The 71802-nt window shown below is 35.2% G+C and overlaps 6 protein-coding genes across 10 annotated transcripts in view; 3 read left to right on the top strand and 3 right to left on the bottom strand.

Annotated features, from left to right (window-relative positions):
* LOC109716072 (inositol-tetrakisphosphate 1-kinase 3-like) lies at positions 3610–10884 on the top strand. 3 transcript variants are annotated; one of them, XM_020241386.1, is made up of 11 exons: positions 3908–3995; positions 5524–5605; positions 5803–5835; positions 6056–6159; positions 7237–7357; positions 7742–7834; positions 8818–8937; positions 9023–9199; positions 9317–9372; positions 9447–9531; positions 10631–10884. In XM_020241386.1, the coding sequence occupies exons 5-11, from the start codon at positions 7315–7317 to the stop codon at positions 10723–10725; spliced, it is 669 nt and encodes a 222-aa protein (XP_020096975.1). In that variant the 5' UTR covers positions 3908–3995; positions 5524–5605; positions 5803–5835; positions 6056–6159; positions 7237–7314; the 3' UTR covers positions 10726–10884. The 3 variants fall into 3 exon arrangements, with proteins under 3 accessions (XP_020096956.1, XP_020096975.1, XP_020096966.1); XM_020241367.1 differs by lacking the exon at positions 6056–6159 and having other exon boundaries at positions 3610–3984; XM_020241377.1 differs by lacking the exon at positions 6056–6159.
* Positions 12381–13047, bottom strand: LOC109716085 (50S ribosomal protein 6, chloroplastic). Its single transcript, XM_020241399.1, has one exon. It carries the CDS (start codon positions 12950–12952, stop codon positions 12614–12616), a length of 339 nt encoding a protein of 112 aa, XP_020096988.1. The 5' UTR covers positions 12953–13047; the 3' UTR covers positions 12381–12613.
* Positions 34041–36518, top strand: LOC109721058 (midasin-like). Its single transcript, XM_020248479.1, has 2 exons — positions 34041–34393; positions 35006–36518. The coding sequence occupies exon 2, from the start codon at positions 35110–35112 to the stop codon at positions 36217–36219; it is 1110 nt and encodes a 369-aa protein (XP_020104068.1). The 5' UTR covers positions 34041–34393; positions 35006–35109; the 3' UTR covers positions 36220–36518.
* LOC109709158 lies at positions 39869–48360 on the bottom strand. Its single transcript, XM_020231238.1, has 12 exons — positions 48136–48360; positions 47869–48028; positions 46447–46647; positions 45255–45316; positions 44741–44789; positions 44577–44635; positions 43872–43958; positions 43685–43735; positions 43133–43372; positions 41346–41439; positions 40238–40378; positions 39869–40157 (listed from the first exon to the last, which is right to left on the bottom strand). Exons 1-12 carry the CDS (start codon positions 48352–48354, stop codon positions 40078–40080), a joined length of 1443 nt encoding a protein of 480 aa, XP_020086827.1. The 5' UTR covers positions 48355–48360; the 3' UTR covers positions 39869–40077.
* LOC109706697 (putative lipase ROG1) lies at positions 56780–63211 on the bottom strand. 3 transcript variants are annotated; one of them, XM_020227656.1, is made up of 10 exons: positions 62972–63195; positions 61234–61301; positions 60144–60214; positions 59006–59275; positions 58045–58205; positions 57903–57958; positions 57754–57806; positions 57547–57679; positions 57361–57458; positions 56780–57231 (listed from the first exon to the last, which is right to left on the bottom strand). In XM_020227656.1, exons 1-10 carry the CDS (start codon positions 63166–63168, stop codon positions 57160–57162), a joined length of 1179 nt encoding a protein of 392 aa, XP_020083245.1. In that variant the 5' UTR covers positions 63169–63195; the 3' UTR covers positions 56780–57159. The 3 variants fall into 3 exon arrangements, with proteins under 3 accessions (XP_020083245.1, XP_020083261.1, XP_020083254.1); XM_020227672.1 differs by having other exon boundaries at positions 62940–63064; XM_020227665.1 differs by lacking the exon at positions 56780–57231 and having other exon boundaries at positions 57367–57458; positions 57572–57679; positions 62972–63211.
* The window catches only part of LOC109706689, a 7606-nt gene continuing 4222 nt past the window's right edge, over positions 68419–71802 (top strand). Inside the window, exons 1-7 of the mRNA XM_020227643.1 lie at positions 68419–68563; positions 68692–68781; positions 69811–70175; positions 70306–70447; positions 71114–71451; positions 71525–71684; positions 71797–71802. The exon at positions 71797–71802 is cut by the window's right edge and continues 341 nt beyond it. Coding sequence (XP_020083232.1) covers positions 68492–68563; positions 68692–68781; positions 69811–70175; positions 70306–70447; positions 71114–71451; positions 71525–71684; positions 71797–71802 — 1173 coding nt within the window. The 5' untranslated portion in view covers positions 68419–68491. The remainder of the gene's footprint in view (positions 68564–68691; positions 68782–69810; positions 70176–70305; positions 70448–71113; positions 71452–71524; positions 71685–71796) is intronic.

Genomic DNA, 71802 nt, shown 5'->3' on the forward strand with positions numbered 1-71802 from the left:
TCTTAAAAAATAAAAAATATTCACTTCGGTCCCCGCCGTCAGTATTCCGTTAGAGTTCTGTTTATATTTTATTTTTTATACTCAAAATATTTCTGAAACCCTCATACATACTCACACACATGCCCTCTGTTGTCGCCTCGCTGTCGCCTACCCCTCTGTCCATGCCCAGACACAAGCCCTCACCCTCCTCTGTTGCCGAGATAAGCAAGATTGGAGAGGAGGAGATAAAGAAGATAAGGGCGATTTGGTCATTTTGTCACACAGTACCCCCAACGAATATTTTTTATTTTTCAAGAAGGCAGAGTGTAGGCTTTTCAATAACTAGAAAAAATGAAAAAACAAATATTAACAGCCTATAAGAAATTATGTCATTTGAAAATTTGCAACTCAAACATAACATACTCTCAAAATCCACAAAAAAATAGCCAATATCATTTCTTTTGTAAAAAATTAATATACTCATGGTTTTTTATTCCTTTTAGCACTAACAAAAATTTGAATGTCTTTCTTATTTCTTTCTCTTTGGATACTATAAAATAATGATTAGAATTATTATAATACCATTAAAAAAGCAAACACTACTTTATTCTCCGGAGACGACTCCTACCCATAGTTAGTTAATTCGGATTCGGCAAAAATTTGGTACGGATATAATACGTATAAAATTCGTTTTCTAATTTTTAAATTCGTTGAAAAATTCGGCTTAAAAAAGGAATTCGGTATAAAATATAAAATATAAGATATAAAATATAAAATAATTTATATTTAAAAATAAAATTATAAGTTTTTTATTCATATTTTTAATAATTCGGCAATAATTCGCTAATAATTTGTGAATTATTCGTGAATAATTCGGCTGGCCAAAAAATTCGCGAATAATTCTCTTTCTTTCGGAAAAATTCGTAAACGGACCGTTTAATTCGGATTTTCAATAATTCGCGAATAATTCGCGAATTTACTAACTAGGCTCCTACCAGCATTTTGCAGCATTAGAGGAGAAAAGTTTTAAATTGGTTTCAAAAGTTTCAGACATCTCTGAAACATTAAAACTCGTGCTTTTCCATATTACTTTATAAACCTGAATCGGAATATCATAAAACGTATTCGATAAGTTAGATTACGATTTTGTTTATTTTATTACATGAAAATTAAATATTGTAAAAATATATTTGTAATTTACTATGTTTACAAGGACCGGTATGCAATTAACCCTAAAAAAAAAAAAAAGCCTAAATATAGATAATAGAACCAAATCTTATAACTCGTATATTTTATTTATGTAATGGGATTTTACAAGTGTATGAAATTTACTTTATACACCCGGTGCAACGAATAATTTCGCAGTAGCCATAAAACACGGTCAGTTTACGTACAAAACCGAATCGCTGGCACAAAAAATGCCCACGGTTTCTTCGGAAATTTACGATATTGCCATCACAGCATCAACGGTCACATCAATGCGCACGCTTTTCGACGCGTGCCCCGCAGTTGACTCCTCCCCCAGTTAGCGGCGTCCCCCGTTGACCAAACATACGTGGGATCTCGTACACTTAAGGTCGTATCTACCAGTCCTTCCGCCAATAGAAAATTGCCACGTGGGGGGCAAAAATAGGTATTGGACACTTGTCGAAGCCTCTCACTTCCTCTCCTCCCACCGTCCTCACGTCCACGACACGCTCCTCTCTTCTATCACACCTACACCTCAATCAATATCAGTGGTGACAACGTAGGATCAGATATGATATAGATTGTGAAGGCGAGGTTACGGCAGAGTGCATGACGTGGATGACAACAACGATGAGGGTACCGCAAAATTTGAGAATGATGGGAAGGGAGAGAGCGTGTTAGGGTCAGGGCGGGGGCTACGACAGTGGGCGAGGGAAGGGCGCCGTAGCAGAAAAGGAGACTAAGTTAAAGGTGAGGGTGCAAGCGTCGGAATTGAAACTAAATTGCATTGTTTAAGACTAAATTGCCTATTTCGAACTAACTTGCGCTAAAATAATAGAAATCATACTATTTGAGGCTAAACTGCACTATTTAAAAAGTTACAAAAGCAAAAAGTAATATAGAATTTGGATTTAAATTTAAATTCATGGCTTAAATTCAAAATGCTTGATTGAATTTAAATTTCAATTTCAAGTTCAAATCAAAATAAAAAATAAAAAAATCAATTTCTAAATTTAAACTTATATTTTAATTAAAAATTAAAGTTAGCAAATTAAATTAAATTTTGAACTAAAATATAAAATATAATTAAAGTACTTTCGGAACAAGCATTCATCTCAAGGTCCATTTGGTTCACAATATTTCAAATTCTTATGAAAAAATAAATTTTTAGAATTTAGATGCATCCAATTTGGATGTAATTTTAACTTTAGTATTTGGATCTCTTTTTACAATTTCAAATGTAGCAGTTACATACTAATGCATTACATTCTCATGCAATTAAAACTACACTTCAGTAGTGAATACTTATAACAAAATACTAAAAATTGTTAACACATCAACGGCCTATTAGAGGATCCTTTATAGGGGACCTAACATATTTCCTATTTTTTAAATAATCCCTTTAAATTAATATGTTTCAGCTTCTAATTATAACTTTAATTACGGTCAAATCCTAATTAACTGTCTTAAAATTTTAAAAAAATAGATAGTTGAATTAAAATGAGTTGATTAGGATTTTTCTAGTTGAATTAAAATGAGTTGATTCAACTATCTATATTTTAAAAATTTTGGTTTTTCTTCTAATATTTTAAATTTAAACGCGCCAATTTATTTCTCCATTTATATCATAACAATCCAGCTCGCTAGTATTAATAACTCGTCCGGTCTAATTATTTGAATGAAGATCACCGATTCTCATATTTTTAATCATAATTCGTTTTTCATCTGATGTGAAACCATTGAGATGTTATACACTCTCTTTTTAGACTCCGACAGGGTTGGTGGATCTCACACTTTCGGCTGATATTGATCTATGATACCAAATATAACGACCCAACTAGTAATACTAATCATTAATTATGTTCAAATTATCGGCCCAAAATATTAAAGTTTAATTATTAATTCTAATGATGATTGCTATAATCCTCTCGTTCTCTCATAAATTATCTGATATAAGTATACATATGAGTCCGACTACCATACTTTTACAAGTATATGCTCCTGTGTACACATAAGGTTTCGGTCGTCAGATCTACCCCTTTGATCATTTCTATCCGTTAGATCATACTATTCAACCAATAGCCCACTTAATCTTAGGGGACCACTATCATCCTAACCGTATATATCTTCATCCAATGATTGAAAATTTATAAGTATAAAAAAACTTATACTCATAAGAATATAGTAGCCCTAGCTGTATACATATACTGTATTTATAATTACATCCAATCAAGCTGTGGGTACACAAGGGCCAAGGCGGAACAATGACAATGGTGTTTTTGTACACGTGGCGATTGACAACAAATAGGGGTATAATCGTAATTGAGGAAAAGGGTGAGGGGCATTTTCGGTAATTCGCATTCGTAGTTGAGAGTGATCCTTGGGCTTCGCCTACAAATAAGCCCTCGCCCCGCGCCTTCTTTCTCTCTCTACTTCTAACTGTTTCTCTCTCTTCTTCACCGCGTTCGAATTCTCTCTCTCCTCTCTCTCTCTCTCTAGGGTTTTGATCCCACGAAGCCTCTCCATTCTCGCATCCCGATCCCGGGAGGGGCGATTCTAGGGTTTCCGCCGTTGATCACGGATCCGTTGCGTGGTTTCTGAGGGTTTTGATCGGGGGAGGTTTGGGGTTGGGGGTAGGGATTTGATGAGGTTCGACGGGGAGATCCCGCTCTGGGATGAGGAGGAGGAGGAGGAGGAGAACGAGAGGGTCTCGGCCATGGCGTGCCCCACGCCGCCCCAGAAGCTCGTCGTGGGCTACGCCCTCACGTCGAAGAAGGTGAAGAGCTTCTTGCAGCCGACGCTCGAATCCCTCGCTAGGTAAATTCGTGGTAAAACCCTAAAAATCTCGTGACTTGTACCTTTGCTTAATCAATTTACCCAACATTTGTGCTACTCTCTTTTCCCTGTTTTATTGGATACCTTTTAATCGATAAAAGGTTATATTTTTCGCCACTTTCATGTTTTTCCCGTACAAATCAAGCAAAATAATTGATAAAATGTTACGGAAACCCTATACTTTCCATACTTTGGGGAGGATTATCCGGAATATGTTCTTTTATTTGAGGAGATTATCCATCAGTTAATTAATTAATTAATTAATTAATTCAAACTTAGTAGCTTCTAATTCTTATATTAAGTTGACTCAGCGAGGAATTTCCCAAATGAATTGATAATTTCAACTTGATACCCTGATCTATCGATTCTTAGATTGTATTCTGGAGTATCTGGAATCTGGGTTTCTCAGTTGGAATATTCTTGTGCATTTACATCACCAGGGTCAGGACAGGGACTTGTGAATTAATTATGCTTGTTACCCCGGACGTACAGATATATTTACTGCATGTTGTGTTTCTTATGTCACATAAAAATATATGGCTTCTATATTGCAGAAAAACCCCTTACACTTTTGGCTGTTTCGCAAGTACCCTCGAGCATAAAAACTTGTATTGATTTCAACCCTGTGCTTTGTCACTGTGTCAATTTGGCCCAAAAAGTTTGGGATGACGGTTGAATTTAGATGCAAAACTTCACTCTAATGTTTTAATATATTACGTTGCTATGTTGGTTTTATGTCTGAACACTTTTGCTGCCATTGCTACGTGCATAATGGATCTAAAATTAGAGAAAAGAGTCTCCTGTATCAGAGCTTTCAAAATTGGTTGTTATCAGATAATTTATCTAAATTATCTATTATCATTGTCATCCACCAATTTGTTTTCGTGTAGTTTTGCATTTGAAATCATTTATCATTCCAGGTTTTTGGAACAGTTGAAAGTGTTAGTTAAAATTGATGCATTCTTTTACACAAGGGAGTAATTCAAACGCAAACTGAAGTGCGAGGGTTATCTTTTTTCTTTCATAATTCAACCTTTAATACATTGCATATTTTGCTCTGTCAAGTTTTGGATTAGGTATGATAGTAATTGGAGGCTATAATATCATCTATATATGTAGCCTGATGACATCATGGTTTTGGTAAATTTATGCATGTATGTATTTATTTATTTATTTTATATGGTCAATAGTACTCTCATAATTTTATTTACTGGTTAAAATTTGTTTAATTTACTGCACAAGATTCATCCTCTGTGATGATAGGTTTCTTCATCTTTTCAAGGACACCGTAAAGATGACTGAAAATAAGTTTAGGGTATTTTTGTTTATTTGTTCTTTGGTCAAATTTTTGTAATTTCGAAGGACATATTCAGAGAGTCCTTTAATTTTTTGACATGTCCTGTAATGAAGTCTTTGTTTTTTTTTCTTTTCACTATAGTAGTTAAATGTTTTTTTTCGTTTAATTAAACAGTTAGAAACTGTAATTCCTTGTGTTTATTTGGCCTTACAAAATTGATGCAGGAAGAAGGGCATTTGTTTCGTTGCAATCGACCAAGGCCTTCCTCTTTCAAAACAAGGTCCTTTTGACATCATTCTGCACAAGGTCTGCAGTTTACTTTTATTGGATGTGCTTGTCTTTTTTCCGTCAGTTGCATATCTTTTCCAGTCTTTGTTCAAGCATGCTTCCTTTTTTGGAAAAGCTAATTAATCTGTTTTGTACTTTTATAGCTATGAATATTTAATGAACCTTTAAGCAATTTGGGCCTAATAAGCTTCTTTATCGGTTTTTTCTTTTTTCAGTTAACGGGAAAAGATTGGCAACAGATTCTAGAGGTTTGTGTTTCCGAGTACTTTGAAATGTTCATGTTACCTTGAGTGTCCTGCTTATGCATTTGTTCTTCCACTTAATATGACATACCAAGCTTTAAATATATATTACTATGATATGATTGCTAGGTCTCTTCCAAAGGATGGTCAATTATGATCTGGCTTTAAAAGACACGCTGAAAGCTACTAGCTTTTAAAACTTATTTGCTTCTGAAATAATTTGCAGAGTGCTTAGGTAAATGTTGAAGTCTCGACAATTCAACATCCGAGGATTGTACTTCCTGAGACCAGCTAATCTAGCCTCTGATATCATTTCTTGGTGACTTTCAGGTTTAACGCATTTAATTTGGATTTAAGCTAGGCATGCCCAGTAGCGAGGTTTTTTTGAAATGAATGATTACTTGGGTGTTTGAAACATGTTATGAGTTCTATTGAGCACCTTTTCACTCTATGAAATTTTGACCCCAAAAAACATTGAAAATTAGCTCACCCAGTTATCATAGTTTTCTGGATTATTGATGCTGGATGTATTCAATGTGCTCTAATCTGTAATTCTGCTAGCCTAATTTGTTTATCTAGTATTTACGAAATGTCCCTCTTCTTTTATCTCATATGTTGTGAACTCTAAAGTGCCGCTGGACAATACACTAAATTGAATAATCTTGATACTTAAATATCTTGAATTTCAATGCACCTAGTTATATTTTGTGCAGTTCCAATATATATTTGCTTATTGGATATTCTCTTTTTTATGTTCTTTAACAAAAAGGCATAACTTATGTTGAATTCCTCATAATCTTCATGTTCTTGAAGATTTGTGGGTTGCTCGCGCTCCTGTCAGCATCTAACTTCTCTGTTATCATTAAGAAATGGAAAACATCATAAAAAACTGTTAATCAAAAGAAAAGGAAATCAAGCATGCCCGAAGCAGGGAGGTACCCCTGCCTCACAATCCGCCCTTGCACAATTCTGTATGTTTATCTTCTGTACTGTGGTGCATGCTTCTATCAGCACTTGTCTAGAGCTCAGGGGGTGCTTCACTAAGTAGTGTTAGTGTGAAAATGCATAGAGCCTTCCAATCCTAGCAGTTTTTTTTAGCATCCCCAGCACATATTTATGCTCTTCAATTAAGTTATGCGTATCCTTGATAGGATTACTTTGAATTATTTTGTAACACTGCACCTTATAAGTACTTGATATAAAATCGAGTATTAGAACAATACTTGTCTGTCTTGGTAAAACATATCTTAAATGATCAACTGATCCTTTGTTTTTTTTTCTTTGTTCTTCTGAATTATGCTTGAAATTCTTTTACTATAATGCGGTTGATGGCAGTTAAATCCATCTTTAAGTTACTGTTTTCGAAAAGAATTGTTGTTTTGATGTTTCCTTTGTTTTAAATTAAAGGATTATCAAGAAGATCATCCAGAAGTGACCATCCTTGACCCACCCGATGCTATACGACATTTACACAATCGCCAATCGATGCTTCAGGATGTAGCTGACTTAGACTTAGCAGATTGGAATGGTAATTCCATTAAGATTAATCTTCCTTGAGCGTAGGCAACTATTTGAAGCATTCATCCTTTTTCATGGACATGTTTTCTATTTCTTGCTAGCTGCTATTATCTATAGATACCACTAGTCTATCAAAATTTGAATAAGCTCTTCAAAAGGCCAATGATTTTGTTATTGAAAATAATTTATTGTTTTAGTAGGTGTTCCAAATTTGTGACCATTGGTGGAACTCGATGAATATTTAGTCATTGATTTTTAGAGTATCTTTTGACCTTGACTGTCCTACTTTTGTGGCGTCTCAAAATGAATATCCTTTTATGTTGGTTGGAATAGATTTAAAGGTTTGCTTCTGGTTTTGATTTTCTTTATGAGGTGACTGCATGGTGCATTTCAGGTAAAGTTGACATTCCTAGGCAACTAGTTATTACCAAAGATCCATCTTCAATACCAGCTGCAGTCACAGAGGCTGGACTAACACTACCTTTAGGTAAATCTTCTATCGATTCGTCTATTTTATTGTTTAGCTCTATTTTACCGAGTTACCTCCTGTAAACAATGCCAGCTGTAATAGATAAACCATGAAGAGGCAGTTTTGTTTCTATTTGGTCTGCATATGTTTATTTTATAGTATAGTTATGCTGGTTAAGTAGCAAATCTCAACTCTCTTGTTTGGTGTCTTCTAATTAGTGAGGAACTTTGTTTTTGCTGTGAATTCGGCAGTAACTAACCTAAACAACTCCATGAGAGTTCTCATCCAAGCCCTTTCTTGTAAGTACAACACCTTTAGGCCAATTCACCGGATCACTACTGAGATGTTAAGACCTCTTTTTCCTTTTTGTTGTTTTCCTAAGAGCAAATGAACCAGTAGATGGATTTTGCTATTTTCTGTGATTGTTGGTTACTGGTTAGCTTGTGATATGTCCAAACGAAATGCAGAATGACATCTTTGCAAGAAGACAAGAAGTGAAAAAAAAAGTAAATTTGTTTTTGTTTTCTGTTGCCAATCAAATCCCATAAATTGCAAGGAATCCACTATGTAGAATTGTGTTGAGAAAAAAACAAAGAGGAGGGAAGTGGTGTCAAATGAGGCCTAAATTATTTACTAATTGTTGATGCTGTAGGCAGACTGACAGATAGACTGTATAGTATTCCAGCCTAGTGACTGGTTTTCCGACTGATAAATTGTATGCTATTCGTAGACAACTATGACCGACACCAAACATATAGGCTCAACTGTGCATAATACATGCAATGCTGTATTCAGCTGTTGTTCTGATTGTACATTTTAGGTTGTTCCAAGACCTTGACCGTCATTTAATACACAAATGCTTATTCATATAACTGGTATTTGTTGTGTACATGTGGACTGCACATTAAATATTCAAATTTCAGTGTTATGATGGTACCCATTTTCATTTTTGAATCGAAGAAGAAGATCGTACTTATGCGTAAACCATCTATCTTCTGCAGTAGCCAAGCCATTATTGGTTGATGGAAGCGAAAAGTGCCATGAATTAGCTCTCGCTTACGATCAGTTTTCCTTGTCAAAGCTCGAGCCACCTTTGGTTCTCCAGGAATTTGTGAATCATGGTAAACTTGGAACTACTACCATTTTGCCTCACACCGGTGGATAATTGGAACATTTTATTGAATTCAACTTTTGTTGTATTTACAGGGGGTGTTCTATTTAAGGTGTATATTGTTGGGGAAAGTGTTAGGGTTGTGCGCCGTTTTTCCCTTCCTGATGTTAATAAGAGTGAATTGTTGAATAATTCTGGTGTTTATCGGTTTCCGAGGGTTTCTAGTGCTGCAGCTAGCGCAGATGATGCAGATCTTGACACTAGTGTTGCTGGTATGGTTCATTGTGACGCTTTCCCCTTCTCTTTGACTTTCTGATACTAGCAAAAGAGTTCAATTCAAATTCTTGTTGGTTTAAAATTGAAATATTTGCTTTCTTTTTTGTATACAGAACTTCCTCCAAGGCCACTGCTCGAAAGTCTAGGCAAAGAACTTCGTCGACGGCTGGTATATTACTTTCTATTTCAGGATTATACATTTATCTTTTATATATTATCTGATCACTTGTCTTATATGTGTAGGGACTTAGACTGTTCAATATAGATATGATCAGAGAGCGCGGGACGAGAGACCGGTTCTATGTCATAGATATCAACTATTTCCCTGGCAAGTCAACACTATTTGCTTATAATATGAAATGCAATGCTCATTTTCATTCCACATATCTTTTTACTGTTGCTCTTCCTTTTTCGAACTTGACCCGCATAGTTGTGTCTGTTAATAAAGAATAGGCTTGCGAGTCTCTGATAAATGTGGATGATTGAGTAAAAGTTTGTTATCCCTACCTCTGACGCATGTAAAGTTCATTAATGGCATTGGTTGGTTCAAATTTTCCGGTTTGCTGAAACTTACCTCGAACTGAATAGCCCCTTTAAGACGAGAGCTTTGTGCAGCAACTTCTTGTCAGTCTCGGGCTGAAGATAAATGATCTAAGAAACAGAAAGCCTTTCTGAAATCTTATCCTATTCTTCTTCCTATGCTAAGGGGGCCTTCGCGTTCATACTTACATAAAATAATCTCTTATGAAAATTCTTGTTCCAAACCAAGGATTTAGTGCTGTGCCTCGGAATCGTGCCGGAAACTTGCCGGCACGGTATGGCACGGTGCATGCCGATGCGTGCCGGTCAAAAAAATTTTTGTGTGCCGACACATAATACTATGAAATATTTATTTTCTTTAGCAACAAAATATTCTAACTATTTATTATGCCTTTTTATCATATCTTTTCAATTTTATTGAGGAAATTACTTACTAATTTAAAGAATATAGGGTTTTAAGCTGTGCTATCAATACGGGGTCTGTATCGTGCCGGTATCTTATTGGCACGGTATGGCACGGTGGATACGGCCCGTGCCGATGGGCACTTAAAACTTTGTTCCAAACCTCAAGTCGAAATACGAAAGGGAGATCAAATCAAATTAATCGGCCAATAGATTTATCTTGTAGTGAAAAGCCTTTCGCATTATTATGTCGTGGAAACGTAATTAATTTTGGAAGACGTAGTCTATAGAAAGCGATTGAAATGTATTATTTGCCCTTGAAGCATTAAATTGATTGACTAATAATGTTCCGCCAAATGATATGATTTCTGCCACTACAAATGCCAGCCATAAATGATTGCTACTGCATGACAATAAGTTCAAGCCAATGCCCTCTCATAGAGCTTTTCTTTTTCAGCTTTTTAAAGTGTTTGTTGTTGTTGCAGGATATGGTAAATTGCCAGGCTATGAGCACGTATTCACGGACTTTCTCCTAAGCCTAGTGCAGAGCAAGTACAAACGGCGCTTGGCGAACAGTTAAACACGACGCGTCATACGACACATAAAATTCCCAAAGTACCCAGAAATCCACCTCTGCACATACTCCCAACAAGAATTCCCATGTACATAGCGGGGATAGTTCCGGTGGGTGCTTTAGTCGCTGCGAGCATAACCTCCCTCCTCACCCTTTGAATTCACTGAAGTAAGCTCTTCTGCCACGAATGTATGCAATAATATCTCCTTTAATTACAAGCTTCTTAACCTTAGGTTATTTCGTGTTTTAAGTTCCTTTTTGGAAATTTTGATAAAGAAGGTTGTTGATTACTTTTGCTACGCTCATAATAGCTGATATAAACATACAGAAAGCGAATATGCGATTAGCAAATGTTTGAATGATTAGACATCTGAGAGATAATATGTGGCTGTTGTAGTTTGATATTTCTAATCTTGCATTTACTGTAATAGTAGCCTGATATCATTGCATGTTCCTTATCCGAAGCACTCCGTACTCTCTTTTTGTTTATATTTGAATTACTTGATATCCTGGCAGTGTTCTTTGTGCTAATTATTTTTTAAGAAATTGCTTTGATGTAATATGTAAATGAATGGTGATAAAATGCTTTCGTATGTGTGTGGGGGTTACTCTTACCAGATTCTAGTAGGAACTAAAGCAATCCCTTAACCTGGGTTATATATATAGTAATGATTTTGATGTAAGGGAGTAGTAGTAGTAGCAATATAGTTGTTTTTGGGTTAATTATGTTTTTTTTTTTTCTTGAGTAAAAATATACATAACTTATCTGAACTATGGGCTATTTTGAGTTGGCTATCTAATCTGTCAAAATTTTAATTTGACTATCTAATTTTTAAATTTGCTTAATTTGAATCGGTCAACAGCATTTTGATCTCAGAATTTGAACGCGCCGTTTATCTTTTCAGGTTTAGATTGTGTACTTTATGTAACTCTTGCAATTATAAATTTATTAAAATAAGTAAAATTCGCTTAAATATTTAAAGTCGGAATATTGTTGATTGATTTAAATTAAACAAATTATAAGGTTGGCTGGTAAAATTAATTTTGTATAGCCAGATTCAAAATGGTCCATAATAGTGCTTCTACCTTTTTTCCTTTTTCCGTTCGCCCTTCTTAGCTATCTTTGGTTCTGATGATTGATTAGCTGTTTGCAAACTGAGGTGGATGATGGTTTCCGCCTCAACCTCGCATCCTTTCAAAGATGTTTGATCAGATCTTAATTTTTGAGCATTCAGGAAACTTACCAGCTGCATCTCCCAAATCAGCTTCTGTTTCTTAGAGCCATCATCCAATGAACGCTATTAGGTAAATGAAGTTAGGTTGAAAGCATATAAATATAAAGATATATACTCTCTCTCTCTCACTTAGATCATTGCGATATAAGCAACGTATATAACACACAATTTTTCTGTAATTCCAAACGGACATGCGAGAGAGGCTCTGGTTGGAAAAATTCTAGAACCTCTGGTTTGAAAAATTTTAGAACGTAACGGATGTATTGATGATGTGGCGTAACAAATTAATTAAATATTTTTTTTTAGAAATATATGTTCCATCATGATTATAAAAAAAAATATTTTTATTGTACTTTTGTCTGAAAAAAAGAAATGTGATTGGCATGATAGGAATGATAGGAATGAAAGGACATAATACATTACATATTTGCAGAAATACATTAAATTATGCAGAGGAGCTGCTGCTGTTTCTGCTACCAGTCATTCCCTTTCTCATTGGCATAACATCAAACACTTCATAGGCAATTCTCAAATCAAATTAAACAAGCATCAACTAACAAGGCAGAGAAGGCAAATCAAATTAAACAAGCATCAGCAAACAAGGAGGAGGAGGAGGAGGAGGAGGAGGAGGAGGACACAACAACAAGAAACAACAAACCCTAGAAATTGGGAGCGGCAACGGGTTCGGCTCCGGGTTCGGGTTCGGATTCGGGTTGGGCGGGGTCGAGGAGGGTCCAATCGGGGGGGAGAGTGGGGAGGGGAGGGTAGGGCGTGGGGCCCTTGCGCTTGACGTCCCAGGGCTGCGTCTTCTTGGGGCGCGTCTTCATGTGGTGCGACGTCGCCTTCTTCTGCGGCCGCGACGAGCACTCCACCACCGCCATTCCCGGCCCCAAACCCTCCTCCTGGTTCTTACCATGCTTCTTGCTGCTGCTGTTCTTGTTGTCGCGTACGGCGCCGACGACGGAGGCTCGCCAAATCCCTGCGGCGATCGACGCCATTGATGAGCTCCGAGGAAGAAGAAGCAGCAGCTCAAGAAGAGGATAAGGTTGTGGTGGTGATTTTGAAAATGGATACGGAAATGGGGGACGGAGTTATCAATCAAGCCAAACAAAATTGCCTAGTAGAATAATTATATGTGGTGGTGGTGTACTGGTGAACTGGTGAACTGGTGATCGGCCGCGTCATCTCTAAAACGGGTTAATTAATGGATATTGGAGCTCCGCATGAGTTCACCTGCCCGTTTATGCCTACCCGGATCCGATCCACCAAATCGGCTTGACCCGAACTCATTGACTCCTCAACCAGCCGCACGAATCGTAAAGCTACAACATTCTATGTAAACCTATATATATATATATATATATATGTAGAAATGTGTGTGCATATGTTTGCAACGCAACACAAACATTTGCACCACGTAATTAGGAGAGATTAATAAAAGATTTAAAAAGCACGCACGTAGAAGCCATGCAAACGCCGAGCTCCACGTCGTCGGTTTCCTCTCCGCCGCCCCGCGCCGACGCAGACGCCGACCCCGTGCCCGGCGCTGACTTCGGCCACCCGTTGCTGCCGCACCTCCTAGACCAGGCGACAGCGGAGATCCGGCCGCCGCTGCTGCCGGAGGCGCCGCACGAGGCGCAGCTCCCGGTGCTGGCGGCGGATGCAGCGGCCGCCGAGCGCCCCCGCTTCGGGGCTCTGGCATATCGTCGGCGGCTGCTGCGGCTGCGGCAGATTCTGGAGCGGTACCAATGGCAGGCGCGGCAGTCGCATGCGCGGCGGATGCAGGCGCGGCGGCTCTTCTGGGAGCTGCAGGCGATCGCCGAGGAGGAGTGGGTGGGTCGGCGGCTGATGAGGGTGGCGCACGACGAGTTCAACCACATCGCCACCGCCCCGCCGCGGCACAACAACTAGGACGTACGTGGCCGGGGACGACGAGCGAGGACGAGGACAAGAACAAGAATTGCGTGGCCCGGGCCGTGAGGATATTGTTTTTTTTTCTTTTCACATAGGATTTATACCAATCCAATTCTTTTCGGATTTTATACTACTACTTCTTACGTAGGAGGTAAATACAAATACCTGCTCAAATTCGTTCCATCTGTACCATTCCATTAATTCATACTAATTCGATTCTTTTTACGGAGGATTTATACCAAACCAACTTCGTTTCGATTCTTTCAATCTCGTTTCGTGCATTTCTTTATCCAGCGTAATCTAATTTTAAGTTCCATCAAATTCAAATTCGTTCGGTTTTCGTATTACGCCTATTGTGCTCATTTGCGCAATTTGAATTTTGGTAATGTCATAAGAAATTAACTTTAGCGTTAACAAGATCATATTAAAAAATTTTACTTTCATTTTTTTCAAATCGATCGATCTTGTCCCGTTCTGAGATGTTCCCTAATATTTCTAATTATAGAAAATTTTTTAGTTATTTTAGTATTTTTTTAGTTATTTTTAATAAAACAAAATTAAGGTTAGCTTATTTTATTTTTATTGTTCTCTTTCTCCTTATTTCTCTATCTCTAAGTGTATCTTTTTTTAAGACAGTTCGATATCCTTTCGAATCATCGAATGGATCATTTATTTCTATCGATACAGTCGAATCGAATCACATTCTCAACTGCTATTATTTTATGTTTATACAATATAAACTTTTTATAAAGTTAATGGTAAATAATTTTCAAATTTATTTTATCATAGTTTCTAGCTTAAATTTTCTAAATTGTTGCAAATAAAAATTTAGTTGAATAGATGCTTAAGTTATCTTAGTCATTATGACGTTACTGTTTATCATATTATTGCATCACTACTAAATTAGCGACACATCATTATTTATTTAACCGCGTAAATTAAATTGTAAGGCTTATTTCCATAATTTGAAAAATCTGAGTTAGAAATTGCAATAAATTAAATTTGAGAACGTATAAAATTATATGAAACAACCATAGTTCTCTAAATGCTCAAGATCATAAAGAATGATATTTTTATATTTTTATATTTAGCACTTTCTTCCGGTTTGGGCTCAATTTTTATATTTTTCATATTTAATATTGTGTCTCAAGAATTTTAGATAGACCCATGACGTGAACTTATATTAAATCAAATAAGAGAAAATTAATTAGATTACATTTTATATTTAGTATTTCTACTCAAATCTGGGCTGATGTGAAATTAAATTAAATTAAATGGGATGAAATTAATTGTGATAGCATTTCTCTTATTTGATTTAATATATTAATCAGTGAATTCAATGATGAATATATCGAATATAATGATTTCATTAATTTTTAATTAAATTAAATTAAATTAAATTAAATTAAATTAAATGGCTAAGAATTAATAGAAATATTAAAATATAATATAATTTTAACTGTGCTAACAAAAAAAAAAATCACTTTAGAAAAGTTAGAAGACGTTTATAAAATAAAGAAAAAACATCAACTACCACCTCTATAGTTTAGTGCTTTCTCATTTTAGTATCTTATAATTTTATTTTTCTCTTTTTGTTATCCCTTTTATTAATTTTTTTATCATATGGATCGGTGATAAAATTAAAATTATATGGTACTAAAGTAAAAATTCAGTAAACCACATAATACTAAAGTAAAATTAAAATTATATGATAGTAAAGTAAAAATTCAGTAAACCACATAATAGTAAAGTGAATATTCAATAAATTATAGATCGGTCATATAAAGTTTTTTTATATCATTTAACAGATGTGCTGACTGAAAAAGAAAAAATGAAACTACAGGTACTAAAGTGATATATTTTAAATTATAGGATATCGGAATGAAAAGGTGCAAATTTATCCTAAAATGAAAGTTGATAGAGCTATTTCTAAATGAGATATAGTGTAGGGATCTCCGAGCAATTTTACCTTGAATACGTGAGTTGGATGAGATTTAAAGGGAACCAGTGTAAATATCTATCCCAGTTCCTGGAACTTAGACAGGTTGTGATGTATATATAGGGGTTATTCGTTACAGCATGTCTACGGGTCTATGAATTATGAGGCGTGTGAGAATAGCATCTTTTGTGTTCGTATTTGGATCGCTGCATTATTTATAAGAATTTATTTTAAGATCAGTTGGTTGAAATCTTTCTCTTCTGAGAATAAATTTTTAATTAAGTCATGGATAACATATATGCCCTTTGATTACAAACTTATTCCAAAACAAAAGAAAAAGAAAAGAAGTTAATTATAGAGGTAACATCAAAATCCTGCATTCACTTTATTCGCAAGGTATAGCAATTGTTTGGCAAATTGATGTAACCTCTTTCATTCAAATTTTTATAGATGATGTNTTATTCATGTTTTTTTTTTAATCTTTTTTAGTAAAAATTTACAAAGCTTATCTGAACTAATAGATTATTTTGATTTTGCTATCTAGTTTTTCAAAATTTTAATTTTACTATCTAATTTTTAAATTTGCTTAATTTGAATCAGTCAACAGGATTTTCACCTCATAATTTGAATGCGCTATTTATTTTTTCAGGTTCATATTGTGTACTTTATGCAATTCTTGCAACCGTAAATTTATTAAAATAAATAATTCGCTTAAATATTTAAAGTCAAAATATTATTGATTGATTTAAATTAAACAAATTATAAGATTGGATGGTAAAATTAATTTTGTATAGCTGATTAAAATGGTTCATAGTGTCAGTAGGGCGTGGGATCAGAAAAAAAAATATATATTATATAATTTTTCTGTAATTCCAAACGGACGCATGTGGGAGGTTCCGGCTGGTAATAACAGCAATTGATAGAATTGAAGGACATAATATATCACATACATGCAGAGGAGTTGCTTGTCACGGCTTCAGTGTTTTTGTTCGTAAAGCCCGCGCGGCGCCCTCCTTCCTACTCGAAGATGGACAAGTTTTCGTCCCTGTTGCTAGTCCGGACCTTCGCGTCCTACGACTAAGTATGCAAGAGGAATGAGAGAGAGAGAGAGGCAGAAGTTCACTCAAAAAAACTATGTACTCCACTACTTAAAAAAAGAGATTACAACACAAATACACTCCCTCTTGTGTGTTTTGGTCTTAGCCAAACCCCACTATTTATAAGTCTAAGAATACAATGAACCTAGCCACATAACTTACCCACTAGCCTACTCATAATGAGTCCTCATAATACCCAAAAGTCACCATATTAACTCTTGGTTGTTTTGTAATCTTTAAGCTTTCATCATTGATGAAAAAAATTACAAAATCCTTCATTTCCCCACAGCAGGTTGGGTTTGGGTCTCCATGACAATCCGATTCAACCCGTTTTCACTAGTAGAATTGGGCCAAGGACTAAGATTGCATAGCAATTTCGCTAAGTCCCTAACATGCTGCTGCTTCTCTTGCTGTTACCGGCCATTCCCCTTCTCATCGGCATAGCATCAACACCTCATAGGCATTTCGCAAACCAAATTAAACAAGCATCAGCAAACAAGGAAGAGGAGCAGGAAAAAACAACAACAACAACAACAACAACAACAACAACAACAACGATAATAAGAACACCAGCACAAGAAACCCTAGAAATTGGGAGTGGCGACGGGTTCGCCTCTGGCGCCATTGATGAGCTCCGAGGAGGAAAGAGCAGGTCAAGAAGAAGAAGAGGAGGAGAAGGTGGTGGTGATTTTGAAAATGGATACGGAAACAGGGACGGACTTATCTCAGCTCAAGCTTGGCTTGAAATTAATTTCGATTCTAAATTTAGACTCAAGCTCGGCTTAATAAATTCGAGCCGAACACAAGCTCTAACTCGCCGAAAATCGAGTCGAACGCGAGCCGACTTGCTCATTTGCCAGCCCTATGGGCGGAGTTATTAATCAATCCAAATAGAATAATATATGCGGTGGTGGTGAACTAGGGATGGGCCAAATCATCTCTAAAACGGGTTAATTAATGGATATTGGAGCTCCGCATGAGTTCACCTGCCCGTTTATGCCTACCCGGATCCGATCCACGAGATCGGCTAGACTCGAACTTATTAGACTCCCCCAACCAGCCGCACGAATCGTAAAGCTACAACATCTTATGCAAACCTCTCTCTCTCTATATATATATATATATACATGTACGTATGTATGCAACCACACAACACAAGCATTTGCACCACGTACGTACGTAATTAGGAGTGATTTGAAAAAAGAAAGATCAAGAGCGCGAACGTAGAAGCCATGCAAAGGCCGAGCTCCGCGCCATCGGCCTCCTCTCCGCTGCCCCGCACCGACGCCGGCTTTGGCATCCCCCATCCGTTGCCGCCACGCCACCTAGACCCAGCGGCAGCGCTGATCCGGCCATTGTTGTTGCCGGAGGCGCCGAACGACCTCCCGGTGATGGCGGCAACTGTGGCGCAGCTGGCGGCGGAGGCGGCGGCCGCCGAGTGCGCCGGCTTCGGTGCTGCGGCGTACCGTCGGCGGCTGCAGCGGCTGCGGCAGATTCTGGAGCGGTACGAATGGCAGGCGCGGCGGTCGCAGGCGCGGCGGTCGCAGGCGCAGCGGCTCTTCTGGGAGCTGCGGGCGATCGCCGAGGAGGAGCGGCGGGGGCAGCGGGTGATGTGGGTGGCGAACAACGAGTTCAACCATATCGCCGCCGCCGCCCCGCGGTACAACAACTAGGACGTACGTGGCCGGGGACGACGAGCGAGAACAAGAAACAAGAACAAGAATTGCGTGGCCCGGGACGTGAGGACATTTTTTTTCATTTTTTTTTCACATAGGATTTATACCAATCCAATTCTTTTCTTCGAATTTTATACTACTACTTCATACGTAGGAGGTAAATACAAATACCTGTTCAAATTCGTTCCATCTGTACCATTCCATTAATTCATACTAATACGATTCTTTTTACGGAGGATTTATACCAAACCAATTTCGTTTCGATTCTTTCAATCTCGTTTCGTGCATTTCTTTATCCAGCGTAATCTAATTTTAAGTTCGATCAAATTCAAATTCGTTCGGTTTTCGTATTATGCCTATTGTGCTCATTTGCGCAATTCGAATTTTGGTAATGTATAACAAGATCATATTCAAAAATTTTAGTTTCGTTTTTTTAAAACCGATCGATTTTGTCCCATTCTGGGATGTTCCCTAGCTAGATTAGGATATTTCTAAATTATATATGGAAAAAATTATATTATTTTAGTATTTATAGAATTAAGGTTAGCTTTTATATATATGTGTGTGTATTTTATGGTTTGAAGAATAATGAGAAAATTAGTTGTTTAATTAATTATATTTTCTTTCTTGTTCTCTTCCTCCTTATTTCCCTACCTCTAAATATCTCTTTCTTTTGATCACCTCGAATAGATCGTTTATAACTATCGATATAATAGAATGGTATCACATTCTCATCTATTATATATATTGGGTTTATACAATATAAACTTTTTATAAAGTTATGGGTAAATAATTTTCAAAATTTATTTTACCGTAGTTTCTGGTTTAAATTTTTAAATTATTACAAATTAACTAATACAGACTAATTTAGTTGAATAGATACTTACGTTATCTTAGTCATTATGACGTTACTGATTATCATATTATTGCATCACTACTAAATTACCGGCACATCATTACTTATTTAACCGCGTAAATTAAATTGTAAGGCTTATTTCCAACAATTTAAAAAATCTGAGTTAGAAATTGTAATGAATTAAAATTTGAGAACGTATAAGATTACATGAAATAACTATAGTTCTGTAAATGCTCAAGATCGTAGAGAATGATTTTTTTATATTTTTATATTTACCACTTTCCTCGGGTTAATTTGGGCTCAATTTTTATATTTTTCATATTTAATGTTATGGCTCAAGACTTTGAGATAGACCAATGACATGAACTTAAATTAAATTAAATAAGAGAAAATTAATTAAGATTACATTTTATATTTAGCACTTCTCTTCAAATTTGAGCTGATGTGAACTTAAATTAAATTAAATAAGAGAAAATTAATTAAGATTACATTTTATATTTAGCACTTCTCTTCAAATTTGAGCTGATGTGAACTTAAATTAAATTAAATAAGAGAAAATTAATTAAGATTACATTTTATATTTAGCACTTCTCTTCAAATTTGAGCTGATGTGAACTTAAATTAAATTAAATAAGAGAAAATTAATTAAGATTACATTTTATATTTAGCACTTCTCTTCAAATTTGAGCTGATGTGAACTTAAATTAAATTAAATAAGAGAAAATTAATTAAGATTACATTTTATATTTAGCACTTCTCTTCAAATTTGAGCTGATGTGAACTTAAATTAAATTAAATAAGAGAAAATTAATTAAGATTACATTTTATATTTAGCACTTCTCTTCAAATTTGAGCTGATGTGAACTTAAATTAAATTAAATAAGAGAAAATTAATTAAGATTACATTTTATATTTAGCACTTCTCTTCAAATTTGAGCTGATGTGAACTTAAATTAAATTAAATAAGAGAAAATTAATTAAGATTACATTTTATATTTAGCACTTCTCTTCAAATTTGAGCTGATGTGAACTTAAATTAAATTAAATAAGAGAAAATTAATTAAGATTACATTTTATATTTAGCACTTCTCTTCAAATTTGAGCTGATGTGAACTTAAATTAAATTAAATAAGAGAAAATTAATTAAGATTACATTTTATATTTAGCACTTCTCTTCAAATTTGAGCTGATGTGAACTTAAATTAAATTAAATGGGATAAAATTAATTCTGATAGCATTTCTTTTTAGAAAGAAAGGTACCATATATATTGTGCTAATAGTTTTTTAAGAAATTGCTTTGATGTAATATGTAAATGAATGATAATAAAATAAAATGCTTTTTTATGTGTGTGGGGGTTACTCCTACCAGATCCTAGTAGGAGCTAAGGCAATCTTTAACCTGGGTTATATATACATGTATAGTAATGATTATGATGTAAGTGAGTAGAAGTAGCAATATAATTGTTTTCGGTTTAATTATGATTTTTTTTTTTATCTTTCTTAGTAAAAATTTACGAAATTTATCTGAACTATAGGTCATTTTGAGTTGGCTATCATCTAATCTTTCAAAATTTTAATTTTACTATCTAATTTTTAAATTTGCTTAATTTGAATCGGTCAACAGCATTTTGACCTCATAATTTGAATGCGCCGTTTATTTTTTCAGATTCATATTGTGTACTTTATGCAAATCTTGCAACCGTAAATTTATTAAAATAAGTAATTCGCTTACATATTTAAAGTCAAAATATCATTGATTGACTTAAATTAAACAAATTATAAGATTGGATGGTAAAATTAATTTTATATAGCTGATTCAAAATAGTTCATAGTGTGAGTAGAGCGTGGGGTCAGAAAAAATATATATTATATAATTTATCTGTAATTCCAAACGGACGCATATGGGAGGTTCCGGTTGGTAATAACAGCAATTGATGGAATTGAAGGACATAATACATCACATACATGCAGAGGAGCTGCTTGTCACGGCTTTACCGTTTTTATTCGCAAAGCCCGTGCGGCGCCCGCCTTCCTACTCGAAGATGGACAAGTCTTTGTCCCTGCTGCTAGTCTGGATCTTCGCGTCCTACGACTAAGTATGCAAGAGGAATGACAGATAGAGAGGCAGAAGTTCACTTAAAAAAACTAAATACTCCACTATTTAGAAAAAAAGATTACAACACATATATATATACTCCTTTTTGTGTGTTTTGGTCTTAGCCAAACGCACTATTTATAAGGCTAAGAATACAATGAACCTAGCCACATAACTCACCCACTAGCCTACACATAATGAGCCCTCATTATACCCAAAAGTCCAAAAGTCACTCTATTAACTTTTGGTAGTTTTGTAATCTTTGAGCTTTCATCATTGATAGGAGAAGTTACAAAATCCTTAATCTCCTGACAGCGGGTTGGGTTTGGGTTTGGGTCTCTATGACAACCCAATTCAACCCGTTTTCACTAGCAGAGTTGGGCTAAGGACTCAGATTGCATAGCAATTTGGCTAAGTCCCTGACATGCTGCTGTTTCTCTTGCTGTTATCGGCCATTCCCCTTTTCATCGGCGTAACATCAAACACCTCTAGGGACGTCAATGGGTATGGATACCCGAAATATTATCCGAACCCGAACCCGAACGGGGCGGGTTTATCCGAGTTAAACGGGTATGGATTCAGTTATGGGTATGGAAAATAAAAACCAGACAGATATGGATACGGGTATGGATTTTGTATTTACCCAACCCGAACCCGAACCCGAACCCGAACCCGAACCCGAACCCGAACCCGAACCCGAACCCGAACCCGAATAAATTATACATATACATAATTTATTTATATAATATATAAAATATTTAATAATTTTTATTCTTTAGATCTTTATTCAACAGTATGGATTTTTAAAACCCACCGGGTCCGGGTTCGGATTTCGGGTTTTTTATCGGGTACGGATATGGGTATGGATTTTTAAAACCCGCCAAGTTCGGGTCTGGATACAGGTTTTAATTTGGTTTTCGGGTTCGGGTTCGGGTTCGGATTTTTAAAAATCCGACCCAAATCCGACCCGTTGACATCCCTAAACACCTCATAGGCATTTCGCAAGCCAAATTAAACAAGCATCAGCAAACAAGGAAGAGGAGCAGAAGACGACGACAACAACAACAACAACAAACAACAACGATAATAAGAATATCAGTGTGAAACAACCGTTGTACTCTAAAAGTTTAAACTGTTAGAGAACGGTGTTTATATATTTTTATATTTAACATTCTTTCTCATGTCTGGACTCGAAACTCTTTAGTTGGCCTGTGACGTAGGCTTGAATTAAAGGGGAGAAAACTAATACGCAAGGAGTCTGGCATGACTCTAACTCAGGACCTCCTGCTCTGATACCATGTGAAACAACCGTTGTATTCTAAAAACTTAAGCTGCTATAGAACGGTATTTATATGTTTTTATATTTAATAACCAGCACAACAAACCCTAGAAATTGGGAGCAGTGACGGGTTCAGCTCCGACGCCATTGATGAGCTCGGAGGAGGAAGGAGCAGCTCAAGAAGAAGACGAAGAGGAGGAGAAGGTGGTGGTGATTTTGAAAATGGATACGGAAATGGATATTGATAAATGTGGCGGTGAACTGGTGATGGGCCGCACCGCATCTCTAAAACGGGTTAATTAATGGATAGCTCCGCATGAGTTCACCTGCCCGTTTCTGCCTACCCGAATCCGATCCACGAGATCGGCTTGACTCGAACTTATTAGACTCCCCCAATCAGCCGCACGAATCGTAAAGCTACAACATCTTATGCAAACCTCTCTCTCTCTCTATATATATATATATATACATGTGCGTATGTATGCAACCACACAACACAAGCATTTGCACCACGTACGCACGTAATTAGGAGTGATTTGAAAAAAGAAAGATCAAGAGCACGTACGTAGAAGCCATGCAAAGGCCGAGCTCCGCGCCATCGGCCTCCTCTCCGCGGCCCCGCACCGACGCCGGCTTTGGCATCCCCCGTCCGTTGCCGCCACGCCACCTAGACCCGGCGGCAGCGCCGATCCGGCCATTGTTGCTGCCAGAGGCGCCGAACGACCTCCCGGTGATGGCGGCGACGGTGGCGCAGCTGGCGGCGGAGGCGGCGGCCGCCGAGCGCGCCGGCTTCGGGGCTGCGGCGTACCGTCGGCGGCTGCAGCGGCTGCGGCAGATTCTGGAGCGGTACGAATGGCAGGCGCGGCGGTCGCAGGCGCGGCGGTCGCAGGCGCAGCGGCTCTTCTGGGAGCTGCGGGCGATCGCCGAGGAGGAGCGGCAGGGGCAGCGGGTGATGCGGGTGGCGAACAACGAGTTCAACCACATCGCCGCCGCCGACCCGCGGTACAACAACTAGGACGTACGTGGCCGGGGACGACGAGCGAGGACGAGGACGAGGACAAGAACAAGAATTGCGTGGCCCGAGCCGTGAGGACATTCCTTTTTCTTTTTTTTTTCTCACATAGGATTTATATCAATCCAATTCTTTTCTTCGGATTTTATACTGCTTCAGTTGCATCTGTACCATTCCAATTCTTACTAAATCGATTCTTTTTACGGAGGATTTAATCCAAACCAATTTCGTTTCGATTCTTTCAATCTCGTTTCGTGCATTAATTTCTTTATCCAGCGTAATCTAATTTTAAGTTCGATCAAATTCGAATTCGTCCTGTTTTCGTATTATGCCTATTGTGCTCATTTGTGCAATTCGAATTTTGGCGCGCAATGTCGTAAGAAATTAATTTTATCGTTAACAAGATCATATTCAAAACTTTTAGTTTCATTTTTTTTCAAACCGATCGATCTTGTCCCATTCTGAGATGTTCCCTAGCTAGATTAGGATATTTCTAAATTATATATGGAAAAAAATTATATTATTTTAGTATTTATAGAATTAAGGTTAATTAGCTTTTATATGTGTGTGTGTATTTTATGGTTTGAAGAATAATGAGAAAAATTAGTTGTTTAATTATAATTTTCTTTCTTGTTCTCTTCCTCCTTATTTCCCTACTTCTAAATATCTCTTTCTTTTGATCACCTCGAATAGATCGTTTATCACTATCGATGTAATAGAATGGTATCACATTCTCATATATTATATTGGGCTTATACAATATAAACTTTTTATAAAGTTATGGGTAAATGATTTTCAAATTTATTTTATCGTAGTTTCTGGTTTAAACTTTTAAATTGTTGCAAATTAAAATTTAGTTGAATAGATACTTACATTATCTTAGTCATTATGACATTACTGATTATCATATTATTGCATCACTGCTAAATTAGCGACACATCATTATTTATTTAACTACGTAAATTAAATTGTAAGACTTATTTTCATTAATTTGAAAAATCTGAGTTAGAAATTGTAATAAATTAAAATTTGAGAACATATAAAATTATATGAAACAACCAAAGTTCTCTAAATGCTCAAGATCATAGAGAATGATATTTTTATATTTTTATATTTTGCGCTTTCCTCATGCTTGGACTCAATTTTTATATTTTTTATAGTTAATGTTGTGGCTTAAGACTTTTAGATATACCCAAGACATGAACTTTAATTAAATCAAATAAGAGAAAATTAATTAGATTACGATGTGAACTTAAATTAAATTAAATAAGAGAAAATTAATTAGATTACATTTTATATTTAGCACTTCTTCTCAAATCTGGGCTGATGTGAACTTAAATTAAATTAAATGGGATGAAATTAATTCTGATAGCATTTCATTTTTGAAAGAAAGGTAGCATATTGTGCTAATAATTTTTTAAGAAATTGCTTTGATGTAATATGTAAATGAATGGTGATAAAATGCTTTCATATATACATAGTAATGATTTTGATGTAAGGGAGTAGAAGTAGCAATATAATTGTTTCTGGTTTAATTATGTTTTTTTTAAAAAAAATTTAGTAAAAATTTACGAAACTTATCTCAACTATAGATCATTTTGAGTTGACTATCCAATATTTCAAAATTTTAATTTTACGATCTAATTTTTAAATTTGCTTAATTTGAATCGGTCAACAGTATTTTGACCTCATAATTTGAATGCATCGTTTATCTTTTCAAGTTCAGATTGTGTTTAAAGCAATTCTTACAATTGTAAATTTATTAAAATAAGTAATTTTCTTAAATATTTAAAGTCAAAATATTATTGATTGATTTAAATTAAACAAATTATAAGGTTGGATGGTAAAATTAATTTTGTATAGTTAATTCAAAATGGTGCATAATGTGGGTGGGTAGGGTGTGGGATCGGAGAAAATATATTTAACGGGTTTGGACGGAGCGTAATTTCTCTACAATTGCAAACAAAGGGAAATCAAAAGTAGCGGCCTTTCATGAGAGATGAAGGGGTATATAACTGCTGCAATTAATTCTTATATAATTGCTAGCGAAAACCAAGAGTCGACATTGATAACTTTTGGAATCACTAGGTATTCACGCATGCGGACTCATGATTATTTAATAATGGGCTAGTTAATATGCTTTAATGAGAGAGATTTTTTTTTTTGACAAATAGATAGCACACTAACCGCTTCGTTTATTTCATTTAAAAATAAACTTAGCTGAAAATTTAGTGAGAGAAAGTTAGTGTAGACTTTATTCATACAAATTATAGAGAATGCTAAGGCAAAAAGAAGAAGAGAGGAAATATAGATAGAAACACATGAGGAGTTGTATATTATATTCCTATTCTTCTAAACAGTGGAGTACTTAGTTTCTTAGCAAGTCTCTGCGCGCCTCTCTCTTTTCTCTCTTTTCGCATACATAGTCACAGAGCACGTAGGTCCGGATCAGCAAGAAGGAGTAGGCTTGCACATCTTTGCGAAGAAAGGCGGGTGCCGCACGGACTTTGCACACAAAAATGTTAACACCGTGAACAGCTCAAGAAGAAGAAGAAGAAGAAGAAGAAGAGGATAAGGTGGTGATGATTTTCTTTTGAAAATGGATATGGAAATGGGGACCGAGTTATTATATAATCGATCCAAATAGAATAATATATATGGTGACGATGGGCCAAATCATCTCTAAAACGGGTTAATTAATGGATATTGGAGCTCCGCATGAGTTCACCTGCCCGTTTATGCCTACCCGGATCCGATCCACGAGATCGGCTTAGACTAGAACTTATTAGACTCCCCAACCAGCCGCACGAATCGTAAAGCTACAACATTTTATGCAAACCCCTATATATATATATATATATATATATATAGAATTAGGCTACTATACTATCTATAGTACCGAAGCTCCGGTACTATAGTATTGTTTTCGATCTTAGAGCGTTCAAATCAACGATCCATATCGTTAAATATGATTTAGGGTATATGAAGTTCTTAGGAATAAAATTTTTAATTTTTTTCAAATATCGTTTATTAGTAAATAAATTATATCAAAATAGACGGTGGAAATTGAATACTCTTAAAATTGAGCATAGGACTTTTAAATTCAAAATCAAGAATGTTAACCTTAAATCTATATAAGTTTAAAGTATTTTCCTATCTATAAAAATTGAAGAAATTTAAATTCTTCTACACCGAAATCAACTCAAACTCGTCAAAATAAGCCATTGAAAATTGACAATTTTGAAATTATTTGATCATAAAGTAAAACTATGTCGAAAAAATATAAAATTTTATTTCTAAAAACTTTAAATAACGCTAGATTTAGGTTTAACGATATGAATCGTTGATTTTAAATAGCCGAAAATCACAAAAACGAGATTATAGTACCGAAGCTCCGTAATATAAATAATATAAGGAGTCTAGTTCTATATATACATATATATATATAAATATATAATATATATATAATATATATACTACTATAGTATATATATTATATATATATATATATATGTAGTTGCAACCACACAAACAAACATTTGCCCACACGTACCTAATTAGGAGAGATTTAAAAAAAAAGAAAGATCAAGGAGTACGTAGAAGCCATGCAAACGCCGAGCTCCACGTCGTCGGTCTTCTCTCCGCCGCCACGCGCCGTGGCCGACGCCCGGCACGCAAACCCCGACGCCGTGCCCGGCGCGCGCTTCATGGACGGCCTGCCGGCGCACCTCCAAAACGAGGTGGCGGCGGAGATCCGGCGCAGGTGCTGCAGGGGCGCCGCACAAGGCGGAGCTCCGGGCGATGGCGGCGACGGTGGCGCGGCTTGAGGCAGAGGCGGCGGCAGCCGAGCGCGCCTGCTTCGGGCCGCGGCGGCGTATGGCAGGTGGCTGCCGCACTGCGCAGTTCCTGGTGCTGTACGAACGGCAGGCGTCGGCGGTGCGCAAGCGGGGTCGTCGGGCTCAGGTGCTCTTCTGGGAGCTGCGCGGGCGATCGACGAGGAGGAGCGGGTGGGGCTGCGGGCGATGCAGGCGCGCGCGCGACGAGTTCAACCGGCATCGCCGCCGCCGCCCGCCCCGTGTGGAGAACAACTAGCCGTGGCACGGACGAGGACAGGACAAGGACTAGGTACAAGAAATTGCGTGTACGCCGGGCTGTTCTTTACATCATCAGATAGAGTGACATCTTTTTCACATAGGATTTATACCAATCCAATTCTTTTCTTCGAATTTTTTACTGCTTCAGTTGCATCTGTACGTACTATTTCAATTCTTACTAATTCGATTCTTTTTACGTAGGATTCATACCAAACCAATTTCGTTTTGATTCTTTCAATCTGGTTTCGTGCATTTCTTTACCTAGCATAATATAATTTTAAGTTCGATCAAATTCAAATTCGTCCGGTTTTCGTATTATGTCTACTGTGCTCATTTGCGCAATTCGAATTTTGGTAATGTCGTAAGAAATTAATTTTAGCGTTAACAAGATCGTATTCAAAAATTTTACTTTCATTTTTTTAAAACCGATCGATCTCGTCCCATTCTGAGATGTTCCCCAGCTAGATTAGGATATATATTTCTAAATTATGGAAAATTATATTATTTTACTATTTTATAGAATTAGGGTTAGCATATATATATACATAGAGTGCGTCTGGGGTGCTTTCGGAAGCACGGAGCGCTCCGTGCTTCCACTTTGTTTTCGATGTTGGGACTTTCAAATCGACGATCGGCTCCGTTAGACTTGATCTAGAGTATTTGAAGTATCTAGAAAATAAATTTTGCGATTTTTCGATATCATTTGCCTAGTGATCGAAGTGGCTCAAAATCAACGGCTGAAAATAAAAATCTCACAAAATATGATGATATGACATTAAAATTTTAGATCAAAGTTATTGATCTTGTTTTATATGGTATAAAGAATTTTCTATCAAAATTTCACGTGATTTGGATATTTCTACACCGTTAAACTTGCAACCGGTTCACCACAGCCGTTAAAATTATTGATTTTGAGCCCCTTCGATCACTAGGCAAATGATATCGAAAATCGCAAAATTTAATTTCTTGGTACTTTAAATACTCTAGATCAATTCTAACGGAGCCGATCGTCGATTCGAAAGTCCGAACATCGAAAACAAAGTGGAAGCACGGAGGCCTCCGTGCTTACGAAAGCATACCAGCCCACTCTATATACATATGTGTATATTTTATGATTTGAAGAATAATGAGAAATTAGTTGTTTAATTATATTTTCTTTCTTGTTCTCTTTCTCCTTATTTCTATACCTCTAAATATTTCTTTCTTTCGATCACCTCGAGTAGATCGTTTATCACTATCGATACAATAGAGATACAATAGAGTCGTATCACATTCTCCTCTATTATATTGTGTTTATACAATATAAACTTGTTATAAAGCTATGGGTAAATGATTTTCAAATTTTATTTTATCGTAGTTTCTGGTTTAAATTTCTAAATTGCTGCAAATTAATTAACTTATACAGACTAATTTAATTGAATAGATACTTATGTTGTCTTAAGCATTATAACATTATTGATTATCATACTATTGCATCACTGCTAAATTAGCGGCACATCATTAGTTAACCACGTAAATTAAATTGTAAGGCTTATATGCATCAGTTTGAAAAATCTCACTCAAAAATCATAAGAAATTAAAATTTGAGAACTTGTAAAATTATATAAAACAACCGCAGTTCTCTAAATGCTCAAAATCGTAAAGAATGATATTTTTATATTTTTATATTTAGCACTTTCCTCATATCTGGGCTCAATTTTTATATTTTTTATATTTAGCACTCCCTTTGACGTCGGGGCTAAAGATTTTCTGATAGACCCACGACGTAAACTTAAATTAAATTAAATAAAAGAAAATCAATTAGGATTATTTTTTATATTTAGCACTTTCTCTCAAATCTAGGCTGATGTGAACTTAAATTAAATTAAATGCATGGGATGAATTTAACATCAAAACTAAATCAATTAATGGCCAAAACTATGTTAAAGCAATCATAAAGTGAGCTTGAAACACGAATCCGCTACCGCGATTTGCGATACGGCAAAACTGTACAGATTTTGTCGTATCGCAAACGGTTAAAAATAAAAATCTCATAAAAAAATAGTGGTCAAAATACTTACATTTTAAAATCGGAACTATTGATCTTACTGGCGATGCGAAGTAAAATTTTGTATTAAAACTTTAACTAATTTGAGCTGTTCTACCTGTTGAACTTACATGCTTACTTCATCGGTCTTTAAAATGGTTATTTTTTAGACTCTTTAATCTTTCAACTATAATAAACAATGATTTAAAAATCAGGTCGAATCGATCGGCTCGACCTGTCCGATCGTGACTCAGTCATAGTGTGGTTTGATTTAACCCTCTGAATGGATAAGTTAAAAAATCGTTTTGAACCGCTCAAACCGGCGATTCAACCATCGACTCGGTGAATCGTCTGATTTTAATCAAGCCGGCTATATTTTTTTTATCATGTCATATTAAAATTTAACAACTTAAAATCAACTAGTTCAGAGCTACAATTCTAAATTTTAAAGGAACAAAATAAAAGTCTTTAAAAGCCAAAAAATAAAAAAAAAAAAGGTAATCATTTATAAAAGGCTATATTATAAAAAATCCTCTTATAAATACCCACTTTTTTTAATTTTTCTTCCATAACTTTCAAAAATTTATATTTTATCCCCTCAACGTTTTAAGTTGTTGCATTTCGCCCCACTCCGCTTTGGTTTCATCATCATTCCGTCCATTTCTTATAATATATACCTAAAAAATCTTTCAAAATGACAAAAATATATTAAAAAATTATATTTTTTCTTAACACAAGGAATTAATAAGGACAATTTGATTATTTTGCCCTCTCCATTAACGTTATACTCTTCCTGAAAATATTTTTAAAATTTTAAAAAGACAATATAAAATTTAAAAAGTCAAAGAGAAAAAAAAAATATTTATAAAATAGAGTAATTTAGCCTCATTAAAATATTTTTTAAAAAAAAACTAGGTCAAATTTTAAGTTTTCTAATCTTATTTTATTTTATATTTTTTTTTGTCATTTCCATGTTCACATGGCATTCATTGATTCTTACCTGTCACTGCAAGTGAGCAGGTGTTGACCATGCTATTAATTAATTAATTAATTAATATAAGATCTTGTATTTACTGCACATAATTTTTAATTAATAAAATAAATAAAATAAATTATTATTCTCATACATTAATGATCTCAACTCGGACCCACGTGTGCAAGGATCTGAGGTGCATGCACGCACGTGTCACGTGCGTGCACCTACCCCACTGCCACATGTATCGAGGATCAAATGCTTTGTGCACAAATTATTATTATCTATCTATAAATTATAAAAATTATATATTTATTACCATCAAATTTTATAAACTCTTATAATTAATTGTTGGCCAATTTGCATAAAAAATCCACTAGTTTTGCGTTTTTGCAAAAATGGGTAATCTTTTTTGATTTTGTAGATTCGAACCGGATTTTCAGCCGCATGACAAAAATGCCCCTAGTCTACATCCGCTTGATATACGTATATCTACGCAAGAGGCAGATGTAGACGAGGGGTATTTTGATCAAGCGGCTGAAAATTCGGCCCGAATCTGCAAAATTGAAAAATGTGGCCTATTTTTGCAAAAACACAAAATTAGTGAATTTTTTATGCAAATTGGCTTAGATTTATGTTTTGTCAATTTAAAATGGCTATTATTGTCAGGCTGTTTGGTTCCTTAAAAATTGTATAGAATAAAAATTTTTCGAAAAAATTTTTTTATGATTTTTTTTTTCCATAAACTAGCTATTTTGGATAAATTTTTTTTTCAAATTTCATAAAAAATTAGTGTATTCATTTTACTCTCTTGGAAAAGTAAAAATGCATGTTATTATTCTGTAACATAATTTTTGACATGCACCTAAAATCTGTCTAAGGTTGTAATTGATTGATGCCTACTTTTTTGGCCCTGTTAATTTTCCACCAAGTAAAAAAAAAAAAAGAAAAAGAAAAAAAAGGAAAATCAACAAATTATTTTCATGCTTTTATTAGAATACTACAAGCAGAATATTTTTCTTACCTATTTCAACTAGTACTTTGTACATGTGCTATTCAATTATTATGCATGTGAATAGGTACGTAAAATATAAGTTGCACGAGAATACTATTAATAATTTTTGTACTTTTTTATTATTGATTTTTTAGCCGTTAAGAGTTGAGCTGAAATACTATTATTAGTATGGGTTAATTTCATATAGGTCACTATAAATATAGTGAATTGTAAACATATCTCTACAAAGTTCAACTTCCATATGTTGTTTTTATAAAAATCTTGATGTTTTTAAATATATTCTTGCCGTCAGGATCCGTTAAAAAAAATTAGTTAACTATAGATAAAATACTTAACCCTAGTTAGTTAATGAGGTGAATTGATCTTTTTACCCATCTTTAATTAATAGTTTGGACTTTTGAAGAAATATATTTGTGATGCCAAAAAGTCATTTCACTTATAAAATAAACAGTATTTTAACGGTAACAAATCAGAGGGACATATTTGAAAATATTGGGACTCTTATAGGAACAACATATGAAAATTGAACTTTGCAGGAATATAATTGCAATTCACTATATTTATAAGGACCTACATGAAATCAACCCTAACAGTATTTGTACTTTTTTGCTATAATTTTTTAGCCATTAAAAGTTGAGCTGAAATACTATTAATAGTATTTGGATTCTTTTACTATCGATTTTTTAGCCATTAGATGTACACTTTGATCAATTTCGTCCTTTAGATTATACTATTCAACAAACAATATTTTATTATTGATTTTCGTATCTATAAATTTTATTATCTGTGCTAGGCTCGACTATAAAATATTGCACAATTTAAAAAATGCATCTGACCGATCTATCTCTTTTCACAGAATCAAAAGCTCCAAATTCAAATTTCTAATTTTGAGGCTTTTTTTTTTCTATAGCAGAAGAGGTATTACTTTTTTTCTTTTGTTTATCAAACATATTTATTAAATCGACTATTGCTGAAAGCAGAAGCAGGCTCAAAAAGCTCCTAAGCCAATAAAGTATACTTTTTCTAAACCCAGACTATAATATTGCTAAAAAGTAGGAACTGATCTTTTCTTGTGCACAATCAAAAGCAGTAAATTAGAGTTCCATAAAAAATTACTAACTAATTTTTTTCTGTGCAAAATGAGAAGCAATAAATTAGACTCTCTGCTTTTAAGGCTCAAAAGTTAATTTGTAATTTTCACTACGACAAAGATTTTACTTTTTTTACTATATTAAATATTTAAGTAAATTATTCTATTGCTGAAAACAGAAGCAGATCTAACAAGCCCTTAACCCAACAAATGCGCTTTTACCAAACCTTGATTGTCTTATATTAGAAAAACCATTGACTAATCTTTTTTCTATGCAAAATGAGAAGCAATAAATCAGACTTTCAGCTTTTAAGGCTCAAAAGTTGATTTGTAATTTTTCACTATGACAAAATTTTAATTTAATTTTTCTCTATCAAATATTTAATTAAATGGGAAAAATATTTTTTTTACGTTTCAACGTATTTCAAATATATTCCTAGAGTTAAATTCTGTTAATGAACTATTAGCAATAGCTGTTATCTGTATAAAATTACCGTTTTACCCTTTCAAATATACCCTTCCACCATCACCGACTTTTCTTATTTACCCTGAAGTTAGGAACACAAAAAGTATTTTGATTTTTGGTCTTTTCAAATATACCCCTCTACCATCACCAACATTTCTTATTTGCCCTTAAGTTAAGGACCAAAGAGGCATTTTGATTTTTTTTTTTTTAACTCTAGTAGATATTTAACTCATGTTAAATCCAAGTTAACTTAACGGATGATAACTGCAGGGGTATTTCGGAATAACGGAGGAACATATCAGGAATATATTAGAAAGAAAAAAAAAAGTAAGGATAAATGAGATATTTTCGAAATTTTAAGGGGTATATAGGTAATTATCCCTTTAATTAAATTACACAGTAGCTGAAAGCATAAATGAAGTCAAACAGGTCCAATTTCTAGGCCAGTAAAATACACTTATTACACCAACCCTGGTTGTACAGCTTCTCCCAACCACACTTGTAGCTAATCAAAACATGTTAGCTTTAAAAGTACCCTAAGGTTTCAGGTGGGAGAGAAAGCTCCAAACTTTTATCACCATAATAATAATAATAATAGCTTCCTCAGAACCCTATTCATGGAGAGAGAGACAGAGAGAGAGAGAGAGAGAGAGGAGAGGTCAAAACACATGTGTCTACATAAAAGGGGGAGCTTTCTGAGTGTTTAGGTAGAGAAAGAGGGGGGTTAGGGTTAGGGTTTGTGGGGTTTCTTTGAATTTTTTTGTTAAATTTTTTTCCTTTGTTGGATCAATTGCGGTTTGACCAAGCTCATCCACTTCAACACCCTCCTCTTCTTCCTTTCCATATATATATATTAAAGAAAAAAAATAGAGCTCTAGGAAAAAGGAGCTCCTTGGTTTTCTTTGAGGTATGGTCTCTAATTTTCCCTCCTATTCTTCTTGCTTGGATCTCAAAGATGGTATTTTTGGGGCTTTTTTTTGTTTTTTTTTTTTTGGGGGGTTGGGTATTGTGATTTCCCCCCACCCCCCTGTTTTTGTGTTTGGATTTGATTTTTACTGTTTTGGCCAAGTGGATTTTGCTTAAAACTTGAAAAAGGTGGGATTTTTGGGTTTTTTTGGGTGATGGGTTATTGTGATTTTCCCCCCTTTTTTTGGTGTTTGGTTTTGATTCTTACTGTGTTTGGGCAACTGGGTTTTACTTAAAACTTGAAAAGGTGAGAATTTTTATCTGTTTTCATGGGGTTTTTTTTTTAAGGCTTTGATTCATGTGATTTTGTTTTTGTTTTCTTCAAAATTTGAAATTTAGCAGTGAGACTGGGATTTGATCTTCTTTTGTGATTTATTTTGTTTAAATAATACTACATGTTCTCCATGTCTATGTCCAATAATTAATTTTGTGCTTCTCCCCATCATGATCATAATCATGTGTGTACTGTACTATAGTTCATATTTTACTTCAGAACCAAAATTTTCACATAATTTCTTGTTTTTTCTTTTTTGTTTTATTTTCCCTTGTACAGGCACTGTTACAATTCATTTTGGTGAAAACCCATTTAGGAGTTGTTCTTAGATTCAGGAATTTTAGATCTTAAATTTAGAAAAGAAAAAAAAAAAAAGGTTAAACATGTTGAGACAAATTTCTAGTAGAAACCACAGATCCAAGGGATTCAAATTGAAAAATGCCCTTCAAATTTGCCTCTTAGTAGTTGTCACCATTTGGTTGTTGTTCCAAGTTAAGCATTCGTATGATAAGAAGTCCGAGTACGAAGACCGAAACGCGCATTTGTCGATCAAACACGAGCGCAACGGTGATCGGCACGAGGCGTTCGAAATCGGCCGAAAAGGTCTTCCCCATGATGTCCGAATCGAGGACGAGGTGAGCGAAGATGACCTCGAGCAAGAGTTGCTCAAACACGACGAGAATGGCGAGAGCGATGCGATCGACGAGCAGGATCAGGGGAAGGACGACGACGGCGGCGACGAGCAGAGCGTGTTCGAGGATGCGGAGAGCAACAAGGAGGGGGCGAATGCGGCCCGAGAGGAGAGCTTTCGAGGGGACGACGTCGCGAGCGCGGTGGTGGTCAGCCACACTGGTCGGCCGGAGGAGCGCGGAGACCACTCTCGCGAGGCGAGGGAGAAGAGCTTTAACGGCGATAACGTTTCTAGTGCCGTAGCTCACGAGGATCATTTGGAGAGCGCGGAGAGCAAAGTCGGGGGCGGTGAAAATTTGACATTCGTCGATTCGACTAGCGACGGGGGTTCAAAGGATCGCGAAGTGACGCCGAATAATGAAGTTTCGTCAAATTCGACGGTTGATGAACCGAACAACGACACAAAACCGAGGGTTGATCCGACTACTACGAATGTCAACGGCAACCGAACGGAAACGCCGTTTAGTTCATCAAACAAAACAGCTGGTCAAGAAGCAATAGAGAGTCCGACGAATGCGACAACCGTGTCGAGCAACCAGATTGAGCTTTCGACTAACCTGAATGAGACGACAAACTCGGGTTCGGGTTCGGCTCGCGACGGAAACGGCACGGTGATTCAAATCCCTGGAGACGACAAGCTCAATACCGGCGCTACTACATCATCGGCTTCAAGCGAGAAAGGAGAAGGGAAAGTGGAGTTCCAGGATGCGACGCGGAATATGGCCGAGGAAGAAATGAGAGAAGTTCCGATCGCGAAAATTGAAAAACTCGCAAAAAGTGGTGAAGAGGCTGTGTTGGAGTGAATCTGAGAGAGTGTTTAACTCAAAAACTCTTTAAGGATCTTGGTTTTTCTAGTCTCTTTCTTTTTTTTTAGTTTTTTTTTTTTTCTTTTTTCTTTTTTGGTCTCAGTTTAAGCATCACATACATACTTTAATATGAGAAAGATGTAACAGAACAACACATCATGAGTTTTCAGGATCTAAATGGTAGGGAGATGTGTTGAATGAGATACTAATCTCTGCAGAAGTGTTGTATAATGGAAACTTCAAAAACTGCAGCTTTTCATATACCAATTGTATTTCTTTAGTATCTTTTACACAGATGTATTTGTGTTATAACTGTGTCAGATCTCTAATATAAGTTGGCATCTGAAAACATATAATTAGTTAGTAGGCATGAGATTCAGAGTGTCTGCTTCAACATCCTTCTTGTGGTGTGGTGATCTGATCGCATTCCCATCCCATTTGCGTTTAATCGATCGATTTCGATCGGTGTTTGTTGTTCCAAAGTAAACAGTTCGAAGCAGATTACTAAATGAAGAGGAATGCCTCTTCGTCGTCCAGCATCTGAAACAACTTCTCTGATATGCAGCCGAGCTTTCTGGCATGGTGGTGCTTTTGCTGCTCGGTTCCATAAAAGAATAAGAAGGCCGGTAGTGCTTTTCGAATTGCTTCTACTCAAGTAGTATTTTACGGAATTCTCTAGCACAGCTTTTCAGCTACGAGAAGCAGTAGCCAAGAATTTAGCAAACAAAAAAAAATTCAGGGTTTTAATTCTGCCTAGAAGCTAAAATTTGAGTTTCGAGCTCTTACAGATACTTTTGCTTCTGCCATAATTGATAGTGCTTTTTCGAATAGCTGACTCGTAAATTATATTTTGGTGCAAGTCTCAACCAATCAAAAGTTTTACGATAAGATATGTGAAAAGGGTCATTAAGAAAAATAAGATTTTCTCAGTCAAAGGTTGTGCTATCTTAAATAAAGAAATGAGATTTGTGTAGAAATTTGCAAAATAAATAAATATTTGATTTAATTTTCTACGATTTTTTTTTGACCATTGGAAACTTCTAGAATTTGCCTTGAAAATATTGCAAGTGTTGGACTTTGGTGTTTCCACTGGAAATTTTTTATTGGAGTTTTTTTTTTCAAAAAATAAAAATAAAAATTGGATGGGTGCTTTTGGAGTGACCATTGATTACTATTTGAATTTCCGGAGCTAAACTGCACTTTTGATCCCCAACTTTTTTTTTTTTTCTTTTCTTTTTCCGCGGGTTCCTTAAAACTTTTAGCCTCCGTTTGGTTGGGAGTTAAGGGGTGGAACAACCCCTTAACTCCCATTTTATTCCCAAACATTTCTAAAAATAAATGAGGTTAGCTAACCTCACCTCAAATGGGTTATTCCGGATTAGCTAACCCCACCTAACCCCACTAAACCCCAACCAAATACTATTTTTTATTCATAATAATTCACTATTCTTCTTATTCCACCTACTCCAACCAAACACTATTTTTCACTATCCTGGCTTAACTCTAACCTCCAACCAAACACAAAAATACTTTAACCCCACCTTAACTCTAAACTTAATCCTATTCCTGGAATAACTGATTTTTTTTTAATCCCGAACCAGACGGTAGCTTAGAATTAATTACAGTATTGGTTCCTAACCTCTTCTCCTGTATGCGCACGCCAGTTATGTCAAGTTCATTCTCACCATCCTCAGTGTCAAAGTACGATGCCTACAAAACCATCTTGACTCGCACACGCCGTCTACTAACTCTTTTGAAGTATCTGACATCATCATCATCGAGTCAGACATGTAACCAAACTCTTTAAGAAATTTAAAAAAATTAGTACTGAGATGGATCAGGATCTGCCAAATTATAACTGTGATCTACATGATTAAACGGGGCTTAATCGGAGTTGACGTGGTCAATGTTTGTCAAAATTAATAAAAATATTGGTGAAACAAAATATAAAAGTTAGATCCCTAATAGTTTTTTTTAAAAAATTAGAGCCAAAGTGAAAAAAAAAAAAAGGGTAAAAGTTCACAACCACATAGGTTAGAGCCTTTTGGTATTGTTATTAATTTTTTTTTCCACATAGAACATTGATTTCTTTGATTAATTGTGTTAAAAAATTTTAATGGATTTCATAGCTCAGTTAGCTTTTAGCAATTAATTGAACTAGTTTTATTGCTATAATAATGTAGTTTAAACTATAAAATTTGATGGAGTTATCAATTCATTTTATAAAATTTTTCAATTTATTTTGCTAAAATTACTCGATTTCAAAAATTCAAAATTGAGGAGCTCTCAATCGAAAAAGTTGTAGTTCAGGGGCGTTAGTTTTAGAATCGCGAATAGTTGGGGGGGTCACCATACATTTTTACCTCTTCTTACCTCTTCCATTCCGATTAGGGGTGTCAACGAGCCGAACACGAACTAGCTGGGGCCGGCTCGTGTTACACGAGCTAGCTCGTTAAAATATTGAGTCGAAAAATTCGGCTCGTGTTCGGCTTGTTTATTAACGAGCTGAACATGAGCCGAATACGAGCTCGCTTATGAATAAAAATTTAAAAAAATTAAAAAATATATATATAGGAAATAAATTTATAAGATCTTATCCGTTATATTTTGATCTAATGATCAAAATTTTACATATAAATAAATCATTTTATAATTGAGTTGGACCTTATATGATAGTGCGGCTAAAAATCGATTAATAAAAATTTTATATTATATACATATATAATATTAATTATTATATAATAAATATATGTATTCGAGCTGTTATCAAGCCGAACACAGAGGAGCTGCCGTTAGCTCGTGTTCGCGCTCGTTTATTAACGAGGCCTGAAATATCAGCTCATACTTAGCTCGTTTATTAAACGAGCGATTCGATCTCGAGCTTACTTCGAGCCGAACACGAGCTGACTCGCGAACGACGAGCTGGATTGCCACCCCTAATTCCGATGTAGTGATGCAAATGGATTCGGATTTGTGGAGATCCCGCCCCGATCCGCCCCTTAGTAGGGTGGTAAGTGGGAATAAAAAATAACAAAAAAAAAAGAATCCATTTTGAATCCGCTTCTGCCTCGTCCCGCTTCGAATGAAATGGCAAGTCAAAGCAAAAAATAGGATAAATTTCAACCCGCTTCGAATTTGTCCCGACCCGCTCCGTTTGCATCCCTATTTGGAAAGCGAGATCACATTTTAGGACAGAAAGGGTTGATCACATCACAAACTCTCTAATCCATTTATACTCCATTTTCTATTTATTATATATTTAGTTTTAACAAGGAAACATTATTGTAAAATAAATACTTAAGTACGGTATTCAAATCGATAATCGATACCGTTAAACTTGAACTTTTAAGTTCCAAATTTTATAATGTTTTTTACTTCACTTGCTTGCGATTATAGTGGTATGAAAATCAGACTATTTTTAATGACTAATATAAGATAAATTTGAGACTAAACATCACGAAATTTAAGCTTTATAAAGTTCGAATAGTTTAGATCATGTTGTGATTCAGATAACCCTTCGCCAGAAGGGTTCAAAAGTATTCTAACTTTACTCATAAACTGACGCTTATTTATCGGAAAATAAAAAGGGTGTCAATCGAAGAGACCTCTTATACTTTTATATTTGTTTTCAAATGATTAAAAAAGATTTAAAAATCATAAAAAGTTTCTTAGATAGGCTTAATCCCAAATGCTCACTACTCCTGAGCCAAACAAAAAGAAATAATCCCTGATATAAAAGTTCATGAATGTTGAACACATTATTGCTACAATAATGAGTAAATATTTCGCGGGTTAGCGAGGCGCTAACCCTACGCAAGAAACCGTAAAATACGAAATCGTTGATTCCACCTCTGTTTAGTTCTCGCAGAAGTTCAGAAACCCCATGTATTCGCGATGTTCGATCATCGATATCGTCTTCGCGGTTCCCACGACACCTAAACATAGTTAAAATTAGAATTTCAGATATATCGAATACTGCTATTGAATGTTTGTTATTTGCGGGTTTTCGATCTACCCATTGTTAGTGCACTCGCGAAGATGACGGAGGAGAGAATGAATACGATGATCGATGCCCGCTTGAGGAACTTCACTAGCTTCCTGACGAAGTACTGGCCCCAGAAGCCGGCCATAACCGAGACTGAGATGAGATATAAAGCTGCAGGAAAAAGAGAGCGTCAAGTTAGATTGTCAGTCCTACTACCGAGTGAAAAGTTGAAAGCAAATTTAAAAAATATTAATCTATATATATATATATAGAGAGAGAGAGAGAGAGAGAGAGAGAGAGAGCTAGGCTGGTATACAATTGGTAGCACGAAGGCCTCCGTGCTACCAAGTTGTTTTTAATGATGTGGCTTCCAAATCGACGATCGGCTCCGTTAGACTTGATCTACACTATTCAAAGTATTTGGAAACTAAATTTCATAATTTTTCGACATCATTTGGCTAGTGATCAAAAGGTCTCAAAATTGATAATTTTAATGGTCGATGTGATGCGTTTGTGAATTTAACGGCGTAAAACAATCCAAATCCGATAAAATTTTTATAGAAAATTCGTTTTACTATTTAGAGTAAGATCAGTACCTCTGATCTTAAATTCAAGTCTTTTATCATCATTTTTTATAAGATTTTTATTTTCAACCGTTCATTTTTAGACCATTTGTTTGATAGATAAATGATACCGAAAAATTATGAATTTTAGTTTTCAAATACTTTCAATAGTGTAGATCAAGTCTAACAGAGCCGATCGTCGATTTGGAAGCCACATCATTTGGAAAACAAATCTTGATAGCCACAAATGCCCTCTATGCTGTCGATAGTTACCAGCCTAGTCTCCTCTCTCTCTCTCTCTCTCTCTCTCTCTCTTCTCTCTCTCTCTCTCTCTCTCTCTCTATATATATATTATATATATATATATATATATATATATATATATATATCTGAACTATATTCGAGTCGAACACAGTGTGAGCTAACCCAAGCTCGTGTTCGACTCGTTAAGATTTCAAACTCAAAACTCCAGCCAACGTTCGGCTCATTGAGTGAACGAGGGATCAATCTCGAGCTCATTTCGAGCCGAACACGAACTGGCCTCCGAATGCCAGCCCTATGTGGAAGGGGAGTACCATAAGGGATGGGGAATCTCTTGAGGAAGTAGAACTCCACCACTGAGAGGGATGAGGAGAACATCATCACAAATGTTGCTGTGGCACTTGCAACCTAGCACCCAAAAAAAAAAAAAGTACAAATTTATAATGATGGATTTTGTACAAATTTCTGTTAGTTTGACACTCTTATTCTGTCAAATATTTATTTTTAATAATATTAATTTTAACACTGTAACCCCCTGTTGCATATTTCTAATCTATCTAGGAGAGCTAAGTGCATATATTCGTTTTTTATTTTAGGGGTTAAGTGCGACAAGTGATATATTGAGTGAGGTAATTCATATTTTTAGCCCCAAAAAAATGATTAAGAATTCGAATATAATGAAATATGAAATCATATATAACTAGAACAATTAAGGTTCCCAGTTGGACGGCTGAAGCTCTTGCAAAAGTGTGGTCTGAGTAATGTTATTAAAAGAAGCACTGACATAGTCTTTATCAAATTTGTCCTAATTGGCGATACTCAGAATCTTAGTTAAAACCTTAAGAGACTCTAACAAGATACATGACTGGTTAGAATGATTAGCGTTTGTTTGGCAGAGCTAGACGACTAAACTTTCTGCAGAAATATTGTCCGAGCTTTTTCAAAAATCGCTAACAACTTTTTCAGCAACAACAATCCAAGGAACATATCTGGTTCTAACTGGGGGAGATTCAGAGTAATAACTTGTGAGCATCTCAACTGGTGATCAGTGATCACATGAATGGGGCCCCATTAAGAGAGATCACTCTCTTGTGATTTTCTTTGTGGAAAATTGGAAATAAAAGCCCTTAGTCTCAACATGTGGTTAAAATAGGAAGGTACCTACCCTAGTAAGTCTCCACCAGTTAATGTGTCATGAGAAAGAACAGGGCCACTTTTTTTTAGCATCTTGAACACATCCAAAATACCAAAAACCAAACCACCACTAACATGCAAAAATAGAACTGATGACCCCTTTGCATACATCAGCAATCTATTCATCATTATGATAATGTTATGTAAGTTAATTATCAAATATTTTAGGGGTCCTCAAACTTCAGTTTGTTGCAATTTATTGTTCAAACTTTCTAAACTGTTGCAATCAAGTCTGCAATTCATTTCGTTGATATGTCATTAATGTGAAAGTAATATAGTAGCGTTGTGATTGATGATGTGGTAATAATTAAGATATCACATCACTTTCACATCAGCGATACATCGATCTTTATTTAACTAATCTGATTGTAATAATTTAGAAACTTTGAACTAAAAATTATAATGAATTACAGTTTACAGATCAGAATGTTACATGCCTAGTAGTTGGAGAATCAAAAGTATAAATTACCCCTACATTTTAGAGCCTATGTTATTTAAAAACAAAAAGAAAGGTAGTGGATGCCAATATCTACTGTAAAAAGTACAGTAGTACATTGAATTTTAGGGCCCATATGTGAAAATAGGCACAAGGAGGGATCAAAGAAGAATCAAAATGTGGGTACACTTATGAAAAAGATTGAAAGAGACTTTTAAGTCCATTAGTTCAATTAATTTAGGATTTGCTGTAGGACAAGAATTTTACTGTACTATCGAAGAGATAAAAGGTGATTTGACATTGTAATCAGTGAGTTTTGATTTGAATTTTTCACTTCTTTTCTTCATTTTCAACATTTATCCATCACTTTGTGACGGTCACTAACTTTACACGCAATGTAATTCATGAGCGTTATTCAAGTGTTTAAGCGAAAAGTACAGAAAGGAATAAGTACTAATCCATAGTACGTACCTGAGGGATCACGCCGATCTCGAGGAGGAGAGGGCCGAGAATGAAGCCGCCGCCGGAGCCGAGGAGGCCGCCAACGGTGCCACCTAGGAGGCCGCAGAGGGCGCAGAAGAGCAGCTGCGGCGCAGTCCAGTCGATGGAAGCCTCGCAAACACGCTCCATGTTTCCGCACGTGCGTCGTGCCCGGCTCTCCCGCCACAGCTTCACCGCTTCCCACGCGAACACACTCGCCGCGATCGGAATCTACGAAGCGCTCATTTTTCAATAGATGCGAGAATTTTCTTCAATGTACGCCGATCATTTTATGTCAATGTAATCTATAGATAAAGAGAAATTAAAATTTATCGGTGTTCTGAAAATTTTGGTTTCTAACACGCAGATTGTGGATTCGAATGTCTCAATACCAATTTTCTGATTAATAAAATATTTAAGCCATATCAAATCAACTGTATCCTAATCTATCTGTGCCATGCAATGCCAAAATTGCCCATGTGAGAGTTAGGCATGCTCATGTTACATAAACAAACATAAAAAGGAAAAGAGAAAGATGAGCACCTGCAAGATATTTATTGCCCAGTAGAAGATGCTACATGTTTCTGACCCATTCTGCAACCCCATTGAACCAATTTTAGCATCTTACACCATCATAAGAACCAATAAATGCCAAACACTAGAGACAGAAACAACTAGATATGTAGAGAGAGAGAGAGAGAGAGAGAGAGAGAGGTTACTAATCACATGCCTTTAGGATTTGGAGTACAAGAAAGGAAGACCAAACCAGCATAAGGATAAGGATTCCCTTCCACCTTATGTTGAACAAAAGTGCTTCCTTGGGAAATAAAAAAAACAACATCACAATGATGATCACAACACAAAATGATGAAGCAGGTTTAAGCTTTTGAAGAACAACGATTATCTTACACAATTTAACATGATATCAGAACAAGTCTCGAGTTTGAGCTCGGCCCTTATTAAGTCAATGTCTTGAACAAGATTTTATGTGCCCGTTGGCACGGGCCATATCCACCGTGCTAATAATATACCGGCACAATACAGATCCCGTGCCGATGGCACAACTCAAAACCCTCTATTCTTTAAATTAATAAGTAATTTTTTCAATAAAGTTTAAAAATGTGATAAAAAGACATAATAAATAATTAAAATATTTTGTTACTAAAGAAAATAAATATTTCATGCTATTATGTATCGGCACACAAGAATTTTTTTTGATTGGCACTGCTCGGCATGGTGCCGTACCATACCGGCAAGTTTCCGGCACGATCTCGTGCCACGGCACTTAAATCCTTGGTCTTGAACTTTTTGAGAAGTTTTGAATATAAATATTAGAAATATCATTCTCTGAAAGCTTGATCTTTCGAAGAATAACAATTATTTCATATACTTCAATAATAGTAACGCTATTTGTAGGATACTCTTATGTACTTACAAGTTTGGATTTCTCCTCTGTCTGAGGAAGAAGAGGCTCATATTCTGAATCAATAATAACTGGATCACAAACAAAAGAATATTTAATGGGTACCAAATAAAGCAACAAATGAGAAAGAACATACACTACAAAATGTTATTCTGTTTTTTTTTTTTTCCATTTACCATCATTATTGCGGGAATTTGTTTGCGCTTCTCGCTTTTCTGTCTCCATCTGCATTTCGTATGTGCGCGATTTAAAATTAGTGAAGCCGCAAATCACTTGTCTTTAATACCAATATCTCTTTCTAATATGCATTTGCAGAATAATTAGTGCCTGTTGGGGTCAGATTTTTGGAATAGCTTCTCTACAAGTGCAGTAGAATTCAAACTTTTCGAAATCTAATGATTTTGAAATGATTGAAAAGACAAAAGAAAAAAAACAGAAAGGACTTCTAGATCACAACAACAAAGGCTCTAGGTTTGCGTTTCTGCTTATTATTTTATAAAGAAAAAGCAATTTGAGCCTTTTCAAATAGCTCCTTGAACAGCATTTTTTAAGAAGCTCCAGCGTAATCGAATAAACTCTTGATCCTTAGTAGTTCATGAAACAATTGATATCAAAGTAAAAGGAAATTACGAAAAAGAAGAACTTTAAAAAAGAGAGTTTACGACACCGGAAAAGGAAGTTTTAAACAACCTTGAGTATGGTTTCTTGCTTCCACATCTGGATTCCCCTGAAGAAGGACCGAGACGAAGTACCTGTCCATAATTCGTAACAGAATCACTAAAACCAATCTAACAAAATGGTACGCATGTCGTAAAAGGGCAAAATGTAGAATTTGTAAGTCGATCCTGGCGTCTTTTTATTTAAACACTTTACTTCATAAACGTTTACGCATGTTACAAGTTCACTTCGTTGGAACGATCATTTGACACCTTCTCCTGCAAAATAATCCTTGGGCCAGAAAAATCACTTTATAGGAAAGTTAGTTCTTTTAATTAGTTGTCGCATATGGAGCTACGACGTATGAGAAAGATCAGAAAGTAAAGTGTTTAAGTAAAAAGTGTAGGAGTTCAGTCGCAGTGTCGAACTAACACAGTAACTATTCAAAACTTGTGGTCGGAATTGATCAGGAAGTAAAGTGTTAAAGTTAAAAGTACGTGAGTTCAGTCGCAGTATGGAACTAATACAGTAACTATTCAAAACTTATGGTTGAAAAAGGATCAAGAAATAAAGTAAGTGTATAAGTAAAAAAGTACAAAAGTTCAATCGTAGTGTCGAATTAACAAAGCAACTATTCAAATCTAGTAGTTTACAAAGATCGGGAAGTAAAGTGTTTAAGTAAAAAATTACATTAGTTCAGTCGCAGCGTCGAACTAATAGAGTAACTATTCAAAACTTATGGTTGAAAAAGATCAGGAAGTAAAGTGTTAAAGTTAATAAGTACATGAGCTCAGTCACAGTATCGAACTAATACAGTAACTATTCAAAACTTATGGTTGAAAAAAGATCAAGAAGTAGAGTGTTTAAGTAAGAAGTACAAAAGTTCAGTCGCAGTGTCGAACTAATACAGTAACTATTCAAAACTTACGGTTGAAAAAAGATCAGGAAATAGAGTGTTTGAGTTAAAAGTACATGAGCTCAATCGCAGTGTCCAACTAATACAGCAACTATTCAAAACTTATGGTCAAAAAAAGGTCAAGAAGTAGAGTGTTTAAGTAAAAAGTACAAAAGTTCAATCGCAGTGTCGAACTAATACAGTAACTATTCAAAACTCATGGTTGAGAAAGATCACGAAGTAAAGTGTTTAAGTGAAACGTACAGGAGTTCAATCGCAATGTCGAACTAACTACTACAGCAACTGATCAAAACTTTGTGATTTAATTACCTAAGAAGAGGATAATGATGAGGACAGTGATCAACCAGAAAGGGAAAACAACACTGAGCTCAACACCAATGGTGATGCCCAGCATGAGCATGGGCTGAAACAGCAGTGCCAGATTGTAGTCTATGATGGGCACCTCCTTTGTTGGGTGAGACACCTGCAGATTGTACCACACCGACGACGTCGAAGCGCCCATAATCATACCTTAAAAAAAATAGTTAAGATCAATCACATTCGTCAATCCATCGATCTAAAATAGTTAAGATTAATCACATTCGTCAATCCATCGATCTCTTCTGTGATCCTTATGAGTATGTAAGTGATGATATCAATTCCAATACAGAGCTATTAAAGCCTAGTTCGGTAATACGGTCACGGAAAGTACCATTTAAAAGCGCTCTCAATCTTCTTTTTTTTTTATGCTATAAAAATTACTGTCACAGACGCAGCAGTCGCCATTGGTTGCTACTGCAACAAAAAATTTACTAATTTAATTTACCAAGTTATCATGGTATCAGTACAAAAGATCCTGAGGTCACATCAATTCTTTTGAGTACTAAAATTTAATTTGTATTTTATAAATCCTAGGGGAGGGATTATAGTTCAAATTTAAAAAGTCAAGGCTAAATTAAACTTTTAGTCCTCAAACTATGAATAATCGTATGTTTTGATACTCAAACTTTAATTTGTCGTAGTTCTCACTCGAACTTTTTAAATTATCATAATTAAATTTCTTTTATGCTATAAAAATTACTGTCGCAAAAGCTGCAGTCCGTTGGTTGCTACTTGCTACTGCAATTTTATTGTATAAACAAAAATACCTGGACTATGAATACACGTGGATTTTGTGAAAAGGCCCGAAAATTACTAATTTAATTTACCAAGTTATTATGGTATCAGTACAAAAGACCCTGAGGTCACATCAATTTTTTTTTAAATTCTAAAATTTAATTTGTATTTTATAAAATATTAGGGGAGGGATTATAGTCCAAATTTAAAACTTTTAGTCCTCAAACTTTAATCTGTTCTTGTTCTGACTCGAATTTTTTAAATTATCACAATTAAATTCTGCAGTACAATTCAAAATATCTCGGTGGTGGGGACGGTATCCTCATCGCATCAGCAAGGCATCGTCATCCAGTCACAACCAATTAAAAAATACCAAACTTTAAATTATCAAAATTTAAAAGTTCGAGCCGAAAATTATATAATAATAATTTAGAGAAAAGTGAAGGGCTAAACAGCTAAAAATCAAACCGTCCAAAAAAAGGTCGGTAATTTCTCTCTCTCTCTCTCTCTCTCTCGCTTGCTCTTAACCCTAATGCGCTTTACGACGTACTTAATTAACCCTAAACGGATCAAAAAAATCCCAAAAAATCAGGAAAAAATAAGCAAAAAAAAAAAAAAAAAAAGGTTGTTGCTTACATTTGGAGAGTGCGGCGGCGGATTTGGTGTCGAATCCGACGACGAGGTTGAGGAGGGGGACGAAGACGCCGCCGCCGCCGACGCCGCCGACGGTGCCGAACGCCGACCCCAGGAACCCCACCACCGTCGCCACCGCGCTCTGCCAATTCGCCTCCAACCCCTGCAAACAAAACACGCAAATACAACAAATCAAATCAAATCAAAACCTGGGTGCACCACCCAATTCCTCCAATGGAGCCATTGCTACAACTACTACTGCTTAATTACCGGCCAAACACGGCGAGGAGAGGAGGTGGCGGAGAAGAAGATACGGCGGCGGCGGTGGTGGGATTGATTTGCATTGCCGGAGGAGGAGAAGAAGAAGAAGGCGGCCGCAGCGACGGCGACGGAGGATGCGAAGAGAATGTATGCGACGAACCGCTTGGTTGTTGTCGTTGTTGTCGTCGTTGTTGCTGCATTGTTGGTGTTGGTGGTGGTGGTTTCCATGGTTTGTGTTTGTGTTGGGGGAGGAGGGAGGCTCTACTTGTTTGTGTATGTGTATATATATATATTATGTATATATATATATATATATATATGGAAGATGATGAACATAAATTGGAAACGTTTTGGGGTACACGTACGTGCAGAGTTGGGCCGGAATTTAATATTAATAGCGTGGTATTATTTATTTTATTAATATTTTTAGGGTTAGGGTGTTACTGAAGAGAGCGAAGTGGTTGAACTATCCTTTTAATTTTTTTTAAAATTTTTGGTTAAATTATAGAAAATTCTCTTATAATAATTCGCTTTTTCACTTTTCTCTCCTGACATTTAAAAACTTACACTTTGCCCCCTTGTAAAATAAAAAATATACACTTCACCCCCTACCGTTAGGGTTCCGTTAGGATTCTATTATAAAATATTTTTTTATGCCGAAAATATCCCTCCGCCCTCTTCTCTGTTGCTTCGCCTCTCTCCGGCTCGCCACCTCGCCGCCGCCTCGCCGTCCTCCACTGCCTCGCCCTCGCCCACATTCCCTTCGCCGTCGTCCGCCGCCTTGCCTTCGCATTCGCCTTCGTTGCTTTTGCCTACCTCTCCATCAACACCCACCTCGGTTTCCTTCCTACTGTCGCCAAAATCGAGGGGCGGCGAAGGTGCAGGAGGAAAAAGGGAGAAGGAAATGGAGAGAAATCGCGGCCGATTGAGGTAGGAATCGCGGCCGATCGAAAGAGTAGCTGAGGAAGATGAGGAAGAAGACGAAAATGGCGAGGGGCAAAATGGTCATTTTACACACCGTAACCCCCCTATGAATATTTTTTATTTCACAAGAGGGCAAAGTGTAGGTTTCTAAATGTCAGGGGGCAAAAGTGAAAAGGTGGGTTATTACAGAGAGATTTTCTATAATTTAGCCTAAATTTTTTAATATATTTTTATTATTTTAAATGATATTTTTAATATAAATTATAAAAAATAAACAGGATAGCGACGGAACGTTGAAGAACGCGAGAATAAGTAATGAACTTAAAATTTTAAGCGGACAAAATATAAATTTTTAAAAATTAGAGGAAAAATAAACTTGTTTTTTTTATTTTAGTATCTGTAAGTTTTAATTACATCACTCAAATTAAAGGACCTTGCGTTTCTATTCTTATTCTCTATTATACCCTTTATTAATTTTTTCTTTAAAACAGTCATGTGCTAGCTGCACAAATATTGTTAATTGTCGCGTTTTCGCCGTTAAGCATCTAGCAAGAACGATCAGAATTATGCCGCAAGGAATTTCATGCTATTTTTATCGACTCTTTTGGGACATCTCTAGCGCATATGCGCGGCACATGGCGAATTTAACTATAAACAAAAATAAAAATTACAAAATATTTAAATGATACAATTAAAATCAATATGATAGTGTAATAAAAGAATCGTAAACCACATAACTATCCCAAGTGTTTTCTAAATTAATTTATTTGGTCATATCTTTCCATATATGAATACACTGAATAAAATACTTTGCTCACTTACTAGTTTACAAAAAAAAAAAAAAAAATTACTGAAACAAATATGGCAGTTTCTTATTAGTTCTCTTTGCCTAGAATAATAATTACCATTCAACTAATACATTGAATTATTTTTCTCAATACATTAACTTTTAATTGGAGTTATTTATGGAATTTTTTTGCATGGGGGAGAGAGAGAGAATGTGTTACCATATAATGCGCAACATTCCAGAAGTATATGAGGATTAAATAAGTAAAGAAAGGGTCAGCGTAAGAAGGTAGTTTCCATATGAGATAAGGGCATTAGAAATTATTAGGATATATGAGAGGATGGATAAACAGAGACAAACATGTGGTGCCTCATTTATTTGGCTTCACATTACTATATATATATATATATATATATATATATATATAGAATTAGGCTGGAATACTATTAATAGTAAAACGTTTTTTTTGCTATCAAGTTTTTAATACTTGGATGAAAAATTATAGGGTCAGGATGATATTAGTCGGTTAGAGTTGAGTGGTCCCCCTAGGGTTGAGTGGTCCTCACTGGGTTATAGTATTTAATCCAATGGTTAGAAATAATGAAAAGAGTTGATCCAAAGGCTAAAAAATTGGTAGCAACAATGAAATTTTGCTCCTAATAGTAGCCCAGTCCAACTCTCTCTCTCTCTCTCTCTCTCTCTCTCTCTCTCTCTCTCTCTCTTTATATATATATATATATAGAGTTGAGCTAGAATACTATCGATAGCAAACGGGCTCCGTTGCCACCCATTTGTTTTCGATGATAGAGTCTCCAAATCGACGATCGGTACTGTTGAACATAATCTATACCACTTGAAGTATTTCGAAATTAAATTTCAAATTTTTTTACATCATTTGCCTAATGATCAAAGAGTTTCAAAATTTGTAATTTTAATGGTCGATATGAGGCGTTTCTTGTTTAACGGCGTAAAGATATCCAAATCAATTGAGCTTTTGTTAGAAAATTTTTTAAACTATTTAAAACAAGATCTATACTCTTGATCTTGATTACAAGACTCCTATCATCATTTTTTAAAGAATATTCATTTTCAGCCGTTTATTTTTGTGTCCACTCAATGGATAAGAGAACAATATCGAAAATATATAAAAATTGATTTCTAAATACTTCAAGTGGTATAGATCATATTCAACGGTGCCGATCGTTGATTTGGAGGCTCCATTATCGAAAACAAATAGGTGGCAACGGAGCCCATTTGCTATCGATAGCATTCTAGCTCAACTCTCTCTCTCTCTCTCACTCTCTCTCTCTCTCTCTCTCTCTCTATATATATATATATATAGAGAGAGAGAGAGAGAGAGAGAGTTGAGCTGGATACTATTAGTAGCAAACAAGTTTTATTACTATTTATTTATTTTTGATAACCGAGTCTTCAAATCAACGATCGGCACTGTTGAACATGATCTATACTATTTGAAGCATCTGAAAATTAATTTTTATATTTTTTCCAAGGATTTGTCCAACTGTTTTTTAAAATTAATCCTTATTCAGCAGCTTGTTTATATTTAACAATCACATAAAGAAATAAACAATAGAAAAAAAAAATATCTATTCTTAAAAAAAAATTAGTTAGATGTTCAATAAATGGTATTACCCAGCATACAATTTCATGATTTAAATTTAAAACATATTCAAAATCTAATTAACAATTATGTTAGAACTAAATTAAATTTGTTTTAATTATTTTAATTATTTGCAAAATAGTGGAGATATTATTAGAGGTAGGGAGAAAGCACAAACACTCATCACTGATTCAGGGAGAATTACTTATCCAAATTTTTGTCTTCTTTCTAATAAAAAAATATTTATATGTACAAGCCAAAGAGTACTTGCTTTTTTACATCTAGAACCAAAAGCCACCTCAACTTCGCATTGTTATTCAATAATACTTTATTGTACCTTTTTGGCCCATATATGTGAAAATTTGATTATAAAATCTTGCTTAAAGAGATCATTAACACATTATCCATATTATTAAATATAGAAATATAAAAATATTACATTCTACAAGCTTTAGTTTTTACAATACCAAGATTGTTTCGCATTTTTTAATATGGTATCGAAACAATAAGTCTTCAGTTCAAATCCTGTCAAACTCCTAACGTTATTTAATTTTCTCTTATTTAATTTAACACATGTCTTGAGTTTATTAAAAATGAGTGGGAGTGTTGAATATAAAATATATAAATATTGTTCTCTGATAATTTAAGTTTGTAAAAAATAGCGGTTGTTTCATATAAACATATATATTATATGAAAATATTTTATTAGTTTTGTGGATTCACTTCAAAAATGCAAAGTGTGTTTCCATGTAACAATATGAATGAATCAATCCTATTTCCTTTGCATATATCTTTTCACTTTCTACAATATAAAATCTTTTTTTTTTTTCAAACATACTACTCAACTATTTTTTTAATTCCTACACTGTAAATAATAAATCTATAATTTTTTTATATAAAAACTATTAATAAATTACTCGTTAAAAGTGGCGAAACATATATTAAACTCATTTTGCCATAAAAATAATAAAAATAATTTAAAATAACTTAATAGAAACTTTTCATTCCTACAGTATAAGCAATAAATTTATAATTTTATATAAAAATTATTAAAAAATTAGTGGTTAAAAGTGACAAAGCATATATTAAACCCATTTTGGCACAAAAATAACAAAAATAAATAAAAACAACTTAATATAAAATTTTAATAAATTTATCATGGAGGTTTGTTTTATACATTTTCTACTATCTAATCAATGTCTCTTAACAAAATTGGTAAATTTCATCTATAATAATAGATTTGTTAATAATAACATAGAGATTGGCAAGATCAAAAAATAAATAGTTTAGTGATATTTATGAAAATAAATTAGTATAAGTAGCAAAATAAAAATAAATTTAAAATATAAAACTTTATAAAATATAAAAATATAATAGTGTTATTTTTTTAAAAAAAAATATAATACATTAAATAAAAATAATACTAAAGTACAGTGCAGTAGAGGGTAATTAAGCTCATATGATATGAAATGATGGAGAGTTAATGGAGGGTAATATGGTAATTCTCTATTGAAATGGTGTAAAGAAAAGATCATGCATGTATCTATCTTTGTGAAATAATTGTGATTTAAAAAATAGAATTTATCCATTCAAGGGACCCAAAACTTTCCCCTTTTGTTTTTATGTGTGATTGGGATCTCAACTTAATATTTTTTATTCAATAATTTTCATTGTACCACTTTTGACCCACACATGTTTTTAGTATGATTAGGATCTCAACCTTTTTTTTTAAAATTTTTTTGGTTCAATAATTTTCACTGTAGCTCTTTGGCCTATATCTAGATAGGAACAACACTACATGTCTCCTAAAATACCAATGTTATAAATTATTGATGTGTTATTTTATATTTGATTTAAAGATATATGATTATTTCAAATATTTCACATCTCTCTTTCTATCTGTCCATCTCTTTGGACACTTCCAACATGCTAGTTTTTTTAATTAAAATCACATACGCAGTCATCGTACCCTGACCTTATTAGGGATGCAAATGGATTCCGACTGGTGGAGCTCCCACTCTCATCCGTCTTGAATGAGACGGTAAGTAAAAACAAAAAAAATATAAAAAAATATAATCTGTCTCGAAACAGTCCCGATCTGCGAAGAAAATAAATGAAATGAGAGGCGGGAACCACCCGCCACCAGAAATCTGCTCTTAGCTCAATCTGCTTCGAATAGAGCGATAAGTGGGAGCCAAAAAAATAGGATGCAAATTAATCCATCCCAAGCCTATGAAAACCCGATAAGTTACCAAATAAATGGGAGGTGGGAAACCTCTCTCGCCTCTGGATTCGCCCATTTGTAGCTCTAGACCTTATGAGCCGCGATTCAAGTAACAAATAGTGAGCTAAGCAGCTATTATCTTATGTGTATTTATCAATACATCAATAATATATAAAACCAACATATCAGCATCTCTAAAGACAGAAAGTTAGAGTTTAAGCGCTAATCGATACGGACCGTGCCTACCGTGTCGTATTGTACTAATAAGATACTGATACAATACAACCCTTTGTACCAATGGCACAGCTCAAAACTCTATTTGTTTTGAAATTAGTCAATAATAAACTCAATAAAGTGCTAAAGATTTGATCGTGAAATCACCACATAAATATTTTTTTTGACCGGCACGCATCGGCACAGCATACACTGTGTCGTACAGTACAAGTAAGTTTTCGCCACGATTTCATGTCAAGATACTTAAATTCTTGGCAACAAATATTTTTCCATATTGTTTTTAATCTATGATTAGGATCTTACAACCCAATGACAAAATCTTCCTTAATTGTTTTGTATTGTGAGTTTGCTATCATCAAATCTCTATCAAGAGATAATATTTTGTGTCTCATTAATGTATGTTTGAGGCTATGTCTATTTATATTATTATCAAGGTTAATTTCAGGTACATTGGGTCCCTCCACACTGTCCCTTTTATAGGTACATAAATGGCCAAAAAAGAATATGGTTTAGAGATAGGTACCCAAAAAATAAAAAACAAAAAAGTACATTTTATCACTATTTCACCTAAAATTGTGAGAATATTTTAAAAAAAGTTTAGAAAGTGGAGAACCAAATATTCTTAATTATGGATTGAAAAAGAAATATACCTACTTGCTTGCTCAAAATTTCAATTAAAAAAAGCCTATATGAATTGAAAAAGAAAAAATAGAGATAATATCTGGTATATCTTTTAAAATTTTAAAAATATCTAATATATTTCTGATTGATTAAAATATTTTTATTGATTTTCAAAAATTTCTTCAAATATCCTGATACCCCCTATGATTTTCTAATTGGATTTGGGGTTTAAAAAAAATATTTTGATAATTTCTGAATAATTTTGAAAATTTTGATCAGTAGTCAAGGAATAAATAAGAAAAAGCACCAAGAAAATATACCAACAGGCTTGTTAAAAGTGAAATAAAAAAAAAAAAAAGAAGCTCTATGAAGAAGGTTCATTACATGTATCAGTATATTTATAAAAATATATACAATTTATCTGAAGTATGAACCATTTTGAATTGATTACCTTACTTTTTAAAATTTTGATTTTAATTTAATTTTAATACTCAATATTCCAAATTGTTTACTCTGAATTGGTCGACAATACTTTGGCTTCAAAATTTAAATTAATTTCATACTTTATTGAATTTATAGTTACAAGAATTGTATAAAATATATTAACTGAATCTATAAAAATAAATAATACATTCAAATTTAAAGTCAAAGTTTGACCGACTCAAATCAAACAAAATGAAAAGTTGAATAGTAAAATTTTGATAGATTGAACAGTAAATTTAAAATAGTGTATAGTTCGGATAAATTTTATAAATTTATATTTATTTATTTATTTTAAGGAAATGAAGGTACACATCATTTATATTAATAAAAAAGAAAAGAGTGGATAAGAATGAGAAGAACAAACAAAGAACCAGGGATAAGGCAAATATCAAGAAGAGAACTACAACTTGTCAAAAAAAAAAAAAAAAATTTAAAAAAGAAGGGCTGGGGACTAGAATGAAAAATCTGGAAGATGTTGGAGACCAATGGTGTAATTTACTGGTTTAAAGAAACCAGCATTTTGTCCTGTATCGAAAGATCAGATTGGACCGAATCATGTTCAAAATGACGAGAGGTCGAATTAAGTCGAGTCATGTTCAAAATTACATAAGGCTGATCATGTCGAGTCAAAATCGAAACCCATGAACTAGTTGCGTATTTCTAACATATCTCTGAGCTTCTGGGATAACTAGTTAGCGCCAACGATCCGATAGTTAACCTCTATAAAGTTTACTCACGAGCCCATAAATTATAATCATAAACATTATTTTGATAATTAAGTATAAAAAAGCTAAAATGCAGAATTTTTTTTATATAAATATCTCTTTTTGCAATTCTATCCCCGATTATTTCAAAAGCTAATATTTTGCCACCTCAAAATTTAAAATTATAGTGTGTTGTGAAAAAATATTAATTAGTAAATAGTAGAGAATCTCTTTCATAAAATTAGTTAATTCGAGGAAAATAAAAGATTCTAATATATTTTCATAACTTGTAAAATACAATAAAAATATTTTAGTAAGTTACTCGGCCGTGTTAAGTATACGATTTTAAATTTTAAAGAAAAAAATAAAAATTTTATCCCAACACAAAGAGTAATGTGCAAAAGTGAATATTTATTGGATTTTTTTTTTTTTTACTATTTTAGCCTGAATAAAATTCATGTTCAACCTCACGTGGCTCATTTTTTTTATTAATTTAATAATCGTGCTCAATACAATTCTCATAATAAACGACAAAAAGCAATACCTAAAAAGTGTTCCAATAATAAATTATGTGGTAAAAAATAGGCACAAGTATTTTATATATGCAAACCTAACGCAACAACAATAATTTAAAATTAATGTGGATTGGAGTTTAATTCCAAAAAGAAAAAGAGAGAGAGAGAGAGAGTATATACAACTCACATGAGAAATGTTTTTATTAGCGAAGTTGAATTTGACTAAAATTTTGTTCACAAATCATGTCTAGTAACAGTAATTATAAGGCCAAAATTCGCATTTGGTTTTCAAATTTCAATTTATTGTAATTTCTAATTCACAATTTTCAGAATTGCTATAATCAAGTTCTACAATTCAATTTAGTAAACTAAATATTAATGAGCCGCTAATATGAAAGTGATATTCCAATATTGTGATAGATAATGCGACAATAATTAACATGTCACATCACTGTTAAAGTAGATTATTGAACTTAATTGGAACTTTAAGTTTGAGGACTAATGTGTCACCGGTGTCATAGTTTGAGGACCAAACATGCATTTTAGCCTAAGTAATAATCCTAATTATAAATATAACTCTTGGCTTATTCAAGAGATAATATTTCGTAGCAATATACATAATTTGATTGGAGAATGAGCACTTAACAACACTGCAGAGACCTGCTATGCTCTCACTCTCCACATTACCAAAAATAAAAAATATGCTCATATTAACCTAACACATACATTTATAATCATCAATTTACGAAAAAATCTTAAGTAGGATATTTACCGCACGCTGCTACGAAGTCGTCGGATGGAGTAACCACTGAGGTAGCTTCGCGAAAAACTCTCTCCTCGTGTCCAACGGTTAAATTCCGAAGCTCGAAACATGTGATGAACACCTCAAGTCAGGTAATATTTGCGCGCTTCCTTAGTTCTCACAAGAGAAAATGGTCGATCATGTGAAAGATCACATCCGCGCCATCGGAATGCAAAAAGTACGTCTTTACCTGCACGGAATAAAGAAACAAAAGTACAGAGAAAGTTATTCTCGCGCTGCAGATTCTGTCGCGGTAGATGATACCTCACGTGCACAACAACTACAAGAGGAAACTGGTACGAGTCGCTGCGAGAGAAACCTGAATAGTGCTGTGAGCGAAAATTCTTTGCTTGCTTTTCTTGAAGCTGACATCGACTCTTTCCCACGGAACTCGGTTCAGACCTCTGATCATAGCCTCTACAGTTAATGATGATTTTACAAAGAGATAATAGAAAGTCAGTTCTGTGATTCTAGTTCGGAACTAATTGTTCGGAAATGTTCAAACCTTCCATTTCCGCTGTAGTTCTTGCCTGATAAATCATTGCGTCTGAAAAATCATCTGGCTGGTTAGTAGCAGGTTTCGGCTTCTCCACGTAGACGATGTGCGGATATTTGCCATCCTTTATAAAATTTTGGCGCTGCATTAGAGAGAAAAACTTGAGATGAGATACACGCACCGCACTCGAACAATGTTGATAATTCGGTGCTTTACCTTCGGAAGCTCGTTTTGCCGACGTATCGAAGATGTTTTCCGGCCAACAACGACTGAATCCAGTTAAGCCCGACAATTAATCGATTGTGAACGTAACATGGAATCTTTTTGATGATTGAAGTTTTTCATAATATCAGAACAAAGGATACAATCACCACACACATTTGAGTAAGCAACATGGCGCTTGAAGGATTGCAACGCGGACCTACAAAAGAAAGCAAAATAATATATGATTTGACATGAATCAAGGTAATGAGGAAGAGACAAACTAGCTTATCTAAGAAGCCGTACATGAAACGAAGATCTCCAAAATCAGTGACCATTTGAAGAAGGAGAGGCGGCTTGCCATCTTTTCCGTCCTTGAGAAAGAGATGCTTCCCGCTCTTCCGAGCAATCCAAGATAGCCGGAATGCCATCTTTTCCAATGTATTGATGCCACCAAGTAGCGGTATCTGCAAGCAAAATTTCACACTCATATTAATAAGCAATTACACTGCGGCGCGAGTCTTGATAATAGAATACTTTCTTCAAACAGAACGAACAGGCATAGAATCAGATCGATTCCCAAAATGCCTTTTTGGATCTTCCTCAGTGTCCCAGCTATTCACGGAACCCCACAATAGTCATGCTACTCAATCTATCAATAGGAGAATTTGTAATAGTTAATGTAGTTCTTTAATAAATATTTTTTCGTTTTCTTCGAATTTGTAAACAATGTGCATCTCATATGCCTTGGGCAGACGCTTTATGCCCTCGTTGCACCTTGTGACTTGCTCGTTGCATCAAGCCTCCACTCCAGAAGCCCTTTCACTAGAGCACCATACACCATTTAAAACTATGATCTCAACTGGCTTTGTTGCCATTGGTCTTTGAAAGAATCACCATGCCGTGACAAAGTTAATCTCATGGGAAAGATCGTATGCAATGTTAACATAACCACAAAGAAACCACGACATTCGGATATGTTGAGAGAAATTCATTGGACATCATGAAGGAGCAGCTTAAGCAAAGTACAAAAAGAACTTATATAAATCAAATTTACAAGGATTCATGCCGTGAAAGCCCAATCTTATTTATGCACAGGGAAGATGATATGAACAAGTTAACTATAAATAGTAAAACAATAAGAAGTATTCATGTCACGCAAGAGATTACCCTACTAATAAACCAACCTATATGTGCAGCTATCTCATGGCGAGGAGGCATTGAGATTAAAATTTTTTTAATAGAAAGGTGTTTTCTTCAACATTACCTGCTTGTGAGACCTCGTACCAAGGTGTGGTGTCGCAAAAGTGATGAAGTTCATGGGCTCCAATCCAGCAATGTTGCCTTTCAAGTTTTGATTCACAGATTGAGTTTGGGATATATTAGTATTAAGTTCCCCATTATCCTCAGAAGATTCCTTCGAGATGCCTTTCTCATAAAGTAATGCAATGGTATATCTTGCAATCAAGCCACCTAGTGAATGTGCGACAAAGGAAATTTTTTGAAGCCAAGGCCTTTTTGAGACAACAGATATTACCTGAATAAACAAACTTAGTAAGTAGCAGAACCTATAGATTTAATATAGGTTGATGAATCTATTTGCTACACTAATGATTTGCGTAATCAAATAAACAAAATTAAAATACCTTTTGAGTCATTTGAAACACAACCCAAGATGAGGGATTAACAATTGTAAGATCACAGTTTTATATCGTTCCAAGTCGAAGCAGAATTTTGATTTAATAATTGTTAAAACCGAGCTGGACCACATGACAATATGGACCAAATCGGGTACATCGAAATAACCCTAGTTTGCTTTAGTTTACAAATTAGTGTTGAACTTTCTTTTTCCTTTTCATGTAGGCCTTCAACGTTTTTTTCCCTTTGTTTTTTTTTCACAATTTCATTGACATTCAAGTCAAACACAGAAGACGGAATCTCTTCCCAATTTATCTAAAAGATGATTAACTACAAGCATTTCAGAAATAAAACATAGTGTGTTTCTTCCTTTTACCATTTGGAAAATATCCTACATCTCTTGAGAAAATTATCGTTAGAACAGGATGGAGACTTTTCATAAGAATTCATGTTTACAATTATAATGCTCCATTAATGTGGAGCACACGTGTAGTGTTACTACAAAACCGACATGTTATAGTCTTGAACTGAACCGGATTGGAAAATGAACATTTTGCTATTTTAAAACCAAAAGTGAACAGAGAAATAATAAAATCAAGGCAACTTGTGTTTATTGGTTTGACATGCTCTATTTTCTGTTTTCAACCAAATTTGAACATTCTCAGAAAAAAGTTTATCTACAGCTGCGATTTCTCAAAATAAAGTGTAAATCATATTAGACTAATATAATGTCATTCTATTAGCAAGTGGAATACAGTGACGTCTACCTCCTCTGCTAATCTTTCTCCCATCATATCAACACCATCAAGAGTCAGGGTTGCAGAATTACATTCACTGCCTGTAGATCAAAATAAATAGCACGTGTTCATTATACAAAGGAAGGAAGAAAGTAGATGCAGAAGGGAAGGCATAGCAACATCCAGAAACATATAGAAGGGAAACATGTAAAGAATCAAAGATGGACTCACATTGCGAGTTAAAGACATTACGGTTATCTAATGAATTCCCTTCTAGTATTGCTGATTTTCAATTGCAATAGCAATCAATGTATATACCTTCAGAATCAAGAATAATTCAGCTGCTTAATAATTGTTTTGTGATTATTGTTAGTCCTACTACATTTCTTACATGTTAGGGAACAAGATTTCAAAAGTTTCGACATGCAACCCAAACATCATGAGCCTTAGGACTTGTTTAGATGTCGAAATAACTTATAGTTGATAACTCATCCGTTGAGAACTTATTTGGCATGCAGCTTGTGTCGTGTAATTGGAAGATGGGAGTTTGATTTTTGCTCTTGAAAGACCTTTGGCATCCATGATTTAGTAGAACAACATATTTCACCTATGAAGTGATTTATTTTATTCCCGAAAAAATAACTTGAAGGCTGAATATGTTACTCCCTTCCAGACATTTTGACAACATTCCTAGCTTTCAATCACAATAGAAAATCCTCATATTGAATAAGATATCACTGGATAACTTATTCCAACATGCAAACAATCCTTAGTAATTTTGACTACAATGGCATCAAACTACTACATTCAAAGAAAACTACTACTGCTAGACTCTCTTCCTGGAATGTTTCTTCGTTTAATAGGTCATCATACACATTACTAGTACAGCTGAATAAATCCACAAGAATGTCGAATGATGAATGGCTAAGAGAAGATAGAAAAGAGTAATAATGCAAACACCTTGAGTTTCTAAATACAAAACGAGTGAGAGGCAAACATTCAATTACATAGATAACAGGAAACTAGGCTCTTTTAGCTCTTTTAAATTTAGAGGATCAGTTACTCAATATTTTCATGAAGGATAATTATATGGAGAAGTATGAAAGGTTTAGAACCTTACAATGTACAATAACATCTTCGGGGTACTTCTTCACAAACTTTTTCGCAGCAAATTTCCAATCCGCAGCGCTGCAGGCATACCAAGAAGAATATCAAAAAGAAGAACATCAAATTTAATAGTGGATAGGCAGGCTCATGACACTAATGAAGGCACACCAATACCAATACAGGCAATCAGAATTCATAGACAACAGAACTAGTTTTACATTCCACTTTTTCCTCAAAAAAAAAAAAGGAAAAGGAAAAAAGTTCATCTTGTCACTGGAATAGGCCAATCGCTTAGGAAAATTTCTAGCCAGACAAGTTTGACAGTTACAATTACTTTTCCTATTTCAGAATATCATGTTCAATAATGTTAGAGTAAACTTTGGCATCAAGTATAGATAACAAGTACCAATCTTAGTTTCTATTTTGGTGTGGCCTCGGAAACAGCTTCTCCATTCAAGAAGCACAAGCGAGCATTTAGCAAACAAAAAGTCCAGCAACTAGGTGCGGCAGAAAGGTAACTGAGCTTCCAGGAAGCTTTTACTTGTAGCTGGCACAAGAAAGATGTTGGAAAGATATGGGAAAAGCAACAAGAGCTTATTCAAATAGCTACTCAAACAACACTTTTGCAGAAATTTTCAAGCAGCCAAATCTTTGAGAAGAAGCTATGCATTACTGCTGATATAAAAGAACATAAATAAGTACAAATCCAAGAAGTTAAATAGTAGATTTTGGAGAACATAATGTTGCCCCTCCACAACATAATCTAGCAGATTCCATGGAAAGTACTTCCCTTTAGAGACAAAGTAATGCAGTAACAACCTAAGATATTTACAAAATTATCCATAGGAGCTCCCAATTCTTCTAGTATAACACATGCTAAGAGATCACTATTGGAACTCACCACATATTCCTAAATTCCTCAAACGGTTTCTAATGTTTATTATAGTATTCTAACTAATTAAGTATACTATATGTTCAATTTGGATAAAAATCTCCTAATGATGATCCACTTACACTCTTATTACAACTAGGTAAAAATGTACCGATGCCCTTCAACTACAGGACATTTTGAAATAGTTCCCTCAGCTTTATTTATCCCGTTTTGATAGCGCCCTTTCAATCCTTTTTGTTAGTTGAATCAAGTTAATGGCTCAACTTGTTTTAGCCATTAATTACTAAAGAAATCTGCAGTTTTTGCAGAAAAGGGAGTAAATCGGTTAAAGTTATTAGAACAGTTTGAATTTAACAAAATTTGCAAATTAGCTAAGTAAAATTGTTCATCAAAGAATCAAAATTAAAGGGCACGTCAATTGAAAAAGGAAAAAAAATGAGGGGTCCATTTAAAATGGTCCTAAGGCGTCATTTAGATCCTTCAACTTTTTTCTTTTCCGATTGCACCGCTTAATCATTAATCATTTAGACTTACGTTCTTTCCTAAGTTGAACTAGGGATTGTTGCTCCATTAGCAAAATTAAATGTTCGCAGTTCCATCAGGGCGAAAAAGTGTTTAGAGCAGTTAAATTTATATAATCACAACTAAATTTATAACAAAATCGTAATTTGATTCATGAAAATAACTTAAACCAGAAACAATCCAAACTGGAGGGGCCCAAATCAAAGGGAATTAGTTGAGAGGTCCACATTTTCACTACAACATATGATTCACTAAACGAGAAAGATGTATAGCTCCTAATTTCTTCATAAAAGGAGGAATCGAACCAGAAAAGGGATGGATCCATCTCGAACCCCACCTTCCGACGATCCCATTCACCATCACCACCAGATGCGGCGGCGTCGGAATCCTCCTCTCCCCCTCGCCTCCTCCTCCTCCGCCGCCTCCGCCGGAGACCGGCGAGCCGTCGACGACCTTGAAGCAACTCGGTCGCCGGAGATACGCTCTGTAGGTCACCCCCTCCCACCCCCTCCTCTTCTTCTCCCCCTGCGCCATTAGTGAACCCTATAGGAGAAGCTCTAAGGATCGGAATCGTCTCCTTCAACCGAATTAGGGTTAGGGTTAGGGTTGGGGTTAGGATTTTATAGTGGGGGTGGCGCCGTTTTCAGCTCTCTCGTCGCCGACAACTTCAATTTTTTATTTTATTTTATTTTATTTTGCTCAGTTCGTAGGACTCCAACAGGACGAAGCCCTCGCTTCTAGATGATCTATTACGTACACCTGGTGCACCACCTCATCACGTACACCGCAACCTTTTACTCATTGGACGGCGCTGATTGGGTGGATTATCAGAGCGGTTCACAGAATGATGTGGCGCACCGTGAGCACGTATTTTAGCTTCATTAATTTGAATCTTTGTCGGGGGCCCACCACAATTGTGATGGGCCCCACATGTCGTGATTAACGCTACAGTGGATGGAGCATTTTATCCGCCACGTGCAATGGCTTCGAACAGCAACTTGATCGAACGGCTGAAATTAACGGGCTCCCAACGTGGCACGGATCTAAAAGCGATGTCGCATAAAATATTCTGTGTTCGTCGGAAACGAATCTTGACCGTTCACCGAAAGGCGAGCGTCCAGATATCGTTCCACGCATAGAAGTTTTTTGTGGGGACGTCTCTGACGTCATGCTGGGGCCCCTTAGGTGTGACGTGTGCGGGAACCGTTAGGTTCGACCGGAGAGTGGGGCCTACTTGTCGATGACGTGGACAAAGTGGACCTTTGTCATCTTTGTTCCGGCCTAGTCGGAGTCAAAGTCAAAGTGACGACTTAGACTACCGTTACTATTGGTCCACGTGGCGTATTATCTAGAAGAAGGGCCAACCGAATTGAAGTTAGGCTAACTAATTACGACTTTTAAGTAAATTTGTGGTGCTCAGGGGAGCCACGTAAGACATAGACGTATTAGTGGCGGATATTATACGGGTAATTACTGTTGGATTAGTATGCTGCTATGTAGCTTAGGCCGAGTCACATTCGAAATGACGTGAGGTTGGATAGGCCGAGTCATATTCGAAGTGGCGTGAGGCTGGATGAGTCGAGTCATAATTGAGATCCGTGGGCGCTGTATCTATACACTTAATTAAGTGAATTAGTTGCGTATTTAACAGCTCGAGCTTTTGGTATTAATGGTTAGCGCAAACAATCTGACAATTACAACCTAATAAATCACCTAAGTTAACAATTTGATGAGTTCAATCGAAAAGGTTTCACCTTTTGTTAAAAGAAGAAGAAGAAACTAATCCAAAAATTCGCGAATTATAAATCCAACACAAAAATTTACTTATTATTCCGATTTTTTGTGAATAAATCGCATACAGATCGTTTTATTCGGATTTTCAATAATTCGCAAATTAACTAATTATGGATTCAAGCTGAAGCAAGATATTTGGATTTTTTTTCGAAAATTGTGCATATATAAGGCAGATTAATTGGCCAACAACATTTTAAAGATATTTTAAGTCTGAGATCCATCTAAAGAGGCTTAACCAGTCTACGTACAAAGAAATCTGAATCGTGCGACACCGAAGAAAGAAAATGAAACCTTAGGCTCGGTCGGATTTTCCTGTTGGTTCATTTCATTTCTCGATATCGGATCAAACTCATTAGCTTCAAGGAAGTCGACCCGGATTTGCGAAAATTTGAACCTTGTCGACTGTATCGGCTCTCACTCAATTTTTTCATTGATTGGTACGGCATGCTCGACGTGCCGAGATTTGGGCCTATCCGTTTGATGTCCATCCTAAGCTCGTCCCAACCCGAGAGATGAATGAGCTGCGCTCGGTTTCAGCTCTAACGAGCGTGGCTTAACAAGTACGAAAGCCATTGAACTCATAAAAATACAGTAGCTCTGCTAATACACACACTATTTGTAGGCCCAAAGCCCCACTTGCGAGCCTCGAAGTACGTGACGATCTCGGCTTGGGCCTGTTGTGAGGCCCAGTCTTCCGGGCTGGGCTACACTCGGGCCTCGTACTTTCGAAACTGGACCACGTATGTTTCCGTACGTAATATTGCGTTTCGCATATTGCTCGCATATATTTCTCCGTTGTTTAAAAATAATCTCACTATTAGGCCCCGTTTGGATACCTCTAAAAACGTAGCATAGTTAAACTATGCTACGGTGGTAGGAAAATAATCCTATGAAGCGTTTGGAAGAAAAAAAAAATGACGTAATTTTTGGAATATAGTTATACTATACTACAAAAAATGTAGTAAACTTACAATACCCTTTAACCAAAGGAAAAAATTCTACCATTTCGGGCTCCCAAAGATGTATCAATTTTTAAATTTTAAATTTCAACATAAAATTTTAGATTTCAAATTTTAAAATTTTAAAATTCAAATTTAATTTTGATTTTAAATTTCAAATTTTAAATTTCAAATTTCAAATTTCAAAAACTTCAAATTTTAAATTTTAAATTTCAAATTTCAAAAACTTCAAATTTCAAATTTCAAATTTCAAATTTCAAATTTCAAATTTCAAAAGTTCAAATTTCAAATTTCAAATTTCAAATTTCAAATTTCAAATTTCAAATTTCAAATTTTAAATTTCAACTTTCAAATTTCAACTTTCAAACTTTAAAATTTCAAATTTCAAAAAAAGTTCAAATTTCAAATTCAAATTTCAAAAAGTTCAAATTTCAAATTTCAAATTTCAAATTTTAATTTAATTTTAATTTTTAATTTTCAATCTTCAAAATTTAAATTTAACTTAAATTTAAAATTTTAATTATTTAAAATTAAAAATTTAAAGTTTAAATGGTATACTTTAAGTTTTAAATTTTAAAGTTTCAAATTTCAAATTTGAAATTTTAAATTCCAAATTTTAAATTCCAAATTTCAAATTCCAAATTTAAAACATAAAATCTAATTTACTTTTTAAATTTTTAATTTTAAATTTTAATTTTAAATTTTGAATTTTTAATTTTAATTTTTAAAATTTTATTTTTAAATTTTGAATTTTGAATTTTGAGTTTTGAATTTTGAATTTTAAAATTTTAAAATTTTAAAAATTTAATTGTTATAAATACTGGAAAATTGTATGGTATGTATCCAAACAGCTTAAAAATAAAGCTGTGGAATTTTTTTGTAGTTACAGAATTCTGTATTTCATTTAGACCAAAACCATAGAATAAAATTCCATGGAGTTTTTTAATTAATAATCCAAACAGGGCCTTAGTGTCCATTAAGTTATTTCGGGTTAAATCTAAGTTAAATTGTACTATAGTTAAAAATAGTAAAAACATTTATTTTGTCCCTAACTTAATAGCAAATAAGAAAGTTGGTGGGGCAAAAAATCAAAATATTTTTTTTCTCCTCATTTAAAAGCAAATAAAAAAATGGTTGACGATAGAAAAATATATTTGAAATGGTAAAATAATAATTTTATAAAAATACTAATGTTTTCTGATATATATTTATTTTTAATGTTATTTTACGTACCGATAAAGATCTATTATTTGCTCCTTCCATTGACACCATAACTATTCAAAACTACTTTTAAAATTTTAAAATATAAAATTTAATTTTTAAAATTAGAAGAGAAAAATAAATTCATCAACCGAAATTAAACTAAAATGAGAGTTGGTTCCCGAACAGCGAGCCAAAATATCCTGTTCCAAATAGATTTTTTTTTGTGTGAGGCTACTATGCTTCTGGAAACACGGAGCCTTTCGTGCTTCCATATCGTTTTTCATGTTGCAACTTTCGAATCGTCGATCGGCTCCGTTAAACTTGATCTAGAGTATTTGAAGTATGTAGAAAATAAATTTTATGATTTTTCGATATCATTTGTCTAGTGATCGAAGGGGCTCAAAATTAGTAATTTTAATGACCGTAGTGAGCTGTTTGGAAGTTTAACGGTGTAGAAATATCCAAATCACGTGAAATTTTGATAGAAAATTCTTTATACTATATAAAACAAGATCTATATCTTTGATCTAAAATTTTAATATCATATTATCATGTTTTGTAAAATTTTTATTTTCAGCCATTAATTTTGTGCCTCTTTGTTCACTAAGCAAATAATATCGAAAAATCGCATAATTTATTTTCTAGGTACTTCAAATACTCTAGATCAAATTTAACAGAGCCGATAGACGATTTAAAAGTCGCAACATAAAATACGACCTAGAAGCACGGAATGCTCCGTGCTTCCAGAAGCATAGTAGCTTACTTTCTTATTTTTCTTTTTTTTTTTTTTTTTTTTTTTTTTTTTTTTTTTGCTTCCTCTCGAAGCAGAGCATCATTACATTCTTAGCTTTCCCCGGGTTGGTGAGGAGACATTCTCCAGAGGGGCTTTTTTTGCAAATAGCCCCCTGAGCAATTTTTATTTTAAAAATAGCCCTATCAAAATTAAAATTGCAAAAATGGCCCTATCCCTGCCACGCAGGTGCCACGTCAGCGCCACGTGGGCAGGGCTGGGGCCAGGGTATTAAGTTGAACACGGTGAATCATTCACCGTGTCTAAACACGGTGAATGGTTCACCGTGTTTCTTACGTATTTTTTGTATATTGAAAAGTGGAATAAGGAGTAGGGATGTCAAGAGGTATGGATACCCGAAATATTATCCGAATCCAAACCCGAATAAATTATATATATATATAATTTATTTTTATTTATTTATATAATATATAAAATATTTAATAATTTTATTTCTTAAATCTTCATCCAACCCAGCGGGTTTTAAAAATCTATACCGTTGGATGAAGATCTAAGGAATAAAAATTATTAAATATTTTATATATTGTATAAATAAATAAAAATAAATTATGTATATATATATAATTTATTCGGATTTGAATTCGGATAATATTTCGGATATCCATATCTATTTACATCCCTACTCCCTATTCCACTTTTAAATACGTAAGAAAAAATACGTACTAAACACGGTGAACCACTCACCGTGTTTGAACACGGTGAATGGTTCACCGTGTTCAACTTAACACACGGGCCCAACCCCTGTCCGCGTGGCGCTGACGTGGCGCCTGCGTGGCAGGCCCAGGGCCATTTTTGCAAATTAAATTTTGACAGGGCTATTTTTAAAATAAAAATTTGTCAGGGGTCTAAATGCAAAAAAAGCCCTCTCCAGAGTGTTGGACACGTGGCGGGCAATGATTGGCGACAATTTCCATTTTAAAAACTGTGGCGGTTGTACTAGTTCGCTACAACGACCGCCGCACGGAAATTGTTTTGGAGACATCGACTGCGCACCGAAGCGGCCGAGGAGAATAACTCAACTCTCCCTACCGCTTACTCCTCAAGACGAAATTAAGTTCGCAGAGCGGCAGAAGTCGGCGCCGAGATCTGCATGAGGCGGCTGTTGTCGGCGCTGTGTCTGAGGCGGACGCCGACTTCTTCTTCTCCGCGACATCATCGCCCCGTAACCCATCTCTCCCCCTCTCCCCATTTCCCCCCTTCGCTTCGCATTCGAAACCCTCAATTATTAATCATCATCATCATCATTATTATTATTATTAATTTTTTCTATATATATTTTTGGGATTTTAGGAGAAGGGCGAAGCCGCAGCGAACGACGGTCGTGGCGGTGGTGGTGGTGGTGGTGGTGGTGGTGGTGGTACTACTACGAACCAAGGCGAGGTATATACATATATATATATATTGCCTGCTTTAATATTCGTGCTCTCCTGCGCATTCGGGTGGGGAGTTTTTTTTCCCCCCCCCTTAAATTAGTTTCTAAGATCAGATCTCGGTATACGCCTTTGGAGAGATCTTGTTGGCGAGTTGTTTGTTGTTTTGCCTCAACGGATTACTCCCATTTCATGTCGTGCCTAAAAACACCGTTCTCGAACATCTTAAGCCATTTAATATTTATATATAAAGAAAAAACTTCAAATACCAACCCTGTGGTTTCGCACTTTCTGACTCTAGTACTACTATGTGGTTTAAAGTGTATTACTTTCGTACCCTGTGGTTTTATATTTCTCTTTTTGTTATCCTCTTTATTAATTTTTTTTTGTTAAATCAGTGATGAAATTAAAACTAAAGGGTACTAAAGTGAATATTCGATAAACTATAGATAGGGTATCTGAAGTTTTTTTATATGATTTAACGAAAAGTTAACAGAGGTACTGACGAAAAGAAAAAAATGAAATCACAGGATACTAAATTCATACACTGCAAACCACAGGATACAAAGAAAGTGCGAAACCACATGCGTGGTATTTGAAGTTTATCCATCGTTTCATATAATCTAAAATAGTAAACTTGTCAAAATATCTCGAGCCTGGACGTCAAGGGGAGTGTTGAATATGCAGGATTAAAATACAGTTCTCTGACAGCTTACGGTTGTTTCACATAATTTAACCTGGTATCAGAGCAGAGCAGAAACTACTGGGTTTAATTTAAGTCCTCGTCCTGAACCTATCGAAATATCTCGAGCCCAGATGCGAGGGTGGGGATGTCGAATGTATAAAATCGGTCTCTAACTCCTTAAAGCTATTGGAAATAAACGGTTGTTTCACATTTCGATCAGAAGGAAACCATTTGATGATCGATACGTAATCCTCCTTACTTGATAATTCACGACGATTTATAACATTTTGTTGTCTCTAAACTTTGCGATATGTAAATTCGAAAAATTTCGATCTCCCTCTTTTTTCTCAACAGAGAACTGAGATGCATGTCGGATCTCGCGATGTTGCTACGGAAAACATCATCGCCAATCACGACTTTTCAGAAGGTTTGCGTTCGTGGCGTCCTAATCACTGCCACGCGTATGTTGCTTCCGACGAATCTAATTACGTTCCCGGAGTAAGGCCGAATTCGGGGGCGAAGTATGCCGTAGTCACGAACCGAACGCAAAGCTGGCAAGGTTTGGAGCAAGACGTCACAGATGAGATTACTTCTAATACTAAATATACCGTCTCGGCCTATGTTAGAGTTCGTGGGGACGTTCATGAGCCGATTGGGGTTCAAGCGACGCTGAAACTAGAGAACCATGACAATTCGATTAGCTACGTAGGTATTGGAAGGTAATGCGGTTCGAATGACGTTTTCAGCTTTCTATTTTCTTTCTTTGATCGGAATGCTGCAAACTCCCTATACTGTTATTTTTAAATGCTTTGTGTTTTAAGAGCTTATCGACAAAATTAGCTGATTTAGGGTTGTGCCCTTGAAAGAACACTGGGAGAAGTTGGAAGGATCCTTTTCATTGAAGAGCTTGCCAAAACGTGTAATTTTCTATCTTGAAGGGCCCCCTCCGGGGATAGACTTGCTGATTGATTCCGTCGTCATCTCTTATGAGGTAATTTCTTAGCTATCGCCTTCTCATTCGCATGTTTCGAGTGAGAATAGATAAGGAATAAATGTCTACTAGATGTATTTGCAACACATTAGCATGGTCTCTTTACATGAAAAGGCTGGGTTGTTTTCTCTGAGTATGACATTTTCAAATTGGATAAACCTTGCGCTGCCTTTTGGGTAGCTTTAAAGCAAGGATTTGAGTGTTCATAGGTCGTGCCCACCGTGCTGTACCGTGTTGATAAGATATCAGCATGATATGGCCCCTATGCTGACGTCACGGTTCAAACATTCTTTTCTTTGAAGTTAGTAGATAGTTACCTTGGTAAAGAGCTAAAAATTTGATGAAACTATATGATAGAGCATATTGGTGCAAAGAAAATTAATATTTCATGCTACGCGCACTGGTGTGGCACAACACACCCCGTGCAGTACCATGCCAGCAAGTTTTTGGCATGGTCTCGTGCGACAATACCTAAATCCTTACTTTAATGGAACTTCTTGGTCAATCTTGTCTATCATAAGCTCTATTTTATGGCACCACATGTTTATGTCCAACAAAACAACTTTGTGTTTTGTAAACTATCATTTCTCTTGTTTGTGTTGTTACCTTTGTGCTATTGATTTTACATCTATTCAATTTTTTTGGTCTATTTTATCTCAACCACAGATTACTCACACAAATAACATCATTACAAACCATGACTTCTCTCGAGGGCTAAATCCGTGGAAGCCCAATTCTTGTCATGCCTATGTGGCTTCGGAGTGGTCCGGTTTCCTTACCAGTGTTAAAGGAAAATCAGGAGAGAATTATGCTGTTGTCACCAAACGCACCCAAAAATGGCAAGGCCTTGAACAGGACATTACGGGAAAAGTTTCTGTTAACACTACTTATACTGTTTCTGCCAATGTTAGAGTTTACGGGGAGATTCAGGGACAGTTTGAAGTACAAGCTACCTTGAAACTAGAGAACCACGATTCTTCTATAAGCTACTTACCTGTTGGGAGGTACTACCTTTGAAATTGTATCGATATTGGGCGATACCAATGTTTAGTTATTAATCAGAATCTGCTATTGTAGGACCCAAGGTTCTAAAGATCAATGGAAGAAGTTGCATAGCTCCTTTACTTTGACGAACATGCCCAAAAGAGTTGTGTTTTACTTGGAAGGGCCTCCTCCCGGCGTGGATCTTCTTATAGATTCAGTCATAATCTCTTGCTCCGATTTTAAGCAACAGAAAGTAAGCGCTCTAACGCTGTTCTGTTTTAGGACCTTTCTCGATGCCTTTTTCTTCGGTTGAGATTGTTACTAATATTGTAATACAACACTTTTGTACTTCTTTTGCTTGAAAGGAAGTG

This window comes from Ananas comosus, linkage group 1 (genome assembly GCF_001540865.1).
Source record: "Ananas comosus cultivar F153 linkage group 1, ASM154086v1, whole genome shotgun sequence".
Classification (NCBI taxonomy): Eukaryota; Viridiplantae; Streptophyta; class Magnoliopsida; order Poales; family Bromeliaceae; genus Ananas; species Ananas comosus.

Bases quoted from the DNA above. Each gene is read 5' to 3' on its own strand.
- LOC109721058 (XM_020248479.1), top strand. From the start codon at position 35,110: ATGTTGAGACAAATTTCTAGTAGAAACCACAGATCCAAGGGATTCAAA.
- LOC109706697 (XM_020227656.1), bottom strand. From the start codon at position 63,168: ATGGCGCAGGGGGAGAAGAAGAGGAGGGGGTGGGAGGGGGTGACCTAC. The intron at 57,680-57,753 runs GTAAAGCACCGA...TCTCTAATGCAG, and splicing joins GGCAAAACGAGCTTCCGAAG to CGCCAAAATTTTATAAAGGA. The intron at 57,232-57,360 runs GTTTCTCTCGCA...TATTCCGTGCAG, and splicing joins TCGCTCACAGCACTATTCAG to GTAAAGACGTACTTTTTGCA.
- LOC109709158 (XM_020231238.1), bottom strand. From the start codon at position 48,354: ATGGAAACCACCACCACCAACACCAACAATGCAGCAACAACGACGACA. The intron at 46,648-47,868 runs GTAAGCAACAAC...ATTTTTTTTAAG, and splicing joins CGCCGCCGCACTCTCCAAAT to GTATGATTATGGGCGCTTCG. The intron at 45,317-46,446 runs GTAATTAAATCA...AATTATGGACAG, and splicing joins CATCATTATCCTCTTCTTAG to GTACTTCGTCTCGGTCCTTC.
- LOC109716072 (XM_020241367.1), top strand. From the start codon at position 3,812: ATGAGGTTCGACGGGGAGATCCCGCTCTGGGATGAGGAGGAGGAGGAG. The intron at 5,606-5,802 runs GTCTGCAGTTTA...TTCTTTTTTCAG, and splicing joins TTGACATCATTCTGCACAAG to TTAACGGGAAAAGATTGGCA. The intron at 8,938-9,022 runs GTAAACTTGGAA...TTGTATTTACAG, and splicing joins CCAGGAATTTGTGAATCATG to GGGGTGTTCTATTTAAGGTG.
- LOC109716085 (XM_020241399.1), bottom strand. From the start codon at position 12,952: ATGGCGTCGATCGCCGCAGGGATTTGGCGAGCCTCCGTCGTCGGCGCC.